General features: G+C 40.1%; 1 protein-coding gene across 5 annotated transcripts; it reads right to left on the bottom strand.

Annotated features, from left to right (window-relative positions):
• Positions 1-14,220: 14,220 nt before the first annotated feature.
• MACROH2A1 (macroH2A.1 histone) lies at positions 14,221-69,707 on the bottom strand. 5 transcript variants are annotated; one of them, XM_070739219.1, is made up of 9 exons: positions 69,537-69,707; positions 56,937-57,137; positions 33,294-33,400; positions 32,688-32,885; positions 32,144-32,251; positions 28,315-28,414; positions 20,687-20,776; positions 18,729-18,903; positions 14,221-14,906 (listed from the first exon to the last, which is right to left on the bottom strand). In XM_070739219.1, exons 2-9 carry the CDS (start codon positions 57,106-57,108, stop codon positions 14,741-14,743), a joined length of 1,116 nt encoding a protein of 371 aa, XP_070595320.1. In that variant the 5' UTR covers positions 57,109-57,137; positions 69,537-69,707; the 3' UTR covers positions 14,221-14,740. The 5 variants fall into 5 exon arrangements, with proteins under 5 accessions (XP_070595320.1, XP_070595321.1, XP_070595318.1 ...); XM_070739220.1 differs by lacking the exon at positions 28,315-28,414 and adding an exon at positions 25,016-25,106 and having other exon boundaries at positions 69,537-69,671; XM_070739217.1 differs by having other exon boundaries at positions 32,144-32,245; positions 69,537-69,626.
• Positions 69,708-72,089: the final 2,382 nt, after the last annotated feature.

Raw genomic sequence — 72,089 nt, 5'->3', positions numbered from 1 at the left:
TAGAGAACAAAGTATAAGGTTAGTTAGTCAGAGGGGAAGACTGATACTTGAATGCAACTAATATCCAGACTAAAATGATATCATTCATATCAAGTATTGTCAACTTGCAAGTCTGAAACACAAACAAAAAAAGGACAAGCTTTATGCTCACTGAAGCAATTAATTTCTGCTGTATAACGAATTCATGTAGCAGAGTTTGTTGATGACTTATCCCCATAAGGCAAAGTAGGCTGAATCATATTCAGCAGATTATCAAGACTGTGATGGCTTGAGATTCACAGGGTTCCTGACATTTACCAACCGGAAAATCTCATTTATCTAAAAGAGTCAGCCTCTAATTTTGCACTAGCAATAAGATTGCTACTTCCCAACCTCTTAGCCTCTACACAGATAGGGCTGTGTTACTTTTCGTCTTCAACCACCTTCAAATCATAGTTAGTTCTATTCTGCCAATAGCCATTCTCTCCATTCACAGACATTCTTAAATACCTCCTTGTCTAAACCATCAGACATCTTAAAGGGTGGCCCAAGGACCATTGCCTACTCTTCAAGACCCTTTCAGGGCTCTGCAAAATCAAAATTATTAGCCAGAGATTGAGAGTATTTGCAAAAATTTAAAACAGTATCACTCTTCTTATTAACTAAAACATTTGCTTTATATTACTATCTCATGGGTTCATGTTGTTATTTTTACACCATTCAATAAATAAGTATTCTATAAATGCATTAATTTTAATTTTCATGCACACTTGTGGTTTTATTTTGAAGGGAAAAAAATGCAAGCACTCAGGGCCTAATCCAGTACAAGTAACAATTCAAGGGGCATTGGTATGATGATGCCAGAAATGTTGCCTCAGTACCAATGATGAGTTCCTTCTTCCCACATTAGCACATTGCATTATTCTGACACTCATCTGCCTGAAATAATATCCAATTTCATGTGTTGTATTAAGCTGAGATGAGCCATTATTTCATCTGTGCTTAAGCAGGGATGGGATTTAATTTTTTTAAATTACCGGTTCTCTGCCCAGTTGCTGGGTGGGCATGGCATGGGGACATGACCTACTCAGCCTCCTGCATGACGGCAGGGGGGCACATTCACCCTCCCCATGCTCTGAGGTTTTCTTTGAGCCTCCCAGGAGGGCAAAAACAGCCTCCCCATGCTCTGGAGGCCCTCCGGTGGTCAGAAACAGGCCCTTTTCTGGATTTCTAGGACTTCTGGTAGGCCCTCCAGCAGTCTCTGGGCAGGCACTTACCGTTCATCCAAATGGGCTGTGTTGGAAGTGGTGGGATGGGCGGGATGGGGTGAGTGGGGTCAGCCAATTCTTGCAACTATCAGTTTGGCAAACCAGATGTAAAATTAACATCTGGTTCAGTCAAACCAGTCCAAACTGACTGAATCTCACACCTGGACTTAGGCTTAGACTCTTGGAAGTGGCGGGATGGGGTGAGTGGGGTCAGCCAATTCTTGCAACTATCAGTTTGGCAAACCAGATGTAAAATTAACATCTGGTTCAGTCAAACCAGTCCAAACTGACTGAATCTCACACCTGGACTTAGGCTTATAGTTGTCCAGTAATAAACCTGTGATATGAGCTAGATATTTGATAAAGTTACATAGGTGAGATACTTCCATTCACATTTTTATTCATTGAATTGCAAACTACAGCATTATAAATGATGGATGTCATTGGATGAAGATTGTCTAGACCTTTTTCAATTGTGCTTCAGACCTGGTCATAGCAGGGAACTGCTTTGGTCACACTGATCGATGATCTCTGTTGAGCTCAAGATGGAGACCATTTCTCTATCTTGGTGCTACTTGACCTCTCAGCTGCTTTCGATACCATTGACCTGTCATGGAAGGGACTCAATGAGAGAATCAGCCCGCGTGAGCTGAAATGAGGCTACCACAGAGGTCGATGGATTTGAGCTACGAGGAGACCTTCATAACAAAGTTAACTTTATTAGAAAAGTAAAAAATTATAATAATGCCTGGAGAGGCAGAAAGCATGTCCTTACATCTTAAAGACTAAGGAAAGAAGATGTCTGCTACCTTCTCTTCCTGTGTAAGAAAGGAAGTGAGGAAAGCAGTGTTACATCATAGAAAGGGAGGAGCTACATTAACAAGCAAGAGTTAACCATTTAACTACAGGATGTTTCTGAATGTCTTTGGAGGCTGTCAACCCACAGCGTGACATGACCATGGTATCCTTCTGTGATGACTAAGGGAGTTGGGAGTGGGAGGCACTGTGGTACGATGGTTCTCCTCCTATCTCTCTGGCCAATCACAGTTGATATTGATAGGAGGACAGAGGTCAACCCTCAGACTCCTCTTTTGCAGAGTACCTCAGGGTTTGGTCCTCTCTCTTCTCCTATTTAACATCTACATCAAACCACTGCGTGAGATCATCTGACAACATGGGGTGAGGTATCAGCAATATGCTGATGATACCCAGTTATATATCTCCACCCCATGTCAGTTCAATGAAGCAGTGGATATGATGTGCCGATGCCTGGAGGCTGTGAGGGTCTGGATGGGAGTTAACAGGCTCAGATTTAACCCTGACAAGACTGAGTGGCTGTGAATATTGCCTCCGAAAGACTACAGTATATCGATTGTCCATCCTTGCTTCTACCCCCTCAGAATGGATTCGCAATTTGGGTCTCCTCCTAGACTCACAGCTAAAATTAGACCAACATCTGACAGCTGTGGCTAGGGGGGCTTTTGCTCAGGTTTGCCTAGTGCAGAAATTGCAAGCCTACTTGGATCAGGAGGCTCTTTTTTACAATCACTCATGCCCTTGTCACTTCATGGATAGCAGGGCTGTAGCTAGGCCTGAAACCAGACTGGTAAGGATCAAGATAATCGGCTTCATCCAATGACCACAGGAGCTGGAGTGCCACCTTCCCTATGAAAGGAAGCTGGAGAAATGACGATAGTTTTTCAAGTTAGCTGGATCTAGGAAAGGCTTCTTGAAGAGAAGTCACAAAACTGCCTTTTTTAGCAATTGTGGAAAGGACCCCTTGCTCATGGAGGCATTGATCAATGTCTGGATCCAACCTCGCATCACCTTCCTGCTGGCTGAGACCAGCCAGGAGGGGCACAGGTTCAATACACAGGTGGAAGAACTCACAGCTCCCACGGCCTTGTCCACTTCATCAAGGGTCACCAATTCAAACTTCTCACCCACAATCGGATTAAGATTTGCCCCTATCATCTTAGTTGATATTTCCCAGTCGGAGTCCAGGTCTGTCTGGATCTCAGTGACTTTATCCGCAAGAAACTGAACAAACTCCTCAGCTTTAGCCTGTAGGGGCTCGTCTGCTGCCCCCGAATTCAGAAGGGAGCGAGTCACCCTAAACAGGGCAGCTGGGTGTGATTCTACGGATGCAATAAAGGTGGAAAAATAAGAACATTTTGCCACTTGAATCGCCACTAGATAAGTCCTCATAAAGGGCTCTTTACAGTGTCCAGTTGGTTTCAGATTTACTGGCCTTCCAACAGTTCTCCAAATGTCTCTTCTGGTGCTTCCAGGCCATTACCAGGAACTCTGCTGGATTGTGTACAAGTGAGTCAGGTATTTCCCCAAGCACCCTTTTAGGTCCATTAGGCATCTGAAACGGAACCACCTAATCAGTTCCACCTCTCTGTGGTGGTCAAAAGTCAAGCCGCAATAGGAAATGATCTGAACATGACAAGGGAGAGATGTTTATACCCCTTAACATCCGATCATGACTCCACTGCCCCGAGAGAAACATCAAGTCGAATGTGTGTGTCCCCTCATGGGTCAGACCCTGTACTACCTGGGTCAGGTCCATAGTTGTCATGGAAGCCACAAACTCCTGCGCCACCTCTGAGGATTCATTGCGCTACTTTTTAAGCTTGGTTTAAGTATGATTCAAGAGCATCCATGGCAGGGGGAAGTTCACAAAAAGCAATATTGTAGTTGTGACTGAGCAATTCCTCCTCCTGTATGTATTAAAGTTAGACAATTATACAAAAGGGCAGGCCCTTTTTCCCTCCCCCAAAATGGAGGGGAATCTGCCAGCTGGGAACTCTTTCCTCTACGATCCTCACATTTCAGTCACCCTTTTTGCAACCGGAGAGGGGGATCTGCCACCTGAAAATGTTTTTGTTTAAAAGGCTTTCAACGCAGTTCCCTGGGCTGCTTCGGGAATCAGGCTCCAACCAAGGCAGCAAAGGCACGGGGGCTTACTTGGAAGCCTGGTAGCACGTTTACAAAATGGCAGGTCCAAGAATCCTGATGTGCTGCTTTTCTATTAGGCCTTTCTGAGAAAAAGCCCAGATTTCAATGCCCATGGCTATAGGTAAGAAGACCGGGGGATTTTGGGAGTGGAGTCTTCTGCCCCCATGAAAATCATAACCCCATCCCCTCCAGTTAAATTCTATCCCAATTTCTGCAGAAAACAATGTCAACAGTTGCATGATAAAACAAAAGGTCTGATTAAAGATTTGAAGAATATGAGCTTTAAATAAATCTCATTATTTTTCTAGGTTTTTCTGGTATTACCTGAAGAGGCTTTTTTTGGGAAATTTAGTTAGTCATCTTATACAAGTAAACTGATCATTTCCATATCAGAAATCTGAGATTTATCTTATGCAACAAAAGTAGATTCTGAAAAAGCAGAGAATATCTGCTACTGATGTGTTTTATTAATAATACAAACACAGAAAAGATTATACAACAATATATGACTCTTAATTTCTTATTCACTTCACATTTCTGTAATCTTAGAAAGCAAAATTCATTTTCATCGTTCGAACAGATAAAAAGGTCTGTGATGGTAGTTATCAAAATCCGAGTGGAAGTGAGGACACCACTAATCCTGATGCTGGTAGGCAGAAGTGGAATTATTTTTTTCCTGTTTTCCTCCCCCACAATTAAGGTGCATCTTATATTCTGGTGCGTCTTAAACTCCGAAAAATATGGCACAAACATACATACATACATACATAAATACATACATACATACACATTGAATAAGAATGAACAAGTTTATAACTGTTTACTGACCCGTTAGTCACGTCATGTCAATTAAGTTTATTACAGTCTTTGACTGATAGATCCATTATGTAAGACAGATGTGTCAAACTCACAGCCCATGGGCGGGATGCATTATGTGCTGGGTAGGCCAACCCTGTTTTAGCAAAGGGGGAAAGGTTGTGATATGTCACATGACAACAACGTGACACTGTAAGTTTTACACCTCTGATGTAAGAGGAGGAAAATTTATTAGGTTTTTAAAAGTTTTTCTTTTCAGTATCTAGCCAGGGTGAATTTTTTTATATTTAATATTAGAAGTTTGGTTCTTTTTTTTCATTTTTCTTTTCTATAGACATTTTTGTTGTTGTTTTGTTACTGTTGGATGTATTTTTTTCTGTTTTCTTTCTGTTTTGTATTTTATTCTTATTGATAAAGCATAATAACTATATACATTAACATCTGAGGTAGAAAAGAGACAGACAGATAGATATATAGTTGGATAGATGGATAGGTAGATATTGTAAATAGATAACAGATGGATAGGTAGGTAGGTAGGTAGGTAGGTAGATCGATAGATAGATAGATAGATAGATAGATAGATAGATAGATAGATAGATATAGGAGATATATAGCATAATGATATTGGGCCTCTGTACATACCAATTTGTGGGAAACAAGATTTAGAACAATGATGAGACAGCAAATTATTTGGTGCAAGAAAGATTCCAAGGTCCCCAATGTACTGAAACTGTCTTTTCAGAGAAAAATGTCTCAATTAATAAATAAATCAATACTCTGCTTTGATTGAATTACATTTTGTTCAGCACACTCCTTGAGATTGATTCAGCAGTTATTAAAAAAAAACAGAAAGTCATTCCATTCAAGTCATGGAGAAGTCGATTTTCCTATGCTTGGCTAACACAAGTTCAGAATACTCTGAGGAAATTTAGAAACCAAGCTGTTAATACGTTTTCATGAATTTGATTTTTTTTCCTTTTTGTCTTCTTGACAGAGGCTCTATAATTCAAAAGTTCTCTTTTTGTATCTATAACAGCTGGCAAAATGAGATCTTTTTCTAAAACAAAACAAAATTCTCAGGAACAAAACAATCATTTCATTTTTGCTTACTTGGAATTGTAGAATATAAAGTTTTTGTATATTATATGAAAATAGTTTTAAATCTCTAACATTCGAACTGGCACAGAGGATATAAAAATTTAAATCTTTTTTTCAGCCCCAAAACTCAATGAATATTTAAAACTTATTTTAAAACTTTGAAGGAACCAAATAAATGACCACAAAGAAGGAAAAAATAAAAGCTATTAAAAACATAGTGGATAGAAAATAACATCTCAATAAATGAACAAGAATTTACAATTGTTGTAATATTTAAATTCATCATTTGATTGATTCAATAATGAACTTATATCATCTTGATAAATAATTGAAAATCACTAGCAAACCATATTAGTATTTATTTAAATACCATCACTATTTGTCATTATTTATTTAAAAAATGTACATGACCTTGTTGAAAAGAAAAAAAAGTATGACAAAGAATCAATAAAAACAATTTAAATTCTAAATTACATTCTACTCTGCTTGATTGGTGATTATGTCAAATATTTATAAATGTTAAAATTGCTTCTGGTTATCACCTTTGCATTCAATATTTTTTTCCTTAAAAATCATAATCTAAATGTTTGAAATTGACTTGTTGGGTGATACTTAATATATTGGGAAGTTCTTCTTGCTCAAATTCACTATTTATTCTGGAAATATTCTAGTAGGAAAAAGTGGGGGTGTCAATTCAAATGCTTGTTTTCTTTAAATTTTGATTATTGCTGTGTGTTTCTTTCTAATATTTGCTAATATGTCTAAAATTAGAGGAGGAATTACCTGGTATCTTGACTGATTGAAAAATTCATATGCTCCATTAGCTATGATATTTGCTCTCTGTCACTGATTTTTTTTAACTCAAGCTTTCAATTGTACTACAGTATTGCATTTATTATTCAGTACTGCAACTAAAAATGACATTCCAAATTCTCAAAAGCTTTTCTGCATCCCCAAAAATATTGCTATTTGTTTCCACCTTTTTATTGATAACCTATTGCATTTCCACTGACATCCTGGCTGGTCCTCTTGAAAAAATAATGATGCATAGGTGGTTACTAAAACTGTAGTGAAAATATTGTAATCAACATTCAATAAGGAGTCTATCTTATTGGTTTCTCTTCGTTATGAATCAAAGTTATATTTACTTCTCATGTCTGAGATTTCATTCATTTTGCAGGGATTCTAGTAGTTTAATGACCCATCTGCTGCTGGTGTCTTTCCAAGCTTAATTTATTATTTCTTTGGGTTGTTCCCCCCCCCCAATAGTTACAAATTAATGTTTGCCTATGCTGCCTATTAAATTCTTTAAATGCTAAGTCTCAATATATTTTTTCAAAATTATACATGAGAATGGAAATTACAGAACTTGCATATGTGTGTGTGTATGTGTGTGTATACATATACACACACAAACACATACATATAAATTGTATGTAAAGGTTCATATTGATGAAATGGGTTTCATACCAAGATAATTATATGATAATTGAGAAGGGCTGCATACAAGTCTAATAAACAATAATAACAATAACAGTAACAATAACAACAACAACAATAATAATATAAGGTTGTAAAAATTCTTGAAGAAAAAGCAACAACGTATATTGACGTAGTATCATGAAAAAATATCATAAGCATAAGAATAAATTAGAAGATTTTTTCCCCATTTGAGACAATGAAAAACAACTTAGGGGTGTTTAAGAATCAGTATAAAAGAATCCTTTCTGTTAAACCATCAATTCTGTTCCTATAAAGTCCTTTTTGCAGGAAAGCAAATTAAAGAGAAGTTTAGTTGTTAAGAAACAAATCTTTTTCCTTTACCTGGTTTAACTCCCCCCAGATATCAGAGTTGCCCCCACCCTCCTTGCCTTTCGTAAAGCTCTTAAGACCCATCTTTGTCGTCAGGCATGGGGGAACTGACACATCTCCCCTGGCCCTATACAGTTTATACATGGAATGTTTGTGTGTGTGTTTGCTTTTAATAATGGGTTTTTTAGTGTTTTTTAAATTATTAGATTTGTTTTTTACATTGTTCCTGTTATTGTTGTGAGCCGCCCCGAGTCTACGGAGAGGGGCAGCATACAAATCTAATAAATAATAATAATAATAATAATAATAATAATAGTAATAACTGAAATTCATTTAATACACACAGAAAAAGGCAAACATGAGATGCTCAGTATAAACATGTAGTCCCAGGGATGGGATCCACTTACCTTCGCCACTAGTTCATATTGTGACATTTCACGTGTGTATCCCTTCGTGCGACTTCACTTCTGTGCATGCTCAGAAGGTGAATTCAGCCTAAAACACACCTGAGGAACTCATCAGTTGTGCTTTGGGCGAAGAAATAAAGGTCAGTATTAACCCGGGAGTGGGCAGGAGGGGTTTTTAGAAGCACAGAATGAGGAGAAGCCATCCGAACACAAGAAAATCGGCTGAAAATTCAGAAAAAAAAGATAGACAGATAGAACTGGATCCATACCAAAATTACATTACCAGTGAGTCAATAATAGTTTGGGCGATCTGGTCCGAACCGAGAGGAAACCACCCGTGGGTAGTCCCAATATCTGGATACAAAGCACAGATGTAGTATGAGACTCCCAACACAAGTTTGCTTCAGCAGCAGATTCCACTTAGTCACATACCAATGCACACGCCTCCTGCTGATTCAGGTGCTCACACAATTTTGTTTCCATGCATGTGCAGGAAGCAAAAATACACCAAAATCTGGTAAGGGGACACTCGCACGTGTGCGATTTCTGCAAAAATTGTTGCATGTGCAGAAGAAAAAAACTACTGAAATTGCACATGTGTAAGCATCCCTTTATGAGATTTTGGTTCTGTGCATGCACAGGATGCAAAAAAGGCCCAAAAATTCAGGGAAAAAGATGGTGCCGTTTGACAAACTGTCAAAAATGGCACTGGAGTGGTCACACGCAAATTGCACAATCTGGTGGCTGCTACGGGATCGGAGCTCTGGGGCGTACCGGTAGCATCCCACCACTGGTTTGCTTGTTTAATGTCATTATTTTTATCCAGCAACTCAAAATACCTTCATTTCTTCAATCTTGCAGCTTTAGTGTAGAGTCTTCCCGTTATCTGATTGCTTAGGCAAGTGTTCCTCCATATATATTTTTTTGAAATTTTTCAAGAATCTGAACTTAGAAAGGGCCATGGTCTTTTTCTTCTAGATGGCAATAGCAACCATCATTACTTGGACTTTACTTAAGATCTCAGCTGATCATAGATAAGGGCTTGAACAACAGCTGCCTTCCTGAATGATAACTCTTTCTGTACTGTTTGTGCAAATAAAATCTTCAGCGCCTTGGTTCTGCTGAATCTACCATATGTCTTGTGTGTAATTAATCCCTAGTTGGCTTATTCAGTGTTCTCAGTAAGGTTAAAGCACTTTTATAGAGGACCAGTCTCAGATGAGCCATTAAGCTCTTTTAATTATTTTAAATATTAGATTTGTTATATGTTGTTTCATTATTGTTGTTAGCTGCCCCGAGTCTACGGAGAGGGGCGGCATACAAATCTAATAAATGAATGAATGAATGAATGAATGAATGAATAAATAAATAAAAGCAGAGGTTTAATGTTTAGGCCACCAATGGAAGGGGGTACCACAATTATCGTGCTGTTAACCTTCATTGTTACACTTAATGCCCCCTCCCCCATGAATAGTAATTCTTACTATTCAAAAAGTGAACTCTACACATGCAGAGGAAGCCTAAAAGGCCATTAACTTAGTTTAAACAAGGCTCCAAATGCCCCCATTAAAAATCAAATTGCCCCCCTGTGGGACATGGGCCCCATATTGGGAACCAGGGATTTAAATTTATATATCGCTTCATAATGCTTTTACAGCCCTCTCTAAGCAGTTTACAGAATCAGCATATTGTCCCCAACAATCTGGGTCCTCATTTTATCCACCTCGGAAGGATGGAAGGCTGAGTCAAACTTGAGCTGGTGGTGAGATTTGAAGTGCTGAACCTCAGCTAGCAGTTGCTTGCAGTGCTGCGCTCTATCCACTGCGCCACTGCGGGTCTTAGTTGGAGGGAATGTTGTCAGCTATGTGATCAATCCGTAAATAGGTTTGTAATAGCTTTGTATGTTATTAGTATGTTGCATATAACCTATTGGAAGGTGGGATATGTGAAAAATTTCCTGACCAATAAAGGCATGTAAAAACAACAGCCAACCTTTCTCTTGAGAGTGTAAGTCAACAGAATAATCCAGCAACCACAAAGCTCCTAGATCTTATGCAAACCTTGTTATCCTTGTGTAGCTGTTAAGTCCCACTACTTTCATTTTACATGCACAAACTACTTCATTACTCACTCATTCATTGGGCTAAGTGTGGCCTGGGCCAGTTGGACTTCTAGTGTTTGTGCAAACACTAGCAGATAACTCTTACCTCATGTACTTTCCCACTGTATTCAATCCAAGGACACAATGCTAGATCCAACCAATATCAGTCTGACTCAGCGTGTCATTTCCAACCTCATTAAGACAAATGCCTCTGCTTAGTAACATTTGCAGGGGAAGGCTTTCGTCTTTTGTTTTTATGGTGGCTTATAGTATGAGGCTTATGCTGTATCCACTAGTCTCTCCAATAGGTGTTAAGAAAGCCATCCTTTATTAATTTCCACAAGAGAGGTGCTAAACAAATATAAACTCTGTCAGCCTTGTGTAAGGCAGATTCTTTCAAGATATTGCAAATTCTTTCAACTAGGTGGCCCCTGGGTGTTTCTGTGAACTGTTGTTCTTTTACACTGCAAAGCTCCATGCAAATCTGCTCTCCTACCGAAACTGTGGCAACCTTTTGATTTCTTTTCCACTGGCTCTGCTTTGTTTGATATAGACTACAGTAATGGTTAAAATTGGGAATGGCCAAAAATAAGTACACCTTGGTTTGAGTTTTTTATTTATTTATTTGTTTGGTAAATTGATATATCTCCTCATGACACATATCTTTCTTTTTTTGTGTGTGTGGACAATGTACAAAGTTAAAGTAGTGAGTTGATACTGACTGACAAACTAAGTTTTACAAACAGTGAAAGGATTAGGTAATCCCAGAGTTTCAACTGTGAATTTTCGCGGGAGATGTGTTCCGAGACCACCTGTGAAAGTCAAATTTCCGCGAAGTAGAGATGCGGAAGTAAATACACCATTTTTGGCTATGGACAGTATCACAAGCCTTCCCGTAACACTTTAAACCCCTAAATTACCACTTCCCATTCCCTTAACAACAATTTACTCATCCTTATTACTGGTAGTCACCATTGAATTATTTTTTTTGTCATTTATTTGCAAAAATTATTAGTTTAGCGATGATGTATGACGTCATCGGGCAGGAAAAACCGTGGTATAGAAAACACCGTGAAGTATTTTTTTAATTAATATTTTTTGAAAAACCGTGGTATAGGCTATTTGCAAAGTTCGAACCCGCGAAAATTGAGGGAACACTGTATTTGTGATTCCTAAAGACAAGTATTGGTGCAAACTGATGGAAACCCATTCCTGAGAGCTAGACTGTCCCCTTTAGTTATATATAAGTTTTGACTCAACTGAATTAGGTTATTAGTGTGCATGAGAGAAATAGCACACATATCTTTCTGTCAACTCCATATAAGTATCTGGATATATATTGTAGGTCTTTTTAACTTCAGCCAAATGTCTCTTTCAAAACCGCTTGAGAGTTCTCAATATCCCCACAGTCCTTGTAACTGTAGAAATACACATATGTATCAGGAATGTATTCAGGTTGCAGGATATTATAAACTATATTTTATTCTTTATTGTATTTGAATTGTACAATGAGGCCGGGCTGAAGGAAGAACATTTGCTTTTCATTTACTGGCTAAAAATGATGTAAGACGGCATTCGGTTATTTCACAATTCTGACACCCAATATTATGGTTTCAAATTTTCACAACCGCAGCATTTTCCTCACATGTAGCGTATAAGACATCCAATTCTCTGTTTGTGTTTGGAAGATTGAAATATAATGTTCATCTGAAAGCTACTGACAAACTAAATTTGTCCTCTCATAGGAAATATTCCAAAGCAGTAATTGATATTTTCCAGATTCTTACAATCCCTCTAGTGACATCTAGTGGACTTTAGATGGTTAAATACGAGTAGATATAGAACAGCTTATGCTAGCAAATTATTATTGTTTGATTATCTCTACTTTTAAATATATTTTAATGTATAATGACATTTTAATTGATTTAAAAAGAGTGATATAATTAAAATCCCAATTAATTTGGTAAACTATTATATTACATAGGAACTTTCACAACAGTGCAAAGTAGCCAAAATTAACAGGAAATTTAAGAGGCAATATAAAAGCCAACAAGTCTCGGCCACGTGATGGGTCAGCACGTGGCCCCATTATCATTAGCACCCTTCCTCTTTTTAAAAAAGTTTTACTTTCATAGTTTTTAAAATAAGTATTATTATACAATGGATTTTAAGTAATGATTGTTTTACACGAATAGGAATTGATTTATTGGATTATTGGATTGTTGCACATAGCCCAGAGTAATTTTCTATCTATATGGTTATGAATGATTTTTGAGAGGTAAATAGAATCTGACCTACTCTGAGCATTAGGGTTTTCTTGTCAAAACAATGACACTTAGTATCTTGTCATTAAGCCTAACAGGGTAGGCTGGCTAAAGTTTTTGTGAGTCCTAGATCTCCAGTTCTAATCAATGGGCTGGATCCAGTTTTTAAGCAGCTCCAATGGCTTGAACAGGAGCTCCAATTAGGAATATAGAAAAGCAAGATTCCATTCTATATTTGTTTTTGTTGATTTTTCTGAATTTTGGAATATGCAAGAGTCAAATAAGTCGAGGCCAACTGACTCCCAAATGGTTCAATTGCTAATATATTATTAACCATTGAGAACATTATGAATAATAGGCTATAATTTTGTAATAATAAAAACAAATGCTCTATTTGTGAGAATATCAGATCTTAGGGACAAATAATAGGGTTCTACTATTTCAAGTGTAAAATTCGAAAAGCTATAGAGAATCAGTGCATAAATTGGAAAGAAGAATTGAAGTAGATATTCTTGCATGATGCCTAAAACCCATTTATTAACACTGCAGTGGACATCCCATAATCAATTGGGCAACCATTTTTTGGAAGAAAGATTCTTGATTAGATGGGCACTTTATCCAAATTATTTTGCTTTGTCTCAGAATCAGGATTTCATCTAATGGGCTTTTCCTTTAAAATTTCACTAGCTTAAGACAGTGTTTCCCAACCTTGGCAACTTGGAGATATTTGGACTTCAACTCCCAGAATCCCCCAGCCAGCGAATGCTGGCTGGGGGATTCTGGGAGTTGAAGTCCAAATATCTCCAAATTGCCAAGGTTGGGAAACACTGGCCTAAGGAAGCAACAGACAAAAAAAGGGAAAAAAAACCCAGATGAAAAGTGGGATCATTTTGTGGGCCTATGTGTCTGTAAATGTAAGACAGAGGGAGAGAGAGAAAGAAATCAAGATGCTGGCCATAATCACATGATCAAAACATTTGCCCCTTTTTACATCTGTCACACATGCATTCTCCTGGCAGGGTTGAAAATGTGATCGCTCGGCACAAACCTCCATTCTTTCCATAAACTATGAGAATTAATGAGTATTTCACTGAAATACGTTATCATTCAGTCACTGTTTGGTAACATCCAAACTGACTGCTACAGAATTTTAACTAAAGATAATGCTAGCTTCCCCATTCGTGTCTTGATTTCTTAGCTGAGGGAGCCAGCCATCTTAGGCTGAAGACATTTCAATAGTCATGACTACACACTGAGGAGCACAGAACGCTGTTACCTTCCCACCAAAGTGGCACCTATTTATCTACTCACATTTGCATGCTTTCCAACTGCTAGGTGGGCAGGAGCTGGGGCCAGTAATGGGAGCTCACTCCATCATGTGGTGTTCGGGTCTCAAACCTGGGCTGTCAGCTTTCCAACTGACAATCTTTAACTACTGAACCATTGCCCCCCCCCCCCCCGGCCACCATTATTATCTAAGACTTAGAAATCATTAATTCAGACAACACCAATACCATTTCAAACATTTTACTAAATCAATTCACACAAATTTCAATTTGCAAATATAATTAAGGGCAATAGGGTACTTTTCTCCTTGGATTCATCATTAAGACGTAAAATAAACACAAATTAAGATTTCTGGCATTATTTTCTCTCTTTAAAAAGATGAGAAAGGAATGCCATCTGAAAAAAAGCACCACAACACTGTTACAAAATAGGATCTGCCGGTTCCTTTTACAAATAAAAGACTATGTACTGCTAACAATTTTCCAATCAATCCATGATTCATTAAAATAAAACTATAAAATCTCCTAGATTACACTAAATTCAGACAACGCCTGGAATACAGTGCATTAAACAGCAGTAATGTCAACTATCAGTGCCAACATAAAACATTTTCAAAAGTAAAAAAAAGTGCCCATATTTATTCCCTAGATGAATGAAATTTAAAATAAGGGGCTCTCTGTTTTACAATGAGGAATTTAAGGAGAGGGGCTGGGCAAAGAGGGAAGTAACATTTGCTTTCTAGACCTAGTTGGCATCTAACTTGGCCATTTCTTGCACGTAAATCCCTATACTCTCACTATCAAAGAGAACAAAATAGACTGTCTTGATTGAAGAGGACATGGTTGATACAAAATAGCTGGAAATGGCTTTCAGGATCAGCCGAGCAGCAGTCTGCTTTGGGAAACCATTCCTATTCAAAGAATTTTGGAGAGAAAAGATAATTACAAATAGTTTAATAAAAGTTGAAAGTGGCATAGGAATCTCATTATGTGTTTCAAAAAGTCACAAAATCCTAATGAGGCTTGCAATAAAATATAATTTCCTAGTACCAAAGGTCCTATCAATGAATTTTATAATGACCTGTATAAATTATAAATTTATAATGAATTCCTGTATCTGCATGCTTGGAAGTACATCCACTAAAATCTCTGAGTAGACATATTTATTTTATTTATTTTTATGCCACCCTTTTCCTTAGACTCAGGGCGGCTTACAACATGTTAGCAATAGCATTTTTTAACAGAGCCAACCTATTGCTCCCACAATCCGGGTCCTCATTTTACCCACCTCGGAAGGATGGAAGGCTGAGTCAACCTTGAGCTTCAGCGGCCTGCAGTACAGCACTCTATCTGCTGCGCCACCCCAGCTCTACATTATAATATATACTATATTATATATTATATAGGCATGTGCTATGCATCTTGCAGAAGCTTGGAGGAGGAATATATAGGGTAAGATTCAAAAGTAAATGAGGAAGACCCTGGTGCTTTTTTCATTTATCTGAAGAGCAGAGACAAAACCAGCCTTTTCCTTCCTGTCTTCTCTTTGTAGACTGGCTTCTTAAACCACCATGGCTTGTAAAGCAGCCATTGATAATAACCAAACATAAGCTAAGGAAAAGCTGGACTCAATTCAACTTAGGCAGCAATATATTGTGGATTCCTAGAAATTTATAGTCAACCTTCCAAACCTACTCCAAATATTCTGAATGAATTGTAATCTTTTTAATGTGATAGAAGGGGAAAATATTCCAAACTGAATTGTAATTAGCTGTATTTAATGTCATGTTAGATTAAACATGTGTGTTAATTTGAAACAAATTGTTATTATTTGGCTGGGTTTATTTTGGGGGTTGCAGGGTCTAGAATATGTCCTCATCCTCTTGGCTGAAAAATGTTGTATGCAGAGGTGGGATTCATATAGTTTCCCTACTGGTTCGCCCACCACTAAAATGTGTGTGCGCACCTTCTGTGCATGCGTGTAGCCTTCTGCTCATGTGCTGTGCTTGTGTGCGCAGCTTGTACACATTCACACGGCTTGAAAACATGGCTAAATAGGACGGCATAGAGCCGGGGCAGGCCTATTGCAGGTTGCTATTACCGGTTCATCTGAAATGGTCCAAACCGGCTGAATACCACCTCCAGTTGTGTGCCATTATGCTATAGTAATAGTTTAATAATAATAATAATAATAATAATAATAATAATAATAATAATTTATTAGATTTGTATGCCGCCTCTCTCCAAAGACTCGGGGCGGTATACAAATCTGTATGCTGAACAAATAATGTTGAACTTATGGTTGGAAACAACTCACGTAAGTTTTTGTATATGGTATTTTATTTATTTATTTATTATTTATTGCATTTATATGCCGCTCACCCCAAATGGACTCTGAGCGGCTAACAACAGTTATAAATATAATATACGGTAAGTAAAAAACAATAAAAACACCGCTAAAATCACATATATCATAAAACCATACTTGCAACTATCAATCTTAATTCCAGGCCTGCTGGAAAAGCCAGGTTTTAACTGCTTTCCAGAAAACTGGTAGGGAGGAGATAATGCGAATCTCTGGGTCAGTTGATTCCATACAGTCGGAGCAGCCACAGAGAAGGCTCTTCCCCGAGGTCCTGCCAACCAACATTATTTGGTGGACAGGACCTTATTGGCCGCAATGAGATATGAGGGAGGAGGCAGTCTCGTAAGAGAATCCCTAACTACCTGAGTGATTGCAAATCCTAAGGAACAAGCAGTGAAAAAAGGGGTTCTTGAGCAATTCCAATATGAATAGTTGAAAAGGCAAGCTTTAAAGGACTTTTAAGATATGCTCTGAAGTCTTCATTTAAACAATGGTACTTATTGCTTTAGAGAAGCGTATATGGAGCTTTGAACTTTTAAAATGCCATTCTACAAATTTGGTTATGCTGAAATTAGACATTGTAGAGCATCTGGCACAACGACTATAGACTGCTCATTGTGCTTCCTCCTCCTTTCCCTCTTTTCTTGAAATACACATACTTATAATGAATCACCCCATGTAAATTCATGTTTTATCCATAAAATTGGACAGAACTGTTTATACAGATTTAACGAGTAATGTCTGGTTGATAGATATCTGTCCTGGAACAGCTGTGTACATGTGTTGGGACTGGGAGAAAATGCTGCTCTTAAAAAACATTTTTATGTTTCAAGATTTTTATTTACCATTCTTCAGATTTGTTGAACTGAACTGACAAGATGAGTATGCTATTCTTTAAAGGGACACATTTTCACTTGGAATGTAAATCCAATTGAATACCATTTAAACTCCCCTCTATATACATACACAGCCTCACACAAGAGAACTTTATATCAAATAGTAAACATTTTTTTCAAGCTGTAATTAATATTTAAAATATTAATAGATTCCTCTTCCTGGTCATTTGGGACAATTTATTAAAATATAACACTTTCAGGGAAGAAAGAGAGAGAGAGAGGAAGAGAGAGGGGGAGGGAGGGAGAAAGAAAGGGGGGGGGAGATAAAAAATTAACTCAATTCACCAAAGAAACAGTATTATATTTTTCATAATATTGGCTCTTCTAACTGCATTTCCTAAAATTTAATCATTCTAGCCATGGCTAAAATGTTACCAAGGTGATAGGTCTGACCTCACTAGAGATTGTAAACAGAAATGAACGGCATCATTATTGTTTGCTCTGCTAAAGATAAAAAGGGCACCGCTGAGTCACCCAGCTCAATTATTGGTCTCGCTAAGTAGCCATTCAAAAGCAGGGTAAAGCAATAAGCCAATATTAAAGAGTAGCGTAACGCAGTGATTTTCAACCTTTTTTGAGCCGCGGCACATTTTTTTCATTTACAAAACCCTGGGGCACATGGGAGGGAAGGGGGGCTAAAAAAAGTTTGAACAAAAAAATTATCTCTCTTTCTTCCTCCCCTTCCCTCTATTTCTTTCTCCCTCCTTCTTTCTCTCCCTTCCTTCCTCTTTCTTTCTCAATCCCTCTTTCTCTTCCTTCCTTTCTCTCCTTTTTGCTCTCTTTCTCCCTCCCTCCCTACGTACCTCTATGTCTTTCTCTCTCTCTCCTTCCCTCCCTCTCTTTCTCTCTCTCTCTCTTGCTTTCTTTCTCTCTTGTTCTCTTTCTCTCTTGCTCTTTCTCTCTCTTGCTTTCTCTCTCTCTCTCTCTTGCTTTCTCTCTCTCTTGCTTTCTCTCTCTCTTGCTTTCTTTCTCTCTGAGCTTCGCGGCACACCTGACCATGTCTCGCGGCACACTAGTGTGCCACGGCACACTGGTTGAAAAACACTGGCGTAACGTATAAACTGCAAGGATTTAATCATTTTGCAGCGTAACATTTATTGAGATACTGAAGACACTATAAGGGATTGTCATAGATATGGCACATTTGTATGGATTTAGGGTTTTATAGAAACGAAAAATACCTTTCAGCTCTAGGTTTACAAATTATAAGGACTTCATCTTAAATCAACAGAAGGAAATGGTGTCTTAATATAATCCACAGTGGTTAGCAATAAGAAGCCTGCAGAACTGCGAGGGATCACATTGACAAATCATGGTTTGCTGAATTTTATAGTTATTTATTGCTAAAACACAATCCTTGGATTATAAATCACAATTTTGCCAAGCCACAAAAAAATTTATTTATCACTTTATTGCCTAGATGTTGTGTGAATATAGATTTGGGGGACAAACGGGATGAATTCCAGCTTTACCTGCCACTTCCAATGGAAGGAAATGCAAGTGACTTCAGCTTCTTTTCGTCTGCTAGTGCTAAGCAGTTTTTCACTGTCTTTTCCAACAACTCCTCACATTTGTCTGAACCCCAACTGGGGCTGTTGCAGTGGATGACAAATTTTGCAGGTAATCCATGTCCTGAACTGACAACAGCTGGTTGAGGAAAAAAATAAATGTTTAGCATTTTGGAAAATACAATTGGAACAACATAATTCAGCAATGAAGGATACATATAGTTCTTTACTCCAATGGATACCCTATACTGCACATTGAATGTGACTGTACCTATTATGCCTGGTAGTAAATTTGGACATGACATTAAATTATAATTTGATGCTGGGGGGGGAGGGAAGGCAAACATGCCCTGTACTCTACATACTTATACACTTTGGTCATATTCACATGAATTAGATCAATTGTGAAATACAAATTCAATACAAATTCACAGATTTCCCCCTCAAATGGTATAATGCTTACCATTAATATATAGGTAATACTATATAAGTAAGGTCTACTTATACAGTAATACCTCATCTTACGAACTTAATTGGTTCCCGGAGGAGGTTCGTAAGGCGAAAAGTTCGTAAGACGAAACATTGTTTCCCATAGGAAACAATGTAAAATGAATTAATGCGTGCAAGAAAAAAAACGCCCAAAACTGCTGCCGCCCGGCTGTCACCTTTTGAAACAGCCGGGGGGCTTCTTGGCGTCCTCCCGAACGCCAAACCCGAACTTTTGCTGAACTTCCGGGTTTGGCGTTTGGGAGGCCACTGAGAAGCCCCGCCACCCAGCTGTCGCCTTTTGAAAGAGCTGGGGGGCTTCTCGGCGTTCTCCCGAACGCCGAACCCGGAAGTTCAGCAAAAGTTTGGTGTCGGCGTTTGGATTCAGGAGGACGCTGAGAAGCCCCGCCGCCCAGCTGTTAGCTTTTCAAAAGAGCTGTGGAGCTGTTGGGCTGGTCGAAAGGCTCGAAAGGAGGTGGGGAATCCCAATAGGGAATTCCATGGGCGGAGCTTTGACGTCACAAAGACGTCCTTCCTTGCCGGCCGAAACGTGGACTCCAGGAAGGATGTCTTTGTGACATCAAAGCTCCGCCCATGGAATTCCCTATTGGGATTTCCCACGTCCTTTCAAGCCTCCCGACCGGCCCGACAGCTCCGCGGCTCTCTTGAAAAGCTAACAGCTGGGCGGCGGGGCTTCTCAGCGTCCTCCTGAACGCCAACCCTGAACTTTTGCCGAACTTCCGGGTTTGGCATTAAGGAGAATGCCGAGAAGCCCCCCGGCTGTTTCAAAAGGCGATAGCCGGCCGGCGGGGCTTCTCGGCAGCCTCCCGAATGCCGAACCTGGAAGTTCGGCAAAAGTTTGGATTTGGCGTTCGGGTTTGGAAGGACGCGGAGAAGCCCCCCGGCTGTTTCAAAAAGCGACAGCCGGGCGGCGGGGCTTCTAGGCGGCCACCCGAACCCGAACTTTTGCCAAACTTCCGGGTTCGGCGTTTGGGCGGCAGGTTCGTAAGACGGAAAAAGTTTGGAAGAGGCAAAAAATTTCCGAACCCCGGGTTCGTATCTCAGATTGTTCGTATGATGAGGTACCACTGTATTTAGTTTTAAATTTTTGATTAACTAGGATTCTATACTCCTGCGACCATTCACTTCCACATGCAGTGGACTTGCCTCTATTTTTATTTTTTATTTTAGAAATATAGTACTTTGAATTAGTGCATATAATAGTAGCAATTTAAAATTGAATGTATGCATAGTTTATTTTCTTCTTTTCTCATTTATTTTTTTATTATTTTCAATATAGTGAATATAAACCCAATCCTCATCAATAACACGCTGCGGACGTTCTGGCTACTTAAAAGAATCCAAGCTAAACTGAACTAGCATCTATGGTACACATAGATAAAATGTTCCCCATTTCCCAAGGATTTAAACTGCACCTCCTGCTGTGTCCAATGGCCCGTTCTTTTTGCGAAGTTCAACAACAGCCTCCAGAAATTCTTTTCCACCCCGCTTCTCCAATGTGCTCCCTGTGCAAGAATAGAGCGGTGACTGTTCCACATCCAACAGAGTATTTATCACTTCAGGTGGATACACATCACAGATTTCTTTGAGCAAAAGATGGGGGTGGGGGTGACTGCAAAGTAAGATCTAAACCTTTGAGGACTGGTCCATAAGTAACAATTCCCTCATGATCTTCCCTCTTTTTTAAAAAATTCACCCTCCCACGGGATTTATCCCGATGCAATTTGCAATGCCAACCAGCAGGGCGGTGACATTTCATGCTGCTGCTTCCATAGAACCAACAGTAGACACGCTTTCCCAGAGAAACGGGCTAATGCAATGAGACTTGACTGTTGTACCAACGCATTTCCATGGAGGGCAAGGTCCCCCTTTCTGTTACAGACTGCTTTAAAGACAAAGTTGCCATAAGAAGAACTTGAAACTCACCTCATCTTCATCCCTGACCCCAACAGGTGGCCCCCGGGCGTGTAACAGTCTTGCGAGTGCAACTGGCTGCTTTACTTGACAACTGCCCGGCTTGTTGAACCACCTTTAACCAAGAGGAAGAGCCTCAGAAATAAGGAGATTCTCTAGGGTATCCCTTCCCCTCCACTTGAATTGCTTCACTACAGCTACGAAGTGTAACAAATGCTGCTCGAGTTAGGAAGGGAGCTGCATCATTTCGATTACGGGCTGAGGTTTGCGCAAAGGCAGTCCACCATAAACTGGTTTAGATCTTATTTTGCAGCTTTACTTTAATACAGAGGAAATAGAACGTAGCTGGAAAAGGTTCATTCCTAATGAAGCACCCAAACCACATTGCATTTGGTCCATGATTATTTAAGGAGTGAGGCAAAGAAACAGTGACAATGACACTGGATTAATTCTGGATTAAAGCAGTAACTTTGTAAATTGATCTCTGCAGCCTAATCATAAACATATTTACCTAGTAAGTAACTCAGGGCTTATTTCAAGAGAATTTGTGAGATACATAGGAACAATGCCTCAGGTTGCAACCTTTGCCAAATTCAGCATAGCTTACTTCCAGGTAAACATGCATAGGATCAGGCTTTTGGTACAATAGTTCCAAAATGAATTCAACTCAACGGATACAGGAAAGGGGGCTGCAATTTCTAATGGAAGTTCACATATGATATGCCTGTTGAAAAATACTTAACTTGGTACTACATATTGAGACCAACTATCTAAAACTACTGGGAATTTATTATGCTTTACCTGATAACACAGCACTAATCTTTATTGGTTTTATTTTGGCTGGCTGGGGAATTCTGGGAGTTGAACTGACAAGTTTGAAAAACACTGATATAATACATGCAAATCCTGCCTTCCTTCTATCACAGACCCATTCTATTATTAAGGTGGGTCCCAAGTGTTTTCTTCTCCAAACATGGGTGAGAGCCACACATCCTCTGACCTTGGCAGCAGCAGAATCAAGCTATTGAATGAAAAGAATATAAACGACTCACACATTGTTTAAACTATTAAACTATTAAGTCCACAAACTATGGCTCCTGGATCCTTTTTGGTTTTTTTGCACTGCTTCTCTGTTTCACAGGAGTTATGCTGCTGAACTACAGGTAGGAAACTCCAGATCAACAGATTGACTCCAGAGACACCTTACAAAGGAGATGGGTGGCATAAAAATTAATAAATAAATAATAAAGAGGGTTCTTCCGTTTCAATTTTTGCAGTAGTAACAGCAAATAGAAATGAAGATTGTCTGTCCTCATACGGTAAGGCATATGTTTTATATGTGAAAGCTTCTATGTTTTTCCCTAGTATCTAAAAAGACAGGGAGACCCTAAGGTAGGAGATGTGTGAAGCTTTTGGCACTCATTGCACAGAAGTCTAAATGAAATGGTCTGATTCAATCCAAGTTGACTCGGTTTCAGTAAATTTGACAGAAATGTTTCTGCGGACAGTGACCATTAGGAAGTGATCACATTTCCTATTAAGGAACTGGGTTCTGAAAATTCCTCAAAGGTGACTGAAAATACTCCTTGAAAGATGCTATCTTGGCCAAAATGCAAACATTCACAGAAATCGGTTTTGAAAGTCTGAAATATTTTAAAGGAAATACATTTTTACTTTAAAATGGCAGACTTGCAGATTGGAAGAATGTGGAGAGGGCTTTTACCAATTTATATACAAATGGTTTTCAATTTTTTTTTAATTTTCTTTCAAAAATCTTCCCGGATCTATATTTTCATACAACTTTAAAACCTATGAATTTTTTTTGTATTGATGGATACATAATTGCATTGCATAATTTAATTTAATTGAATTGCATCGCCCTAAGTCTATGGAGAGGGGCGGCATACAAATCTAATAAATAATAATAATAATAATAATAAGCATTAACTTGTATTTAAGGACTGAAATGCTGTCTCATTTTACATTAGAAGTGGGTACATGTCTTTGTCTTTTTATTATGCTCTATAGCTTTCAGCTGAGTGGCTCTTTGTCAACGCAAGCATAAATATATGTGAAACTCCCATAGAATAATGTCACTATTTCATGCTGTCAAAGCAGGCATTGGTATAATGGTGGCAACAGGAGATGTTTACAAAATTTGTAAAATATTTCCCCAACATACACTGCAGTTAGAAAGGTCTTTATAGAAATAAAAGTTAATCATTTGAAGCTAAGCATGTATGCACTTCTATTCTTTCTTCCAGCAGCCACAGGCATTTAGAAGACCATATATTGCTGAATGAAACTATTCAGGACTTCCTCTCCCAAATCAAATATTGATACTCAAGCATATCTTGCTATTTTTTTTAGAAATTACTGGTTCTGCAAATCAGAATAAAGGATATATTGCATATGTAATTTTTTCCATCAATTTCAATGGGAGTAACCACCATTAAGGTAGAATGGATCAAACCATTACTTTAAAATGAATATGGTTTCTGATATATGATATTCCATGTGAAATTCTGCATAAAATTTAGTTTTGGCTATTTTTCCTGCATCCTTACAATATACAAGTAATAGGGGAGGGGGGGGGGGTAATGGACCTGGTAGCTTAATGAAAATTTACAAAACTATAAATTTGCAATTGATAAATTATAGGGATAGAACATTTCGAAACTTAATCTTCAGTTATATTCTTTGTATTGAGGAATTAGGCGCCTACTGTACTTTACCACAGGGATTTTTAAAGACAAACATATGTTTTGTGACCATATAGCGAGAATATTATATGATGGTCTTTTATGATGGAGTTTTATTTTTAAATGTTTTATTTGCCTCACTGAAATGGCATCCCTGGTTAGGTTGTCATATATTTTCTGATCTAAGAGGCTCAGGTATTAAAGCATTAGAATAACTAGTATAAAACCACCATGGTAAGATACTAACATATCTGATTTAAGGAGATTAAAGTTATTGGTATTCAAAAACTAATGTTATTGTATCTTGATCTTACAGTGGTTCCTAGTATTTCTGGGAGGCAGGGCTTACATCATGGTAATTTGCTATGTTATGAATCCTTGCCTCCCAAATATTATTATTTTAATATTGACAGTCCCTTAATCTGATAATACATTAATGCTCCCCCCATTACTGAATTAATAATTAATATTTATGTTGGTTAATACCTGTGTGTGGTCTTTAAGAATCCACACCGACTTGATGTCACATAATCAGTCAAAATTAGATTTATGAAATCAGCTTGTTTATGAAATTAGCATTCTCTCTCAAAAAAAATTACACTTTAGTGAGATGCTTCTGTTAAATGGTATCTCTCTTAAATGTTCCACATGTAGCTCTAGATTTCAGGGCAAGGAAGTCTCTTAAGTTGTATGCTCAGAGACTTAACTTTTACTACACCGTGAGGCATAACCACTGTCTAGGTAATAGAGGTAAAGTTGAAACCTCTCAAAATCAATACATTAATGTTATAGTAATTACAAAAACACACTTGGATTTTCTTGCCTTGTGTTTTTTCTAGAACTCTTTTTTTAAAAAAATTCTCAGTTCATTGTAGAGAATTGTGGATTTCAGAGGGATTTGCATTTAGACACCAATCATGGCCAATCTTGCTTACGTCCCACCCCCAAGATTTCTTTGCATTTATCAAAGACCTTTTTTCACTTAACCCATTTGGAATTTGCTCTGGAATTGAGGTGGATTGCTGGAAGTGAGAAAAGAATGCAGTTCTGCAGAGCAGGGACAAGGTTGCTGCTGCCGATTGGTCATGCATACACACACAAAGTCTGCAGCACTGAACTCTCCATTACCTACTTCACCACCGGTGTAGAAGTCAGAATTTGTCGGGTGAACGACAGCATCACTGTCAATTGTGGCAATGTCAGCCTGAACAACTTGCAACTACAACAGGTAAACAAATGTGTATCAACCATGTTGGTCAAAGACCCAGAGCAGGATCTACATTTATGTACATACCAACATCCTTCTTTATCCTACCTTTTGGGCTCCAAAATATATGCAATAAACCATCACAATAAAGCCTAAGAGTCTGTGTACAGGTGTGTGCTGAGAAAAGGGAGAATGAAAGGAGAAGGTAGAGAAACATCAAATACATAACTTTTAGTACTTGACCAATGGGTCAAAGACACTGCATTTCAGGAAGGAAGTATAAAGAACAGCTAGCATCTTCTTGGTTTTGCAGAACCTGTAAAAGCGTAATCTTAAAAAACATGAGGATAACACCATCCAATCTGGCTCATCATATCTAACAAAGCAACTGTTTCTCCATTCTGATACACTATCTTTACAATGTTCCTTGATTTTTATAAATATTCCCAACATGATTTTATTAATCATGTTATGAATATTCACGCATTAAAGACCTACAGGAATCAATGTGAACTTTAACACTCCAGAGGTTCTGGGAATGTTTTCATCTTGCAGTAGTATAACTACTTGCTGAATATGTAATGGCATTGAAAGGAGAAAATATCTGAATGGGTAAGGGATGAAATGCAACAGCCTTTTACTTTGATGGTCCTTTGGCGTCATTCTGGCCTGAACAAGCAATGGCTATGTTATCCAGACGCAAAATTCTTAAATTCTCCCTCTAAATCTATTAATAGGAAACAACTCTATGACTGAGTGCTAGGTCTTTGAAGGATGTAAATAATTTGCAAACAATATTTATTTATTTATTGGATTTCTATGTTGCTCCTCTCCGAGGACTAGATTATAAGGTGCCTTGACTCTAGAATTCCCAGTAGCAGACTTATGACTAAGGAACTAAAGATCACGAATGAATATATGTAGAGCTCTCAGCATAATGTTTGTTCTATAACTTCTACATAAAAAGAAACATAGGACCTTATGGAGTTCACCATTGCAGATGTTCTTTTTAATGAGAAAAAAATGGCTAATTTCATAATTTAATTTCCAAAATATTGATACTTTTATATTTTAATTATTTGTGTTTAATTTTATCATGCCTATTTTAAGTATTTTTTTAAAGTTAAATGTATATTTAAGTTAAAGATAATACAAATATTTTAGCACTATGTTAAACTATGCAGATTAGCATACATAGCAGCATTTCAGAAAAAATGTTTTAAGTAGTTAAGATTAATTTCACATTAAAAGTTCAATCAGGGTATACAGTAAAATGCACTTAATTACTCTTGGCAATGAATGGGAGATAGCTTTGGGGGGGGGGTAAAGAAAAAGAGAAATCACAAATATCAAGGATTTAGGAATAATATTCTGAAATGGAATGCTCCAACTATAGAATGCAATCTCTCATTCAAGATGGTAAATATGGTTGAAGAAGTTATTCATAAAATAGAGCCTTCGTAACGCAATGGTTAGAGTGCAGTCACAGGCTGCCAGCAGTTTGGCAGATAAAATCTCAGTAGGCTCAAGGTTGACTCAGCCTTCCATCCTTCCAAGGTTGGTAAAATGAGGACCCAGATTATTGGAGGTAATATCAGTGTTCCCTCTAATTTTTTTTGGGGGGGGGCAGAAAAGTATAGTGTCTGAGCGGCAGTCCCTTTGGGACTGGGCGGCACAGAAATAATAAATAAATAAACAAACAAACAAACAAACAAACAAACAAATAAAAAACCCACCCTGTTTTGCCTCAGAGAATTTCAAAATAAAATACTGTACTGTGTGTCTATAACAGTGAGCTCATAATAGGGCAACTCTATCAATATCAAAATGCCACTTAAATAGTTGAGCTAGTTTCAAACTAGATTTTGATTTTCTTTCTCTCTTCCTTACTCCCATTCTTTTTCTTTCTCTTTTCCTTCCTCTCTTTTTTCTATCTGTTTCTCTCTCTTCCTCTCTCTCTCTCCTTCCCTCTCACTCTTTCCCTCTCGGCTTCTAGGCAGGTTTGGAAAACTCTGAGTTGATGATGATTTTTAAGTGAGCGATTGCTCACTGCTCAGCTTAGAGGGAACTATGGGTAATATGCTTACTCTCTGTAAACTGCTTAGAGCGGGCTGTTAAGCAGTATATAAGTCTAAGTGCTATTGCTAAATGCTACTGCTAAAATACCTAAACCAAGGCAAACTACTGTATTATTTTCACTTTAATCAACTCCCATATAAAGTGGGAATTAAATACTATTCTTTCTCTTACCTCGCTCGCATCTAAAAAAGAAATTTGTGTGCTTAGTAACTTCTGTGAGCCGCCCTGAGTCTGCGGAGAGGGGCGGCATACAAATGTAATAAATTATTATTATTATTATTATTATTATTATTATTATTATTATTATTATTATTATTATCTTTGACAAAATGATACTTAAATCTACAATTAAAATAGATCATTTTAACATTAAAAAAGCTATAACACAGTAAGACAGCTGCCAGGAGAAAAACTCCAGAAGGATCCAGAGCTTATAGTGCAATCCTAACCAATTGCATCTGTGCATGCAAATGTAAGAATTTTTAAAAAATAACTTTATGTTCTGCAGAGACTGTGTACAGGTGTGTGCTGAGAAAAGGGAGAATGAAAGGAGAGGGTCGAGTACTATTAAATATATAACTTTGATATTGCTTCTGTGTATGCAGAAGCAATTCCGATTGTATTCAATGGGGTTCATTCTCATTTAAGTCTGTGTACAACTGCACCCTTAATTATCTATCTGTATCCATTTCTGTCCTTAGCTAAAACAAGGAAACTAGAAAAGTGAAATCAGAATGGAGAAACTGCTTAGTCTGAAGCCAACTTGATGATATAAAGAGCTATTTCAGTCCTCACAGAATTTATATGCAAAATATTCCCAAGGGAACCAACAGTCACATCTGATTATTATGGAACAACATTTAAATGATTACAGAGTTACTCTGAGAGTCATTTTCATGCAAGTAGTATCTGGAGAATGCTGCACATATTAATAGTCTTTCCATTATGTATTTTGAGTACTAAAGATGCACTCCTTTATCTTCTTACCTGCGTTAAGTCCCCGTGCAATCAAATGGGATTTGTCTCTAAGGAACATGCGCTGGGTTGCACGATAAAACATCAAATTTATTACATGAAAATAATCTGCAAATTCCATAATTTTCATGTGACTGTTAGTTATAGCCACCCGTTCCCCATTTACCTAGATCATCTTTAAGGTCAATGTCAGCATTGGTGGGATTGATAATGGCCTCCACTTCGAAGCCGGCTAAATTACTGATTTCACTGTGAATTAGGTTCAGCTGAAAAGAAAAGCATGAGGTGGGAAATAACAACAGGACAGTTGGGAAATCACAGAGAAGCTGCAGTAAAAGTAAGCTTTGCAACATAGATGAGGGTAGCATCTCTGAAGGCAAATGTGCAAAAATAAACAGCAGGTCATAAAGAAGGTTGCTTATAAATAAACATAGAATATGTTTCAAACTCTAGACACTAACATGGTTCTCCATGTGGGAAGTCAAAATTTGGCAGAACACGGCTTAGTTTACAAATTGAAATGCCAGACAGGGAGGGGACTCCGAAAACCCAAGGATGCTCAGTTGCTAGGAATTGCTACTACAACCTCATGCAATTCAAGGGTTCATAATCTTGATAATAGATGGAATTACATACGGCATCCATTAAAATTGATGTGAAAATGGCCTTCCTTCACAATCTTCATGTTTTATTTTTTGTGATTGGTAGAGACATCATTTATGTTCTAATTTTTGGCAGAGTGCATGCGTACACTGCACTAATTGTGGTAATTATGTAATTAAAAGTTAAACAATAAAAGCATCCTAAAACTCAAGAGTAATTTCAGCTGAAGTCAGTAGGACATAATACCCAGCAGATACGGGATGGACTGCACTGTAAACAATTCAGAGATGCCCTGAAAAGTTTGACTGTAGTACTTCCACTCTACAATTTTACTTGTGAATTAAGATGAATGATATAAATAGCCATTCTTAAACATCACCAGAAATATGGCAAATTATTTTATTCATTTCTAATATTTTCTGGGTTTTTTTATGTTCTGTTGTTTGAAACTTGTACTAAGATTGCAAAAAAAAAAAGTGGTGGAGAAGTAGAAGAATAAAAAATCAGGCTCATCTAAAAAGAAAATGAAATATTAATGAAGGAAGGGTTCATGCTGTTATATATGAACAAAATTCTGGCTGGTTTACAATCTTAATTATTATTTTAATATTCCATTTGTAACTAAATGGAAGGCAAGACAGCAGACTTGCCCAAAGCAAAGAAAGCATGGAAATCCAGTCATCTATTCCTGCTTTCAGAACTTCAGTTAAATCAACATGTTATGTCTGAATCAATCCATTGCTTATATTCCACTGTTTTCAAAATGCCACAAATAATAAGCGGATGCTGGAAGACAGCATACTGTACAAATCCAGTAAGAGAAAGATCTTAATTTGAAAATAAATTTCCAATTATGCATTTAGACTCAATAAAAAAGAGGAAAAGAAAATGTAATTAGCCCGTTGTATGTCTAGTGGAGAATTTGCACACTTAAGCTTGTAAACAACAAATTGCATTTTGTGCAAATTGTGCACAAAACGATTTTTTCCCCAAAGGAAATGTTCAGTGGGTACATAACATTTCCCTGCTCACCCCACCATTAGACAGCAGAACTTTTTCCTGCTTGTCAAAACGAGTTCTCTTGAATGGAAGCATGGCAATATTGTCCTTTAAGCTTCCCCCACTGTTACAAAATAAGTTTTTCTGTTCAATATTAATGTAAATTTATACTGTTCAGCACATGATAGTTATATGGATTGATGATGTCATGGATAAACATTAGTCAAAACCAGTCGGTACATGATATAATTCCAATTATACAACAACTTAAAAAAGAGAGGTATTTCCATTATTATCTGCTGCCATTTCAGATTACTGACTTTCCAAGAGCCATACATGTATGTTCCATGTATGTTACTAGCAGCTTGTGAAATGAATGTGGTTACAAAACCATGAAATTCAGAGAGCTGAGATTAAGAGTGCTCCATATAACAGTCTTTTGACATCATTCTCATTTAACCACTATCAATATGTAACATATATTTTTGGCCTCACACAGACAACAATAACAACAATAATATAAATAATTTAAATATAAATAATATAAATATAAATATATTTTAGCTCAGTATTCAAAGATTATGATAACAAACAATAATACTTAGAATAGTAGTAAGTCATGGAAAGCTTAGGGTTAAACTTTGTAAATATGGCTAATATAAATGCAAAGACTTCTTAGATACAAAAAAAAAATCTACTTGAATTTATGAATCCTTACTATGATACAGTCTCATATTATCTTATATTTCTCTATACATTTTTTATAAACCAGTATTTATTGTTCAACCTTTAGCAAATAGCTCTTAATATTTATGGATCGGTCTTGACGAAGAATTTCAATCATCATCATGCCAGTATAAGTAGAATAATATGATTAGAAGCCATATTAATATAAATCATGTTCAAAGATAACTCTTTTCTGTTCACATCTATAATTGTTTCTATTCCTGTGAAAATTTATTTCTGGAGGTTTCTTTTATGCATATCAAACTCTAATATTTCAATGCAATATAATTAGCCAATGAAATATAACTCTATAACACCAGAAGAAATCTGTTTACAATTTTTGTAATCAAACATGGCACAGTTCATTTTTAATCATTTTTAAAAATATAATTCAGGTGGAGAAAATTGGCCTTAACTTTTCAATTGCAAGCAAAATATGTAGCAATCTGTGAATGGTCAAATATAGTTTTTAAGTTTACATATGCCTTCAAAACGCTAAAAAGTGGGGAGATCAGGTATCAATTGTTTAATGTCTCTCTCACCCACCAATCCCTACAATGTTTTCCCAAATTCTTTTTTCCTTAGATCCTACAGTGTGCGAGTTGAGATTAGTTTAATCCTGTGTAAAAGTTCTTTGGATTGTGGCTGAAGAATCCTCTTGTAATTCTCCCCTCTTACCAGCATTATCATTATATAGTAGCACCTCTTTTAAAGATGCATATTTCTTTTATAGCCCACACATTCTATTTATGTTAACTTGTGACTCTGGGTTACTATGTCAATCTCCTCATGTTCTCTCTTGATGCTTGCAAATTATTTCCAGGAAGATAACCTTAATTCTAATAAGCTGTCTTTCTCTTGTGTTAAATTATTGGAAGAGGAAGTGAAACCTTTCTCTTCCAATTATATTTTAGGCTTTTTATCACTATTAAGTCATTGCCATTTTTTTCAGCTTTATAAATCATTTATTTGGCCAAATAATGTTCCTCATTAGAATACTTTATAAGATTCTAATTCTGTTTTATATAAAAATAAATGCCACGTTCTTAATTCTTCATGGCTCTATTTTCATCTATTTTTTAAAAAACTTTCTGGCTAGCCTTTGGTTTTTTCTATGCTGCCAGGGTAATCCACTTGAAGACTACCTTCCTACCTATATCTTCCTGGTTTGCTCAATAAATGTAAGGCGGTATGTCTTCCTCTTTTGAATACCTAGGGCAGTGCCCTCCACCTTTTTGGGTGCCAATGACCAGTTCCATGGAGATCATTTTTCTGTGGACTGGGAAGAGGGGGAGGGGGGCATGGTTTCACATGCTGGCCACAGCCCGGGGATTGGGTACACCTAGCCCTAGAGACCTGCCTATTCTAAGATTATTGGATTAACTCCCAAATCATTACTACCAATTATAAACGAGTTTCAAGTATACAAACTTTATTTGTTCATATTTATTATTAAATTTATATCTGTTTTAATTTTATTCTCTTTTGGAGTGGGCCCCTTTTAAAGTTTATAAACTGGTGGCATTCTGTACTTAATATATATCATTTACAAGGTTTGTAAAATAAATTGAGAATTTTCCCTTTCATTCTAGGTATCTCTAGGTTCAATTAACACACATGCATAAACACAAACACACAGAATATTTTGAATAAATGCACAAACCTACCTTTTGCCCAAGAAATAGACTTTTGGTGGATAGGACAGTGAAACCATCCGTTGGGGTGCCTTCTGTTGTGCTGTCAGCACTTGCTGATTTACTGACTTCTCCCTGTTTCTTTTCACATATAAATCAATTATCCAATCAGCCTATTAGCCAATCCAATTTTAAATAAACATTACATAACTAATGTACACACATGTATATACATGTATATACATACATATACACACATGTATATACATACATATATACAGAGAAAGAGAGAGAGATAGCAACTATATTTTGGGATGAGCAAATTCTAGAGAGGAAAGAAAGTTAGCAAAATCTTGATTTTTAGAAAATTGAATTTGTATTACTATGTATCTGAAAAGTCAATATTTCACATATCCACTCTTGAAATACCTACATATAATGTAGATATTCTTATGAACCAGAATAACTAAAATTATTTTACTAGTTTTACTACTCATCTAGAACTTAATTACTATATTTCTGAGCAAAATTTCATAAGACAGGCAAAAAAATTGTAGATAAACAATTGTAGATATACCTTAGACTTTCTTCCTACTTTCTTTGTGCTTGCTTTTTTTGTTGAGGTTTTCTTCTGTGATGGTGACTTTGCTTTTTTAGCTGAGGGTGGAGTGATGATTGCTTCCAATTTTCCTTTTGAACCCCGCTTTTTGGCCAGCAACTCTGGATGAATGTTTGGTAATACACCACCACTGGCTATGGTGACACCCTTCAACAGCTTAAAAGGAAGTGAAACAAAAAGGTATTTTTGAGGGGTTTTAAAAACTTGAAGAAACTAAAACTTTGAATCTGAAGAAAAGGACAATGAGATACCTAAATTAAGAGTCAGGTCCCTACCAAGTGATGAGACTCTATGACAGGGGTCCCCCAACTTTGCAATGTTAAGATTTGTGGACTTCAAATTCCAGAGTTGAAGTCCACAAGTCTTAAAGTCGCCAAGTTTGAAGATCTCTGCTCTATGACAATTTTAGATTTAACAACTGCTGATATATTTTCTAAGGATACCATTCAACTGAAGCATTTAACAGATCATGAGTTACATTTTGAGACAGAATAATCAGGCATTTAAAAAGAAAGAAAAACGAAGCCCTGGAAAGAAAAACGAAACCATGGAATGTATTTTCACCTGATTTAACTCTTCATCATTTGCTACAGCCAGCAAGATATGTCTAGGGCTGACACGACCTTTCTTATTATCTCGTGCTGCATTTCCAGCCAATTCAAGAATTTCCGCTGCCAAGAAAGATAAAATTAATTTGATCTTTTTCTTTTATTTTCAAAACAGAGTGCATAAAGTTATTCAGGAATTTAAAACATACAATCCTAAAATAAATAAAAGAACTATAACTGTTACCACAGTATTAAAGATAAATAAATGGGAAAAGACATTTAATAAGAACTAATTGCACATTTAATAAGAGCTAATTGCACATTAGTAACATCTTATTTCAGCATAGGGATGGAGAACAGTATAGATTGTGACATCAGAGGTATTTATCTGTGCTAGTTTTCTCCAAAAATGTTCTTCAAAAATACTTTTAGGAAGTATTTTAAATGTATTTAAACACATCTCACCTTCTTGAACAGCAACCATATTTTAAGGGCTTTGCTAATAATAACTTGATTTGGAAAAAGTTATTAATTGTGTACAGAAATTATACATAACATACGTAAAGAAAGAAGAAGAATTAGCTGTCCAGCTACATAAACAATAGAAATACTCAATTTTTTTAATGTTTCATGGCAATGTACACTAAAAAGCAAACTGCAGGTAAAGGAAGCAAGAAGAGTTAAATGGAAAGATGATTATAAAGATGTTGAATAGATAAGAATGCAAAATCAGCAAGCAAAATATTAAATAGACATAAAAGATTTAATAAGATTTAATAAATAACTAAAGTATGCATAAACATATTTAGTTACTGGTATATTTAAAAGCAATAATAGATTTTAAGCACCCTATTCTACGGAAATTCTGTTAATTATTTTAATGGCACATTTTAATGTTGCTTTCAATTGTATCAGTTTTGTGGTATCTTAAACTTATTTTCATTGTAAGCTGCTTCAGCACTGGAATATATGAAAACTGAGATATACATTCAGTAATAAATGAATATGGGATTCATTTAACAATATCAGAGGAGCATGTATACATCTATTAGATGCTTTTTGTATTTCTTTTTTTAACTAATAATCTGGTCATTAAAGTTTATTGGGAAATCTATGACTGCTTTTAGAGAAACTGTGCATATTTCATTAATAACTAAATAATTTTTCAACGGCTGCCAGCAGTTTGGTAGATTGAATCTCAGTAGGTTCAAGTTTGACTCAGACTTCCATCCTTCCAAGGTGGGTAAAATGAGGACCAGATTGTTGGGGGCAATGTGCTTACTCTCTGTAAACCGCTTAGAGAGGGCTGTAAAGCAATATATAAATCTAAATGCTAGTGCTATTTTTTAAAAAGGGCAGCAATAAATACTACTAAAACTTGATGAATACAGTCAAAAGGATGACAGTCTTACTAATTTTATCTTGTACCTAATTTATATGATGAATGGTACTGCTCAACTGGGGATAGGATTCTATTCCATAACTATATTAAAAACTACATGCTAGCGACCAATTTCATTCATTGTTTTTGTTAGAGACTAGGAACAGATTTCAACTTAACAGCTGATATAAGCATACAAAAAGTCGTATCATACAGTCCTGTAAGTATTCTCTAAAATTCTATAAGAATTATTTTTCTGTCTTTCACCCATCTCTTAATATTTTCTAATAAAAGGGCGCCCAAGCATTTTGAGACCTTTAGGTATCTCAATTTCTTGTCAGATATAAGATGTAAAATATGCTTGGAGAGTTTAAATTGGAGATAGAGCAAAAAGAATGCAAGAACAGAAGAAAAGCATATGCATCTCATTCTCACAGTCCTAGACTGACAAAATATAACAACAGTACATTTTTTCTATCTAGTTTCGGGAATTTTAGATAGTTTGAGGAACTTTTATTTTTAATACAAACAAGTGACCAATAGTTATATTTTACAAAAAGCAAAGCAAACCTGCAACACACTACTTAAAAACCTGAACCCCAAGCCAGCAACTTCTTCAAGATAGGAAACAGACACACAGAACTTTTCCAGCATGTAGCAAACAGGAAACTTCACATGTAACTTACACCTGCAACTGTTTGACTGGTTCTCATGAAACCTTCTGGTTTTTATACCAGATTTCCATTAATATAATTTGACACAGGCCTAGCCCAATTTAAAAGTATAGATTAAATATCAGAGCAGGGAGAGCCTACGAGATTTAAAATCCCAAGGTTTAATATGGGTATATTGGATCACAGGAAAAAAGATACATACTGTACACTTACAGGACATTGCCTAAGAATTTTTCAACAACATGCCTAGCAGTTGCTGGGAATTATGACTTCTCTCCAAGTTCTTTTTCCTTGCATTTTTATCTTTATTTTATCTTGAACGAAAAGCAATTAATCAGATCAAATTTAAAGAAAGTCAGTAACAACAGCATTACAGTAGTTGCTCGTATCCAGAGAGAGACACAAAAATCCAAAACTATAGTCATGATTAGTTCTCAAATCAAGGTTAAACACAAACTTGAGATCCAAGCTACTACTACTAATAATAATAATCAATAATAATAATAATAATAATAATAATAATAATAATAATTTATTAAATTTGTATGCCGCCCCTCTCCGAGGACTTGGAGGGGCTCACAACAACAGTAGCAATAAAATAAATATGTTAAAAGACAAAGTTAAGAAACCCACTATGATTAAAAAATAGGCAAGCTACACAGTTGCACCAAACTCAAGTCCTACTAGTCAGAAGGGGGGGCATAAATCCCCCCCATGCCTGGCAACATAAGCATATACCAGGGAAAGTAGCATATAGGTACTAGCATATACCAGGGGAACTAGCATATAACAGGGGAAGGTAAGGCTACTAGCAAATGTTTCAAATGCAGATATTTCCCAATTCCACATAAAACTCAATTGGAGAGTTTCCTACTTGGGAATCAGATAACAATGTCACAATCCTAAGGATTCCATTTTAAAAGGGTTAAAATTAGTTAAGAATTAAATCCTTGCTTCCTGTTTTAGATTCTAAACTGTTTTGTTTAGTTTTTTTAATCTGTCAGTTTTATTGTTTTAAAAATTAAATAGAAAATACAAAGGGGATAGAATCACAATTTGGATTTTTTATTTATTTAGTTATTTATTCGATTTTTATGCCACCCTTCTCCTTAGACTCAAATTTAAATTTTCTAAGAAGAATAGTATTTTTCACAATAACCATGCTCTTATTATTTCCTATAGTATAAAAAGGCTGGGGTAAATATTCATTTTCTAGCAACTTTGGTTACAAACCCCATAAATCTGTGATCTTTGTGAACATTGTTACATACACAATGGATTTCTAACGAGCTTCATGATATATGGCATTAACCAAGGTCAGAGCTCTGAACAAACCTCATTCATTCTTGTTCACAATGGCGCTCCAAATACTGTAGAACTCCCATGGTGTTTTAAAGCAGAGTTTTACATATAAAAACATCAGTACTGAAATGGAAGTAACTGATCAATCTCAAAGTTTAATGTATATTATGGAAATTTATATGGAATGATTCTGCAATTTCATACTTTTGAAATTTAAATGTAGGTTAAATGTCAGCTCTCAAGTCAAATCTGTTGTTCATTACAGAAGACAAGTTAAATGCTAAATTTGCATGATGGTTTCTTTTCTCAATATTTAGTTCAAGCAAAAAGTCCTTGGTAATTGTCAGGTGTTCAGGACCTGGACTTTTGCTATGCAAATGTGAATATACCTGACAGCTAGGAATTCTGACTTCATCCAAAGTCTGATTATATTTTGTTTCCTCTTCTGGGTAGAAATTTTATGTCTTGAGTAAAACCATTTCTCTGATTTCAAAAACATTTGCCTTTCTTTACTTCATTGCAATGAAGTCATAATGTAGAAAATTTAGTTTGTAACAGCTAACAGATGATATGTTGAGCAGTTGCCAGCATTTCTAACACCCCCAAAAGCCAAAAGAGAAAAGTCTAAAAAGTGTGTGAAACTCTACCATTCAGCCAAAAAGAAATCTGAGAAAGACCCCAGAAACTAAGAAAGAGACATTAGCATTCTGAATTTCTTTTTTAAAAAATCCACAATAATAAGGAAACCACAAATAGAATAAACAATTTCTAATCCATATAGGTACTTTATTTTTATTCTCTTTCCATGAGTCTACGGAGAGGGGCGTCATACAAATCTAATAAATAAATACATAATAAATAAATGTTACACACATACATAAATCAGTCTTCTATAAGTGACTAATTGATTGATCATCTTAGAATTCTGAATTATTTTAACAGAATTAGCATTGTTTTTCTTAAACAATCTTTTATTTTGAAAATAAAGTACTTCTTTTCTCTTGAAATACTTCCTTAAAAAGCATCAGGCTTACCTTTGCCATAATTAAGAGTCAATAATAATCATTCCAAGATGTATGTCAAACTGTTCATCCAGTTAATTGCCTGTGCATTAAATGTTTAAGGGGCTGCTTTTAACAATGTATCTGACTGAACAGTGTTTAATGGAATTTATAATTTCACTTCAGAAACCTCTCAGAATTAAAATCTCCCCAAGCCAAATTTCTATTTCATGCTTTCCTTCAACTTTGCAGGTGCTTCTAAAAGATAGCCTTCCAGGAAACAAAAGGGTAAAGGAAGAACATGTTATTATTTTTTTAAGGCTGTACTATAGAATTCAGATAAGTGTTTTATAAAACATGTTGATGCAAACCAACCAGGGGTAGCTTTTGAAACAGCCATATAAGCCATACAAGGACACCGTTTGTTTAATGCTTCAAAGAAAGTGCTTTCTTCAGTATAATGTAATTTTTGAAGCACCTCTTTCAAATGCTTTGCTCAGTTGTATTCTACTTTCTATCTTAATTAGTTATAGAAGAAGTCAAGGAAAAAATATTAGGTGGAAACCCATTTTAGGTTTCTTGTGTGAATCTCGTGTCACTAGAACACAAACACTCCTCTGAACTTTCAACAATAAGCAACGACAAGTACATGGTAGAATCGACCTGGAAGTAGCATCACACCAATTTTGTTGGAAACTCAAATTTCTTTGATATGTCTGATGCTGGGTCTTAATAACTTTTACAACAGGAATGTGACCCTATACATTTTTAGACATTCAATTATTATCTATTGCATTTCTATCACATTTTTCACCAGAAATTCATGATAGCATACAGAAATTTTAAATCTCATTTTTATCCTTGCAACAACCTAGTGTGAGGGATCAATTGGCTAAAGTCATCCAAATGGGAACGTGACTATTAAACGTCAGGAGTTCAGTGGAGCTTCTTCTCTCATACATTAATTTTGAACTGTAGCTACAAGAAATATGAAGTGTAGCTATACTGCACTAGTGAGGTCACATTTGGAATACCACATCCAGTTTTGGTCACCATTATACAAAAAAAAATGCTGAGACCCTAGAAAGAGTGCAGAGAAGAGCAACAAAGATGATAAGGGGTCAGTAGGTTAAATCAGTGGTCCCCAACGTTTTTTCCACCAGGGACCAGTTTCAGCAAGACAATTTTTCTATGGCCCAGTGGGGGCGGAAAGGGGCGTGGTTGGGGGCGGGATTAAGCATAGGGGGTGCTGGTCCTCCCCGCCCCTCTTTCCCGCCATCATCCTGTGGCCGGCAGAACCTGCCTCCCAAGCCCTCTTGCCCAGCGGGAGCTAAGCGCTGGAGAGAGGGGGTCAGGCTGGCCCTCCTGCCTCCCCCCAGCCAAAAACGCAAAAGCGCCCCGTGGCAGAAGCCAAAAGAGGCTTGAGCCTCTCGGTCCTTCCCGCCCCTCTGTCCCATCCATCGTCCTGTGGCCGGCAGAACCTGCCTCCCGAGGCCTCTTGCCCGGCGGGAGGCGAAGCGCTGGAGGGAGGGGGTGGCGGCATGAGGGCCGGCAGCTGCTGACTCCACGGACCGGTGCAACATGCCCCACGGCCCGGTGGTTTGTGACCCCTGGGTTAAATCATACAAATGAACAGCTAAGGAAACTCGTAGGTAGGTTTAACTTAATGAAGAAAAGGCTCACAAGAGACATGATAGCAGTCTTCCAATTCTTGAAGAGCTATCATAGAGAAGAGAGTGTTGATTTATTCTTGATTGCACCGAAAGGCAAAACAAGAAACAAAGGATGGAAGCTCATTGGATTCAACCTGGAAATAAAGACAAAACTTTCTCACAGTAAGAACAATTAATCAATGGAATAGATTGCCTCCTAGAGTTGTGAGTGGTCCCTTATTGGAGGCTTTCAACAAAAGATTGGATCCATGACAGTACAAGGACTCCTGCCTTGGGCAAGTGATTGGACTAAAAGACCTGCAAGATGCCCTTCAGCCCTATGATTCTATGATTTTAAGAAGATGCTTAAAAAAAACAGAACTGAAAGGAGGACCAAAATCTGATTAATAAACGTAAATATAAACTATTTTTATAGACCCTAATAGAAGGAAGTCAAAATCTTTAGCCCTTCATACTGGCTTCCTATGCCTCTATTCATTCTTTTTCCTTCTCTAAATTAGTCTGTAAAATGGTGTTTCCTTTGCCTACCAGTTTACACTTCATTGTTACTTTTTAACAGTTTACACATGCCTTTCCCTCCTTTTAAACACATCTAAACATGATTAGATTAAAAACTGCCAGATGTTGCTTGAGTGAAAGCAGTATGCGAGTTTTGGCTCAACTAGTTTACAACTCAAGACAGGTCTTGTGCTCTTAAATTTGCTCTTGGCTTACATCCTTAACTTCCAAGGGCATTTGTTATAAACTGGTAATTACACAAATTAGACACCAATCACATTGCATATGTGTCCCCTGTATGCATTAACATCAATGATTACAAAGTACTAATTTCTTTGGATACAACACTGAACAAGTCCTTGTAGCAGAGGGGCTACCTCTTTCACACTTGCTTAAGGGAACATTACAGGTAGAAAATTCAGTACAAAAATGAGGCCTAACTTTAGCCACAGTCATCCATTCCTATTATGTGCTTATTTCATGATTTGAACAAATTAACAAATCCCCCAGTAACAGATTTGCCATCACACTATTGGGAATACGGTAGGTGGATCTGTACTACCAATGGCAAACATTTTTCAATAATCTAAGCCTCCTAAAGAAAGCTAGTCTTTGAGCTTCACGTTCTTTTTTCCTTTTTCTCCCAATTAAAATTAAAAAATAAGTTACCAGTGGCAGAATTATAGTTGCTGGCACCACAGGAAGATCTGAGGGAACCCGATCCACTTCTAACCTCACAGATCTAGTAAAGAATTTCACAGGAATAGGGCTTATGAGTGATTTCCTTACCTTAAGGATCTATCAATCAAAAGCAGCAGGAACAAAACATTGAAATGTGTGGTTATGAGGCAGGTGTGTGTGTGTGTGTGTGTGTGTGTGTGTGTGTGTGTGTGAGAGAGAGAGAGAGAGAGAGAGAGAGAGAGAGAGAGAGAGAGAAAGAAAGAGAGATTGTCTCACAGCCTAGTCAATTTTTCAAAAGCAAACAAAACAAGAAAGCAATGACAACTTGAAAATACCATTAAAATATAGAATATTTAGAAGTTATCAAATAAAAGTTTATTTTAATAATCAATAGTAATGCCTTGCTAAAAGACCCAAGAATATGTTATTAAATTCAAGCATAGCTCTGATATATGGAATCAGTAAAAAATAAATTAAAATCAGTGTTATAAATAAGACTTTAATATATCTGTTTTTGCAAGATAGATTTTTAAAAATATGATGAATATATAATGGAAGGAATCTAATGATTGTTGTGATTCCATCTGAGGCTCCTCAGGGAACGGCTGAACCTCTGCCGGCTCCCTGCTCAGAGGGGGAGGATGAGGAACAGGAGGAGGAGGAGGAGGCCCAGGCAGAAGGGGAGGAGGAATATCAGGCCGAGGGAGAGGGAGAACAGCCAGAATCCCCCGGGGTGGAGCTCTCTTCCAGTCCTAAATAGGTAACAGCTGGGTTTGGGTGTGGTTCTCCCCAGAAAGGCTGAAAAGGCAGACCCACCCTTCCTGTATTGTGGAGTATTATCTTTGGGAGTCCTGGGACCTGGCTGTGATCTTTGGCGTCTCTGATTCTGGCTTGTGGCCTTGAAGGCTGAAACCTTGGGGAAAAAGGCGTGGGGGCTTATTCTCTACAGTGGTGTGTGTGCCAGCAAGAAGTCTGCTGTATTGTCTGGCCGTCAGGACTTTGCTGTGAAGCCTCATAGCCTGCCTGTTGGGAAGAACAGGTTTTTCTCTGTGTTTATTTTTCAAACTATAAAGTGCTTTTGCTTTTACCAGCGTGTCTGGCTGCTTTTTCCAGTTGATGTTGAAGTCTGGGGGCACCCAGACAGAACAATGATTAACAGATGTTCTGATACTGAATGCAAAGTGCTACTAGTTTAGATAGCAAGGAACATTCTAACTTCAAATAGTTATACTGTCTATTAACCCTGCTGCCAAAGTGACCAGGAGACTAGGTTTTCCAAACACAAATACTGCTTTTTAAATGGGATAAATAATTGTTGAAAAGACAGGACAAAAGTTGGGGAAAGATGAAAACAAATATAGTCAGGAGACAGAAAAGTATTAAAACAAACTATAAAGCTCTTTGTTTTGTGCATTTGTAAAGCTGTAAATGCACCTAATCCATACTTTCTCACTGGCTTTCACTTCAAAGGAACAATAATAGAATGCAGGCAATCTTCAACTTATGACCACAATTGAACCTAAAATTTCTATTGCTAAGTGAGAAAGTTGTCCAATGAGTTTTATTCCATTTTAAGACTTTTCTCATCAAGTTATTAAGTGAATCACTGCAACTGCTAAGTTAGTCCCATAACTGTAGAGTGAAATCTGGCTTCCCCGTTGATTTGGCTTGTCAGAAGATAGCAAAAGATAATCACATGATCCTGGGACATGGCAACTGTTATAAATATGAATCCGTTGTCAAGCATTTGAATTTTGTTTGCATGGCTATGGGGATGCTGCAACAGTTGTTAAGTACGAAAAATGGTCATAAGTCACTGTTTTCAGTACCGCTGTAATTTTGAATGGTCACTAAATGACCTAAAGGTGCTTTTTCAAAAAGCAACTGTGCTTTCTTGGGTTTTTTCTTGAAAATGTTTTGCTTCTCATCCACTAAATCAGTGTTTCCCAACCTTGGCCACTTGAAGATAGCTGGACTTCAACTCCCAGAATTCCTCAGCCATCAAATGCTGGCTGGGGAATTCTGGGAGTTGAAGTCCAGATACCTTCAAGTGGCCAAGGTTGGGAAACACTGCACTAAATGAACAACTGTAAGTCAAGGACTACCTATAATGGTCTTCAAGGACCAAGTATAGGACTCCTTTTTCAAAGCCAGCAGAAAATCAACTTCAAAAATGTTAACTTTAGAAATGTTTTGCTTATTCTTGTCACATTAGAGAACAGCATAGAACCAACAGTTACACAATGGCAATAGTGGCCTAGAGGCTCTGCATTTCCTCATCCCAATTTCACTTCTTCATCCCCTTTTTTAATTTCCTCCTAATTTCTCTGCCTGTTCTGCTCTCTGTTGCCTGCTTGATTGATGTGATTTCCTTCAAAACAGGTGGATCATCTGACTACAGTGGAAAACCTTCTGGATGAGGGTCAGCAATTCTGAACTCAGAAATTTCAGCCCTTCAACAACACTCCCTGTCACATATAACATAGAAAAATATCCTTGCTGTTTATGAAGGGGTTCATTGTACCAATCTGAGAATGTTTCAAGTAAGTATACAGTGATCCCCGCTCGTTGCGAGAGTTCCGTTCCAGGACCCCCCGCAACGAGCGGGTTTTCGCGAAGTAGCGCTGCGGAAGTAAAAACACCATCTGCGCATGCGCGCCCTTTTTTCATGGCCGCGCATGTGCAGATGGTGTTTTTTACTTCCGCACCTGGGAAGACCCCCGCCCAACAGCTGAGGAGCCGCCTGCCCGCCCGCCGCTCGTGCCGCCGCCGCTCGTGCCGCCGCCGCTCGTGCCGCCGCCGCTCGTCCCGCCGCTGCTGGTGCCGCCGCTGCTGGTGCCGCCGCCGCTCGTGCCGCCACCGCTCGTGCCGCCGCTGCTGGTGCGACCGCCGCTCGTCCGGCCGCCGCTCGTGCTTTCGGAGCTCCTCCGGCGTCACCCGGCTTCTGGTAGAAGCCTTCTCTCTTTTTTTTCTTGCGGCGAGCCCGAGCCGTTCCTCTCTCGACCGCAGCCGAGCTTCCCTTCGCCTCCTCCCCGCCTGCTTTTCCTCGCCAAGCGCACGAAAAAAAAGAGAGAAGGCTTCTGCCAGAAGCCGGGTGACGGCGGAGGAGCTCCGAAAGCCGGAGAAGAAGAGTCTCGCAGGCGGGGAGGAGGCGACGGGGCCAAAGGGGGCCGAGGGAAGCTCGGCTGCGGTCGAGAGAGGAACGGCTCGGGCTCACCGCAAGAAAAAAAAGAGAGAAGGCGCGTCTCCTGAGGGGAAGCCAGCGCCGCCCGCCCTTCGCCCGCCCACGCCGTTGCTCGCGCCACTCAGCTGGGAAGCGGGGCTGGGGTTTCCCCGCCGCCCACGCAAAGGGGAAACCCCGGCAAGAGGGGAAGACCCAGGGAAGCCGCCCAGCAGCTGATCTGCCCGGCAAACTCCACCATCTACGCATGCGTGGCCATAGAAAGAAAAAGGGCGCGCATGCGCAGATGGTGTTGTTTACTTCCGGGTTGAAAAATCGCAAATTACCCTGTTCGCAATGGTCGGGGACGCAATAACCGGGGGATCACTGTATTTTGTTTTCAGTATTAGTTGATCCATTTAATTCGGACACGCGTAACATAAATAGAAATCATACACACAACATATGCAGGAATGACACCTATTCAAAAGGATACTGTCATTTTTCACTGAAAACTTTTTATTCCTTCTTATGATGAATTTTAAGTAATATTCAAAATCTTTAAATGCTATTCATATAATCAAATTAGTTTTACACATCACAGAGATTACAATAAACATCATTTAAAAATTATGTTTTATGACTTGGATACAATTACCCCATGTTTTTAAATTACTTCAATTTTTCCAGAGAAGGCAAAAAGTAACATTGTGGGTTAAGTGAGTTCAAGATAATGACTTTTGACAACCCACATAATAAGGACTTAAAATGACAAGTAAAACAAACTGGCAGGAGAGAGCTTTATTGTTTAAGCATTCAATGACTTAACATAACTCTCCATCCTATTAATGAATTATGATTCAACAGAAATCTGGTTTTTTACTACTAAGACTATCTGAAACTTCTTGATAACAAACAAGAACAAAACCGGAAAATCATCAATTCGAAGAAGAAAGTTACAATACTGGGATTTTTTTTTTTGCACTGTTTGTTTTAAATTTATAAAATGCATATACTGGCAAGTCATTTTCAATTGAGGAAAATGTTAATGGGGAAAGCAGACAGTTCCAGGATTCTTCCTACTATACTTTTTTTAGAAAACTACATCCAAGTATATTAGAGAAATAAACTGCAGTTTTACAACTTCATTCTTTCTTTGTTGTAGTTTTCAACTCAGGATAGCAATAAATTAACAGAAATTTCCATAAAAGTCATTTATGTTGTCTTTAATCTTTCTCTACAAGATTTTTCTACTTTCTGTCTGCATTTATTTATTTATTTAAAAAAAATTCTAACATATGATTGGGGGGGTGTCACTGTAAATGGAACTACATTAATACGGTACAGCATTCTAAAACTCATGTAAAATAATTTTAGTTCAAAGAAGAAAAGTAAAACAGCATCATGTTTGACGTATTCATGAATATAGTATGTCACAAACTATTCATCATGAATTAATGGTTGTAAGGGCCCCTAGATTTTGTTAATGATCTAGAATTACAATTATAATCTTAGAAGAAACAGAAAAGGGCATTGGAGTTTAAGAAGCAAATAGACCAAGACTATTTTGAAGCTCTTCTTTGAACAAAGCTTAAATATTCTGTAACTGTCATCAGCTCAAATAATTATACAGTGATCCCCCGCTCGTTGCGAGGGTTCCGTTCCAGGACCCCCCGCAACGAGCGGGTTTTCGCGAAGTAGCGCTGCGGAAGTAAAAACACCATCTGCGCATGTGCAGATGGTGTTTTTACTCCCGCAGCGCTAGCGAGGAGCCGAAGATTGGGGGCGGCGTGGCTGTTTTAAAATGTCGCCGCCGGCATGGGGGGCTTCCTAGCAGCCCCCCAAACCTGGGTTGGGGGTCCGGGGGGTGCTGGCAAGCCCCCCATGCCGGCGGCGACATTTTAAAACAGCCGCGCCGCCCCCAATCTTCGGCTCCTCGCTAGCGGGCAGGCAGGCGGCGGACAAGCCGGGACTCAGCTCAAAAGCGCCGACAGCCAGCGCCAGCGAACGGCTTCTCCGCGCTGGCTGTCGCCGCTTTCGAGCTGAGTCCCGGAGCGAATTCGCTCCGGGACTCAGCTCAAAAGCGGCGACAGCCAGCGCCAGCGAACGGCTTCTCCGCGCTGGCTGTCGCCGCTTTCGAGCTGAGTCCTGGAGCGAATTCGCTTCAGGACTCAGCTCGAAAGCGGCGAGAATGAACGGCGTGGGCGGGCGAAGGGCGGGCGGCAGCGAGGAGTTTGCGTGGGCGGTGGGGAAACTCCTTGCTGATGCCCGCTGCTCGCCCTCCCGCCAGCAAGAGGGGGAAGACCCAGGGAAGCCGCCCAGCAGCTGATCTGCCGGGCGCCATCTACGCATGCGTGCCCATAGAAAAAAAGGGCACACATGCGCAGATGGTGTTTTGACTTCCGGGTTGAAAAATCGCAAATTACCCTGTTCGCAATGGTCGGGGACGCAATAACCGGGGTATTACTGTATATAAGATATTTGCAATCACCTATTCTTATTTATTGAATTCTCTCAATGTTTTGAATTTTTAAAATCTTAAATTTACAAGCATCTTAACATGTTCATTAAAATTAGCACCTTTGTTTGAGGTGCTAGACTAGGAATAGAGAAATCCAGATTCTTATTTATTCTCAGTGATGATAGGACAACTGGTTGACTATGGGACAGTCGCTATCTCTGAGTTTGTCCTACTTCACAAGGTTATTGTTAGTTTAAAATCAAAGGTGGGGCGCCTTCCCATGTTGTTGTTGTTGTATTATTATTATTATTATTATTATTATTATTATTATTATTATTATTATTATTATTTATTAGATTTGTATGCCGCCCCTCTATGCAGACTCAGGGCGGCTCACAACAACAATAAAACAGTATACAATAAACAAATCTAATATTTAAAAAATATCTAAGAACCCATTATTTTTTTTAAAAACATACAATACAAGCATACCATACATAACACTATATAAGGCTGGGGGAGATGTCTCAATTCCCCTATGCCTGACAGCAGAGGTGGGTTTTAAGTAGTTTGCGAAAGGCAAGGAGGGTGGGGGCAGTTCTAATCTCCAGGGGGAGCTAGTTCCAGAGGGTCGGGGCCACCACAGAGAAGGCTCTTCCCTTGGGTCCCACCAGATGACATTGTTTAGTCGACGGGACCCAGAGAAGGCCAACTCTGTGGGACTAACCAGTCGCTGGGATTTGTGCGGCAGAAGGTGGTCTCGGAGATATTCTGGTCCGATGCCATAAAGGGCTTTATAGGTCATAACCTATAAAGCCCTTTATTTTGAATTGTGACCGGAAACTGATTGGCAACCAATGCAGACTGTGGAGTGTTAGTGTTACACAGGCATACCTGGGGAAGCCCATGATTGCTCTCACAGCTGCATTTTGCATGATCTTGTTATCCTGTGGAAGGCATATATACTGCAGCTATGTGGTATAGATGCAGTAAATAATAATTGAATAATTAAATGACTATACATAGGCTGCCTAACTCCAGATGGCTACTAGATAACAGAAAGACCTATAAAAGGAACTCAAAACATATTATTTAGGCCAGGGCTGTCAAACTCCCAGCCTACAGGACAGATGCCCAGTTTAGCGAAGGAGAAAAAAAGTTCCAATACATAACGTGACACCACCACGACAACATGAGTTTGACACCCCTAATCTAGAGCAAGTAGCAACCAATTCTTCCCCCCAGTGGAGATAAAAAAATAAACACCCCTCCTTTATCATCCAATCCCAAGCCCTGGAGAAAAAGCCATTTTAATCAGGGGTGGGTTCCTCCCGATTTGACCGAACTGGTAGTGACCTGCTGGTGATGTCATGATGGCATCACAGATCCGGTTTGGTTGGTGCCGGTCTTTGTGTGCCACCATCTTTTTTAAAAAAATTCCAAACTTTTTACTGTTTAGAAGTTTTTTTCCTCTGCTGCTGCTTGAAAAAGAGCTCTCCCGCCCAACCCCAGGTTTAGACTTACCTTTATTTCTTTGCCCCAAACACAGCTGATCAGCTCCTCAGCTGTGTTCAGGCATGTGTGAAAGCAGAATTGCACAAGGGGACGTGTGCATGTGAGCAGCTAGCACAAGAGAGAGAAACATCATTTTGCGAACTATTGACAAAAGTAAGTGGAACTCACTCCTGATTTTAATGGCTGCTGGGGGTGTGAACCTCTGAAGGGGGTTGTCAGGCAGAAAGCCATCATGTGGAGTTAGAGACTTTGGCCAAAGTAGATCAGTATTATGAGAATTGGGAAGGGTGGTTGTTTGCATGAGAGGGAAAGTTACTAGCCACAACAAATTCCTTTCTTAGAGTCCAAGGTCATATTTTGTTCTGCATCAATGGGTGCAGTCACTGAAATCCCTGGACTGGTCCTTGTGATGAACTTGTAGGTGTGGGGATGGGGAACTGAAAGGAAGTTAGTATCGGGATTTGCAACGGCAAGACCAATATGGTTCTGTTAATAAATCGAACCTTGGATAAGAGAATTGGATTGGAATCGAATTTATTTCCCAGATGCTATTTGGGGCGCTGACAAGGGGGCTGTTCCAGAGTATATCGGTTGCAACAGAGAATGCTTGCTTGCTTACTGCTAAGGTAATATTTACAGGGAACAGAAGGTGTACAGTGGATGAATTTTACTTGATCATTTAGACTAGTTTCTCAACCTCGAGAACTTTAAGATGTGTGGACTTCAACTCCCAGAATTCCCCAGCGAGCATTCACGTGGACTTTAATTCTGGGCATTGAAGTCCATGCATCTTAGATGTATTAAGATTGAAACACAGTGCTCTAGACCAGTGTTTCCCAACCTTTTTTGAGCCGCGGCACATTATTCGTATTTTCAAAATCCCGGGGAACACTGAAAGGGGGGGGGGGGCGGGCTAAAGAAAAGTTTGGACAAAAAAAACCTCTCTCTTCCTCCCTTTCGCTCTATTTCTCCCTCTTTCTCTCTTTTCCTTCCTTCCCTTCATTCTCTCTCTCCATCCCTCTTTCTTTCTCTCTTTTTTGCTCTCTTTCTCTCTCCCTCCTTCCCTTCCTCCATATCTTTCTCTCTCCCTTGCTCTCTCTCTCTGTCTCTCTTGCTATCTCTTTCTTGCTTTTTTCTCTCTCTCTTGCTCTCTCTCTCTCTTTCACTGTCTTGCTATATGTCTCTTTCTTTCTCTTTCCCTCTCTTGCTATCTCTCTTTCTCTCTCTGTCTCTCTTGCTATGTCTCTCTTTCTTTCTCTTTCTCTCTCTCTCTGTGCCTCTCTTGCTAAGTCTCCCTTTTTCTCTTGCTATGTCTCTCTTTCTTTTTCTCTCTCTCTGCCTCTCTTGCTATGTCTCTCTTTCTCTCTCTCTTTCTCTATCTTTCTTTCTCTGCCTCTCTTGCTGTCTCTCTTTCTTGCTCTGTCTCTCTTTCTCTGCCTCTCTTGCTATGTCTCTCTTTCTCTCTCTCTCTGCCTCTTATATGTCTCTCTTTCTCTCTTTCTCTCTCAGCTGACTGCAAGCGGGAGCCCTGACAGCGGCAGCTGGATGTGGTGCTGGACACCGTATATGCCAGGCACGCAGCGCCAGCATGTACGACGTCCAGCAGAACGTCCAACCGCCACCGTCAGGGCTCCCACTTGCAGTCAGCTGAGAGAGAGAGAGCGAGCGATCCCTCTCACCGCCGCCATCTCCCCCGACTGCCTGCGGCCGCTGCGGCCACCCCCCCACCTTCCCCCGCTCCCATCGGACACTTGCTGTCGACGAAAGAGGAGCTCCAGCTGGGCGGGGCACTGCCGGTACTTCCGTCCTGGGGCTCCCGCTCGCAGCTGTCCCCTGCCTCCTGCTCGATGCCGTGGTTTTCGGCGCTCTCCTGCTGGGCCCCAAAGAAAGAAGGCGGGAAAAAGGTGCGAGGAATGGAGCTCTCCTTCTTCCTGCCTTCCTTCTTTGGGGCCCAGCAGGAGAGCGCCGAAAACCGCGGCATCGAGCAGGAGACAGCTGCGAGCGGGAGCCCCAGGACGGAAGTACCGGCAGCGCCCCGCCCAGCTGAAGCTTGGCGGCACACCTGGCCATGTCTCGCGGCACACCAGTGTGCCGCGGCACACCGGTTGGGAAACGCTGCTCTAGACCAGTGTTTCCCAACCTTTTTTGAGCCGCGGCACATTATTCATATTTTCAAAATCCTGGGGAACACTGAACGGGGGGACGGGGGGGGGGGGGGCTAAAGAAAAGTTTGGACAAAAAAAAAATCTCTTCCTCCATTTCACTCTATTTCTCCCTCCCTCTTTCCATTGTATCTCTCCCTCCCTCTTTCCTTTCTATCTCTCCCTCCCTCTTTCCTCCCTCCCTCTTTCCTTTCTATCTATTTTCTTTCTATCTCTCCCTCCCTCTTTCCATTGTATCTCTCCCTCCCTCTTTCCTCCCTCCCTCTTTCCTTTCTATCTCTCCCTCCCTCTTTCCTCCCTCCCTCTTTCCTTTCTATATCTCCCTCCCTCTTTCCTTTCTATCCTTCTCTCCGTCCCTCAGCGGCGGCAAAGAAGAAGGAAGGCAGGCTGCAGAGGGCACCGAGGACAAGAGCGCTCGCTCGCTCCCTCGCCCTCTGACTTCCCTCCCTCGCTGCTGAAGGGACGAGCGCGGGCACGAGCGCGCGCGTGGGCCCATTGCAAGAAGTTTTTGTTTGTTTGTTTTTTCCTTCCCCCGGCTCACGGGAGAGAGAGAGAGAGAGAAAGAAAGAGCGCAGCCAGGGAAAGCGGCTTCGAGCCGAGTGCGAACTGCAGGATGCGGCAAAGGACTCCTTGCCAACCAAAAAGGGGGTGGGGGTGGTGAAGGCAAAGCCTGGGAGGCGGGGAAGGGAAGAGCGGGAGACCCCCAGACAGAATGGCTGAGGGGAAGGAAAGACGGAAGGAGGGAGGGATTGAGAAGCGAAGCCAGGGAGGGCTGAGAGAAAAGGGGAGCGGCGCACGTGAGAGGGGGGGGCGGGCATTCCCGAAACGGATGGAGAAAGCCCTCTCTTGCAGCGAAAGCGCTCCCAGCCAGGGGGCTGCGAGAGAGGGCATTCTCCGTCCATTTCGGGAAAGCCTGCCCCGGCACCGGCAGCGCCCCGCCCAGCTGGAGCTTCCCTAGGAGCTCCGCGGCACACCTGGCTGTGTCTCGCGGCACACTAGTGTGCCGCGGCACACCGGTTGGGAAACGCTGCTCTAGACTGACATTTCGAAAGACCATGAAAGAACCGTTGCACTTACCTGAACGGTCTTCTCGCTGCACTGCAAGGAGAGTCCAACATGGGTTAATCTTCAGCCTTGCTGGAAGGGACTGAGTTAAAAATTAGCATAAATAACTGGTCCAACCCCCATGCTGCCCTCCCTGGGTCAGTCTTACAATAAAACGAAGTCATAGTGATAGTAAACCATTCAAATTGAAACATCCCCCCCCCCCTGGGCACGTTGAATTTATATATGGTATGCTTGTGTGTGAGTCTGTTAGTTTGTGGGGTTTTTTAAATCTTTAAAATTTTAAATTGTTGATTACTTATGATTTGTCTTTTTACATGTTGTGAGCCGCCCCGAGTCTTCGGAGAGGGGCGGCATACAAATCCAAGTAATAAAATAAATAAATAAATAAAATAAATAAACCAATTAACCAAACTCTTAAGTAACCCTGTGTCCCTGGGCCAAACAGCCGGGTGGGTTTGGACTCTCCTTGCAGTGCAGCGAGAAGACCGTTCAGGTAAGTGCAACGGTTCTTCTCCACTTGCACTGCTTCGGAGAGTCCAACATGGGATGTACCCAAGCTTAACCAATTAGGGAGGGAGAAGGCTGGACCAGGGGCGCAGTATCGTTGCAAACTTTCTGCAGAACTCTGCGTCCAAAGGCTGCTTCAGCTGAAGCGAAAGTGTCCAAACGATAGTGTTTGATGAACGTATTAGGGGCAGCCCAGGTCGCTGCCCGGCAAATATCTTCAATGGGGGCCTGCGTTGCCCAGGCTGCTGATGTGGCTGCACTCCTTGTTGAGTGGGCTGTAATGCCTTTAGGTATTGGTGTAGGCCCTGATTTATATGCTGTGATGATACAGGAACGGATCCAACAGCTAATAGTTTTAGATGATACCCTATTTCCCATGGATGCTGGGAAATAAGAAACAAATAGGGCTTCAGTTTTTCTGAAAGTACTTGTACGTCTTATGTAGATTTTGATGGCACGCCTAACGTCTATCTTGTGCCACTTCAGTTCCAGAGGGTGTGCCCCGTGGGTGCAAAAGTCTGGTAAGGTAATGTCTTGTGATCTGTGGAAGACCGTGTTCATTTTAGGTAGGAATGAAGGGTCCGGTCATAAGACCACTCTGTTTGTATGAAATACGCACAAGTCAGGTCTGACTGACAAGGCTGCGAGCTCTGAGACCCTTCTCGCTGATGTAATAGCTGTTAGGAAGGCAGTCTTTAGCGACAACGGTCGCAGTGGTATGTCCTGTAGGGGCTCAAAGGGAGGTTCCGTGAGGGCCTGCAGCACCAAGGGTAAGTCCCATGTGGGAAAACGATGTACCGGCGGAGGTCTGATGTTCGCTGCTCCTTTAATGAAGTCCCGAACCCAAGGGTGTTGTGAGATCGGGCGAGAAAAGTCCATCTTGAGTATGGTAGCGATTGCCGCTGTCTGCCTGCGCAGGGTGTTAGGCGACAATCCTTTGTCCAAGCCTGTTTGTAGGAATTCCAGGATCTGAATCACAGAGGGGGACTGTGGGTCCTGATTCCGGGCCCTACAAAAGGAGCAATATGCTTTCCAGGTCGCTTGATAAATGCGAGTCGTGGAGGGTCGACGAGCTGCCTGGATGGTGCTGATTACTCTGTCAGGTACGTGTTCTTTCCTTAATCTCTCCCCCTCAAGTGCCACACGGCAAGAGTCCACCACTGGGGTTCCGGATGGTAAATTGACCCCTGTTTCAGAACCACCTTGTGGTGTGGTATTCTCCAGGGGGAAGAAATTGATAGTTCTATTAAGTCCGCGAACCACGGGCGTCTGGGCCAATATGGAGCCACCAATAGTATCTCTGCTTGTTCCTGTAACAGTTTGTTGATCACTCTGGAGATCAGGCAAACTGGGGGAAAGGCGTAAAGTAACCCGTCCGGCCAGGGGCAGGTCAGTGCATTGATTAGCTCCACCCCTGGCGTTGGGAACCTCGAGAAAAACCTGAGTAACTGATTGTTTTACTGTGTGGCAAACAGATCCACCCTCGGTACTCCATATTTCCGAGTGATCTCTAGGAACAGGTTTCTGTCCAAACTCCATTCCCCCGGATCGATGGTCATCCGACTGAGCCAATCCGCCTGTGTGTTTGACGTGCCCGATATATGTTCTGCTCGCAGGGATGCCAGATGGAGTTCTGTCCACTTGAACAGGGACTGAGCTTCCCACATCAGGCGGCCTGATCTTGTGCCCCCTTGATGATTGATGTGGGCCTTTGTTGCCACATTGTCTGTAAGTATCAGTACATTCTGTCCGGTTACTTGTGGTGCGAATTGTCTGAGTGCCAGGTGCACTGCCCTGAGCTCCAGGAAATTGATGTTTGGACAGGTAAGGTCTTCTGGATTCCACAGTCCCTGAGCTACTCCCACGTTGGAGTGAGCGCCCCAGCCCGAAAGGCTCGCATCTGTTGTGATGGTTATCTCCTGTTGTGGCAGGAATGGGGATCCTTGTAGTAGGGCTGACGAGGTCTACCACAGGAGTGATCGACGCACTTCCAGTGGGATCGTGACCAACTTGGAAGAGTGACTGGTTCGGTTCCTTTGGAAGGGGATGAGGAACCACTGTAGCGGCCTGCTATTGGGGCGTCTATAGATGGAAATTCCAGCAGGTTTTCAAGCTCAGATTCAAAGGCATAAAATTTGCGTTCAGAGGCTGTTGGGCCTAAAGCTCCCGCTGGATATTGCCAAGGTCTTTTAACATTGTCCAAGAAGAGTTTAGGAGCAGGTATCAGATCTGCATCCTTTTGGTGTTCTGTGAGCACCCTGGAGGCCGGCTGGGTTGATGTCGCCTCTGTAGGCTTCTCAGGGATGCCCGGGGTAACCGTCATTTTTGCCTTATTGAGGAGTACCCGAAATATGGATGGTCTGAAGAGCCCTGCATATGTTGGCGGTTCTGGGGGTGCTCCTTCATCCTCGGATAGGCCATCATCTGGCTCTGAGCCCTGTTCTCTAAATCCAGGATCCTCATGGAATGAGTCCTGTAGAGGAGATGGGGGGGCTGGAGCTGCCCAAATATCTCTCTGCACAGAAGGAGGAGGAGGAGGAGGGCGTGGTGAAGCAGGGAGGGCAGTTGCTGTAGACTGTTGGACCCCTGCCACTATGCCATGAGAATAAGCGGAGGCAATCATATCCTGCAATGCTGGCGGTAAACGTTACCAGGTGTCAGGGGAAGAATGAAGGCCGGCAGCTGTCGGGGTAAATGTGGCTGTTGGCAGAGGTTGCGAAACCATGTGCCATGCTGGAGAGGCAGAAGAAGGTCTGGTAAATTCGGGCCTGATTGACTCAGCCACTTGAGATGGGCCCCCAAACCTATCTGGTGACCAGTCCTTATCAGTGGCCAACCCAGTTCCCTCCGGGAGTCTCGGGGGTGTGGCACTAGTTATTGTTCCAATACTCTGACCTTGTGCTTGTACCGAAGAACTTGTGGTCTGCCTTTGAGCCTCCAATTGCTCTTCCAACGCCTTAATTCTTCGTTCGGCTTCCTTGAGGGCCGAGGAAGATTGGGAACTCTTAGATTTGGCCTTGGAGGAGTGCGTTTTCTCCTTGGCCTTAACAGTCGGGGGTTCTGTTGTCCCCTGCGGAGGCAGGTCAGCCATTCTGGGTGAATAAAGCTGCTCCGCTAAAGGTACACAATGCCGGCTCTTTGTTTTCGTATACGAGCTGACTCGGCAAGAAAATGGCTGCCGCCGGTAAGTGCCGCCTTTTCCTGTGTTGCACAGGATATCCGGCCCTTCTTGTGCATTCCCGGGCGAAACGGGGTGTCAATCAACCCCTAAATTGGCGGGCGGAAGTTGGCTTCGTAAAGGAGTGTTTTAAAATGGCGGCCTCCTGACTAGCCCGTCATGCTTGCAATGGCCGCGCCCTTCGCTCTAACCGTCTCTGACGGCGATTCGCGATCCGACAGCCGCCTCGGCCAGAGGCTCGTGTTCTTCCGCCTCCGCTCTCAAAGAACCGATTCCGGCAGGAAATTCAAGCTGCCGCCGTCCTTTCCTCCTTCGTATGGCCGATCTTCAAGTCACTCCGACAGGGGTATGGCCGCGCAGGCCAGGGACCTCTTCCTTTGGCGCCATCTGGTCTTGGGAGCAGTACCCACGCAGGGAAGAGGCTCCAACCTGGGAAAAACACATTGTGGGCTATACTCCACAGAGCAGGGGCCCAATCCATCGCTGTAGGCTTCTGATGCATCTGCAAGGTAAACAGAGAAAAGGAAAATGTTAGTAATATTTATTTGTAAAATGCTAAATCCTAAAACTAGACTATCAAAAGTCATAGGAAGAAAACTCAAGTGTCCCTTTACTATGACTGAGTTTTTTAGACTGACCCAGGGAGGGCAGCATGGGGGTTGGACCAGTTATTTATGCTAATTTTTAACTCAGTCCCTTTCAGCAAGGCTGAAGATTAACCCATGTTGGACTCTCCGAAGCAGTGCAAGTGGAGAATAGAGTACTTCTTGTTTGTTTGTTTGTTTCATAAAAGCAAATGAAACATTCCCACTGCAAATAAACATCTTCACTTTTAATTGTAATGCATTTTAAATGGGCACAGCCATCAGAGTAATCAGTCAAATGAAAGTGTCTTTTTTCTGAAGTTTGCTTCTTTAAAAAATTAGTCAAACAGAAAAACCATGCAGGCAATTAAAAGAAAACATGTGCACGAATACAAGCACAGAGTAATCACAGTTCCTCATAATGGAACTAATTAGAAGTAGACAATGACTTCTTCTCAGTTCTTTCTGTAATACTTTCCTTAGTGATTGCAGACCATGTTTACAAATTCCCAAGTTGCTGGATTTTTGTATACCACCACCCCATCATTGCCAACCCCCCTAAAATTTGATCTTCATGCTCCATTTTATTTCTCTGCTCAAGATATTTCAGCTGACAGAAGTGGGGAAAACAGTTACATAATTGGAGGCATGTGTTGCTCCCAAACATTTCTAGCAATACATCTTGTTGCAAGTTGTTCTTTTACATAAGACACACGACAAAGATTATTTTATAAAAGGACGTCCAGTTTTGAATATTTTGATACAGATTGCATATCTGATAGTATTCCTTTTACTCCCAAGAAAAATCACATTGTTTTGATTTAAATCTAATTCAAGAATACACTAAATTGATCTCAAATGACATGTATAGAGACTAATAGAAGACCTGACAGCCTTTACAAGTGGCAATTTTTAGATGACTGTGGTTGGTCTTGAAAAGTTAAGCAAGGTCAAATCTGATTAGCAATTGGATGAAAGAGTTGGATGTCGGGTCTGAAAAACTATGGGTAGGTGGGGAATCATCCCAAAGGCGATAATGGAGAGCCATTTGCATATTTTATCAAGAAACAATGTGGACACGATGTATCAGTTAGTCTAATCGAGTTAGATTTAAGGGTACATAAATTGAATAGTAGAAATACTTTAGCTTTAAATTTACATTATTTAATATTAATCTACTTAATATTTAAAAGCATCTTTTTAAAAATAAACATAATTCAGTTTATGTTAACCTTTAAAAGCTCACAGAGAAAAAAGAAGCTGACTCCTGTAAATCCTAGCTACCTACATCTCACAAGAATTTAGTTGAAATAAAATTAACAAAATTACAAAAAGAAATTCACTACTGTACAATTTAAAAAGATAATTATTTTTTAAATATTACCATAGTTGCTTCTATTTTAAAAAGGTTACTTCAATTTTTATTTGTGGTCTTTTTCTTTTGTAAAATCAAATTATGAGCAGAAACTTTATACACATTAAATATCACTGTTATACTCTGGAGTTGATTCTTATTAGGAGCTTACATACAGTACGGGTGCATAGGCTTAAAACATTATAAACAATTATTCAAAAACTACCAATCTTCAGAGAAATCTATTGTAAATTCAATTTAAAAAAACATTTACAACTGCTCAAATTCTTGGTACCTCCAAGAATTAGAAAAAAGAGACCTGGAATAAAACTTGACAAACTGGATTGTGTAGATAATATTTCTATACCAAACCTCCTCCTCACTTTGTTCATGAATTTCTTTTATGGTTATTTCATACTTTTATTGCTTTCTCACTATTGTCTTATTAAAATGAACTTACCAGTCAAGTATTCAAGTACTGCTGCCATATATACTGGAGCACCGACCCCAATCCTGTACTTTGGATGACCTTTCTTAATATAACGAAGCATTCGTCCAACAGGGAATATGACCCCAGCCTTAGCTGAGCGAGATGTTTTGGTTGACTTTTTCTTTCCACCCCTGCTGGACATTTTTTTTCAAGGGGGTCTGGATCAGCACACTAAAAATAAAGAAGTAAGTAAGATGACCCATAGGTTCCATAACATTTATTCCAAATAATAAACAAAACCCAAATATTACATATATATTAACAGCTAAATAAGGCCCATAGTTTCTAAGTGGTCTGTGGATTTCAATTGCCATATTATCACAAATACAGGATATTTAGTGTATTTCAACAATGATAATGAAATTAAGCATTGTTAATATGTAAGCAAAATCAGCTTTCAAAATAATATTTCATTTCATGATGCTTTTTTTTAGCTTAGTCTACGGAGAGGGGCGGCATACATAGAAACATAGAAGACTGACGGCAGAAAAAGACTTCATGGTCCATCTAGTCTGCCCTTATACTATTTCCTGTATTTTATCTTACAATGGATATATGTTTATCCCAGGCATGTTTAAATTCAGTTACTGTGGATTTACCAACCATGTCTGCTGGAAGTTTGTTCCAAGGATCTACTACTCTTACAGTGAAATAATATTTTCTCACGTTGCTTTTGATCTTTCCCCCAACTAACTTCAGATACAAATCAAATCAAATCAAATCAATCAATAAATAAATAAAATAGAAGAGAGATTTTTTTAAAGGCCTGATAAAATCCCTAAAACAAAAGTAAATTTCAATTCAAAATTCTCAAAAGATACACTTATACATATGTCTATACATGTGCATCAAATAGACAAACCTTGTCTGGGTTTGCACAGTGTGCAAAAGTATTCCCAAGCAATTTCCAGATCAGAAAACTCTGTTGATACAACAACACTAATTTTCCCTTGCCTATTTTCCACCTATTAGTTGTTTGAAGAAATGGATCATTTTGCTTCCTGTTTTTATAAAGACATGGAAACTTCCTCTACCAATTGTTGCAAGAGATAGGGTGGGAGGGAGGAAGAAAGATAGGATATACAGTATAGTATGGTTCTGGTTAGTCCCATTTGAATAAAGTTTGCTATAGGCACTTTTCACATGAAAGTACACTAGTGTTTAATATGTCTTTTAAGTTTTTGGACCGACCTTTAAAGCAAATTCCAAGGCTAGCTATAAGACTACTAAGCCTTATAAACAACACTTGCATATACAATATATAGTTCTTTTATCTTTTTGGAAAGGATAAAGAGTTGCAATTAAATTCCTGGAATGTGGAATGGTGGAATTTATCTCCTTACCAACCAGACTTTTATGCCATTCCCCAGATGGAGTTTCATAAACTTCAGTCTGACAACTACTTTCCACAAATGTAATTGCACTTGACACCCATGAAGGATGGCCAAAACCTGCAAGTTAATTTAGTACCACGCACAACCTTTTTATGGACAATTCTGTGGAGTGCCTGTAATTTTTACCTTGCATTTTTCTAAAAGTATAGGCATTACCATAAAATGCTAAAAAGCTCCGTTGGGAGGTGTAGTTTACAAGCTCAAAAACTGTGGCTCTGTTGGGAACGGGTGGTTTTAAAAAAATCTTTCCAATGAAACTTTTGATTTCGTATTTTTTCTTTTACCAGTGTAGAGATAGACAGTTCCATAAAGAAAATTTTAAAAAACCAAAGGAAAACCTGTTGGCACTTATTGGCCTTAAGAAAACCTCCTTCTCAGGCAAAACTGATCTAACATCAAATAAAATTATTTTACAGTAGTTCTTCTCACTCTTTTTTGCCTCTTTCCTATTATTAAATAATGGTACATCTCTATTTTTAATTTGCTTGCTGTACATTCTTTTTTGCCCCCACTTGGTTCAATATCACTCAATGTGTTTTGTGTATTTGCAACCATGGTCTATCAAAACACAAGAACAAGCATCACCAAATAAAATAGTTTATTCAGACTGATCCAATGTTCAACCATTTCTATGAATGTTTTCATACAAGGCTGAAATGTCAGACAGGTTGTAGTTAAACTTTTAATTACGCCATATATGGAAATCTGTCTATATTTCAGAACAGATGTACTATTTCAAATCAGGCCTTCACGACAGTCCTAACTGAATATATTATCACAGCAACAATTGTTCAGAAACTTAAGGAAACATTGTAAAAAAATTAAGAAGCTTCACCCCATTGCATTAATCTTTTCATTTTGGAATTAAAATAAAAAGAAAAACTGGCAGGTAACTAACAAATCATCTGGTTAATTCTGGCTCTTCTACCAGTCTTCAAAAACAATAGAGGCCTCAGTCAATCTGGAAATTGAGCATTATAAAACCATTCATAGTAATACCGGTAGTAATGGATATATATCCCCAAATTCGCCCTAGAACAAGGACAGAAGCACCAGCCTGAAGATGACGAGTGGGACCTCGTCAAAACGTCGCCAGAAATTTCCAAATCCTACACAGGAAGAAACCTGAATATGCCAAGACCGTCATACCTGTACCCATGAAAATCTACGAAAACATATATATATATATATATATATATATATATATATATATATATATATATATATATATATATATATTATTGTTTTTCCACACCTTACAGAGATTCAAATTCACATACCTCAAATTAGAATACAATACAATATAATATCAAATGCCAAATTCTTAATCCAAATTCCTAATTATTTATCCAATTTATTCTGGTACATACCCTGTCCTCTTCAAATTCTATCATCTGGATTTCAAATATTATCCTTCGCCCTGATTTGAATTCAAAGTGCTACAGTTAGCACTTCAGTAATGGATATTTTTCATATTTTGTATTGAAATTTCAATCTAAACAATTTAAAATAACTTTAAAGCTACATCTATTGAATTTTAAAAATCTATCAGTTATTGAGAAGAGGCTGGTTTATTAATAACAATTATAAACTGAGATGCCACCTTAAGTTAAATTGTTTAACGTATTTTCTTAAAGTACATATATCTCACTGTAATGTGACATTTTTCACAAAACTGTCCAATCTGTCATTTTCCAGCAGAATCACAGAATTGGAACAAACTGTTTTGGTGAACTAAATTCAAATAATATTCTTAGAGAATTATCCCCAGCTACATAATCTTAGCCTTAAAATGCTAAACTTCTGTTTGTAACTCAGAAATGAAGAAAGGAGATTGAAAGTTGGGGGGGGGGGGAGTTATATATAATTAGATCTAATTTCACTAAGTATGCTACAATGTTGTATCCATATCAGTGATAGCATGCAACTGATCTTAAAAACTAAGCAGAATTAAACCAGGTTAGAATTTGAGTATCTCGTGAATTACTGACTACCAGTCAGATTGGGGAAAAAATCTTGAAGAAAGTATTATTATTGCCACAAATCTATATGGCAAGAGCATGAAGTCACCAGAAATGAAGTTAAACTAGAAGGATGCCAGCCCAGCCAGAAATTGTAGCTCTATGTTTATTTTAAAGTTATATTAACAAAATCATGTAAAAAAAGTTATTCCTTCCCTCCTTTCCTTTTATTCTCCAGAAAACTAAGGTGGATCCTTTCTGAAATATTTCCCATGCCCTCTCTTCCTTTGGGCGGTAATTTTTACACATTGATTGTCCAATCCGTAGCTTTGCCACCCCTCTCCCAAGGTCACTTCCACAAATCATTATGTTACTTCACGGTCTTAACAAATGAAGACTGTACCAATGCACAACTTGGGTCACATATTCCACACTGACAAAACTAGCACCTGAAGCACAGTTGGCAAGGAAGTTAACTGAGTAACAGACTGATAGCGGGCCCTCAGAAGATGGATGGATTTCAGCTGAGTTCATTTTCAGTGTCTATGTGGCATGGTGGCAGCGGTTTGTTTCTTCTGAGATGCATTTGGACAATGACTTCTTGCATATCCATGTTAGATTTTGTTACACACGACATTGCTATTAGATAATCAGCTCCTAAGGCTGAATAAAAGCCAAGCGGAACTAGAACTACATTTGCGTCTTCTTGAACAGCCAGCAGACTGTGAATTTATAGCCATCCGATGGCTACCGTTTCAATCTAGCCCATAAGTCATTTCGTTCATTTATCTGGGTCTCCATATTAGTAGCGTGAAATTAAGGGGATGCAACTATCATCACAAGAACCATGTGAAGTTGACTATGGAAAGAAAATATAAACTAAGAGTTAAGATTTAGATTCAAGCTTCCACTGTGCAGCACAGTGTACCTATCTAAGATACCGCATTGATTTCTCTGCTTATTTTTATTCAGCTGAACTATGTTCCTTTTACAATACACTACTGCCAATCAAGTTCTGCCATCTAGAATTTCCTGTTTTTTCCTCCATGTTGCAATACTTTCTCCTGCACTCTTATTGACAGATAAAGGAGAATCCAAGATTAACACTGCACTATAGTTGTGTAACAGCATCAAGAAAGTTACACAATGTAAAGTGGAACTGTGTTAAAAAATCTATATACCATTCACTGTTTCCTTCCTTCCTTTATTCAGCACTTAAAAAACACAGTCCTTGCTACGGAGGCTATGTTAGAAGCTGTCCTTCTATCCATGGATTTTTGGAACTTGAAATATTTTGATAGATATGCAGTCAGCTTTCTACTCTAGAAACTGTTAAATAAAGTTCTATTTCCAACTCTATGCAGAATAATTTGTTTATACTGTATAACGTATTTTTTGGAGGATGAAAACAAGGGGAAAGTATTCTGAGCCAAATGGTATAGTAATAATATATTATCAAACAAAATACCAATGTAGCACGATACTTTTTACAAACATGTGTACTTTTTATAACTATGTACACTTTTTACAAACTTCAAACTTGATAGCTTTAAGATTTACGGACTTCAACTCCCAGAATTGCTCCTCCAGTCATGCTAGTTCAGGAATCGGAGTTGAAGCTTACAAGTCTTAAACTTGCCATGTTTGAAGACTCTTGCATGCCTAACCCCAACCCAGTGATCTTCAAACTTCACGGCTTTAAGACTAGAAGGAATCAACTCCCAGAATTCTTCTTCCAGTCATGCTAGGTGGGGTAATTAAAAGGCAAAAACACGAGTTTTTGCAAAAAATGGTCCATTTTCATCCTCTTTTTTTTTCAAAACTGGGGGTGTTTTTTGACTTCCCCCACCTTCTGCACACCCCATTTTTGTGAAAAACAGGCACATTTTTTGCAAAAATAGGATGCAGGGGCAGGGCTTTGAGAAGCCAAAAATGACTCTACAGTGATCCCTCGATTTTCGCGATCTCAATCTATAATAACAGTTTCCCTTTTTTCCTGATTTTGAAGGCAGAAAACTTTATACTTTTCCATTTATCTGGTACTCACCACTTCTGCAGATTTCTGAAAGGTAATGTGTAACATTGGACCCAGATTGTTGGGGGCAATATGCTGACTCTATAAGCAGCTTAGAAAGGGCTGTAAAGCACTGTAAAGCGGTATATACCGTATTTTTCAGAGTATAAGACACACCAGAGTATAAGACACACCTTAATTTGGGGGGAGAAAAATAGGGAAAAGAATCTGCTTACCAGATATTCATCCTTAGCCTGATCAGTTTCAGAATATTATTTTATCCCCTGGTTAGGGCTTTAAAAAAATCTTTATTTGAAGAGAATAACAATGAAAGAGCTTGCAAGCAAGTAAGAGCGGGGAACATTGTTAGAACCTGGTTAGGGCTGGAAAGAAACATTTGAAGCAAGTTAGAATAATGAAAAAAAAACCTGCAAAGATTTAGGGGTTGGAAAACATTCTTGGCAAAGAATACAATTTGAAAAATCTTGCAAGCTGGTAGAAGCTGGGAAAATTGTTAGCACCTGGTTAGGGCTGGAAAAAAACTTATTTGGAGAAAGCTAGAGCAATGAAAAAGACCCTGCAAAGATTTGGAAAACATTCTTCACAGACAGCAACAATGAAAGAATCTGCAAAATAAGAGCTGGGAAGATCATTAGCACCTAGTTAGGGCTGGGAAAAAAGTTTTTAAAAAAGCTGCATTCAGAGTACAAGCAGCACCTGAATTTTCAGCCTCTTTTAGGGAGGAAAAGGGTGCATCTTATACTCTGAAAAATATGGTAAGTCCAAGGGCTATTGCTATTGCTACTTCAGCCAGACTATCAATATTGCTTCAGTATCCTAGGATGCTCTGAGATTTAAATACATTCAAAGGAAATATTCTCTACCCAAAGTCAACCTCAACTTTAAATCCTGTTCTTCAGAGTTTCCTGATGGAACATAACATCTCACTGTTGAAAAAAACTGAGCCAAAACCAAATCTGTTTAAGTATCCTCATCTTAATTTCTCTTAAAATCAATAAACCACAGTTGAAGTGATTTACACTTGATACTCAACTTAGCCATTGGTTGTTACAGTGCATACATAAAGCTCTTAGGCAAACTTAAAAAGAAAAGAATGAACATGTAAAGTACCTATAGTCTCACAATCTTTTTTTAAAGTTTAGTATAAATCTGCCTTTTTGAAGCTATTAATGGACTATTAACGACATATACACATGGAGGCCAGAAAACATATTTGGTAGAATAACAAAAGTTTGGTTTACAACACAGACAAAGTGGAACTGGGCCTTCCCATTTTATTGCTCTCTCCTGAAGGGAAAAGGTATTATGCTAATAAACCAGGGGTCGACAAAGTTGTTCAGAATCTAGGAGCCAGCCAAAAAATTTAGGAGCCAGAATTTTTTTTAAGCAAACTTGGTTTTTTGCCGAGTCTCCACCTGACATCGCTTTCACCCCCTCTGTCTCCTCCTTCCTCTCTCATCTCTTTCCTTCCTCTCCCTCCCTTTCTCTCTTTCCTTTCTCTCCCTTTCTGTCTATCCTTTCTATCTCTCACCCCTTCTCCCTCTTTCATTCCCTTTCTCTCCCTCCCTTTCTCTCTCATTCCTTTCTCTCCCTCTTTCCTTCCTATCTCTCTTTCTTTTTCTCCCTCCTTCATATCTTCTTTCTCTCCCCCTTCCTCCCTCTTTCCTTTCTCCCCCTCCCTTTCTCTTCCTTTTTCTCTATCCTTTCTACTTCTTACTCTTTCTTTCTCTCCCTCCTTCATTCAATTTTCTCTCCCTCCCTTTCTCTCCCTCCTTCATTCAATTTTCTCTCCCTCCCTTTCTCTTCCTTTTTCTCTATCCTTTCTACTTCTTACTCTTTCTTTCTCTCCCTCCTTCATTCAATTTTCTCTCCCCCCCTTCCTCCCTCTTTCCTTTCTCTCCCTCCCTTTCTCTTCCTTTTTCTCTATCCTTTCTACTTCTTACTCTTTCTTTCTCTCCCTCCTTCATTCAATTTTCTCTCCCCCCCTTCCTCTTTCCTTTCTCCCCCTCCCTTTCTCTTCCTTTTTCTCTATCCTTTCTGCTTCTTACTCTTTCTTTCTCTCCCTCCTTCATTCAATTTTCTCTCCCTCCCTTACTCTCTCTTTCCTTTCTCTCCCTCCCTTGTTCTCCCCTGGGGCTGCCTGTGCCTGCCCTGCACCACCCAACACGGACGGACAGCCCCCGGTCGTCGGTTCGTCGCCCCCCACCCCCCCACGGAGGGAGATCAGGCTGGCGAGGGCGGTAGAACTACGTCACCAGCCACTGGAGGGAGATCGGGCTGGCGGGGGCGGCGAATCCACCTCCCCAGCCGCGCGGAGGGAAATCCGGTAGGCGGGCGGGTGGCCGCGGCTCCCTGCGCGCCCCTGGAAAAGCGTACAGGGAACGGTGCCCGGGGCCGCTTTAGCCGCCCCCCGCTCCCCCCGCCATCTCCCCGCGACTGCCTGTGCCGCTGCAGCCGCGCCCCCCCCCCCCCGCTCCCACCGCCAGTGCCCTCCCGCCGGGCCCCAAAGGACACTTGCCGATGGCGACAGGGAACCTTCAGCTGGGCGGGCGCTGCCGTGCCGGTGCCTCCGACCTCCCGGTTCCTGCTCGATGCCGCGGTTTCTGGCGCTCTCCTGCTGGGCTCCAAAGAAGGAAGGCGGGAAAAAGGCGCGAAGAATGGAGCTCTCCTTCCTGCCTGCCTTCTTTGGGACCCAGCAGGAGAGCGCCAGAAACCCCGGCATCGGGCAGGAGCGGAGAGGTCAGAGGCACCGCAGCGCCCTGCCCAGGCGGCTCTAGGCGCCAGACAACATTTTCTAGGCGCCACTGGCGACCAGGCGCCTGGGTTTGTCGAACCTTGTAATAAACATAACCAAAGCATGACCAAACCAAACCAAACCAAACCAGAGCATAATACCATGGTCTTTCGAGAATGAAGGGTGCCAATGCAAACATAACCAAGTATAATCAATGAGGCAAAGTGAAAGAAGAGGTTGGTGTGGCTTGAAATACAGTGATACCTTGTCTTACAAACTTAATTGGTTCCGGGACGAGGTTCTTAAGGTGAAAAGTTTGTAAGACGAAACAATGATTCCCATAGGAATCAATGGAAAAGCGATTAATGTGCGCAAGCCCAAAATTCACCCCTTTTGCCAACCGAAGCGCCCGTTTTTGCGCTGCTGGGATTCCCCTGAGGCTCCCCTCCATGGGAAACCCCACCTCCAGACTTCCGTGTTTTTGTGATGCTGCAGGGGAATCCCAGCAGCGCAAAAACGAGCGCTTTGCTGGCAACGGAAGTCCGGAGGTGGGGTTTCCCAGCGAAGGGAGCATCAGTGAAATCGCAGCATCGCAAAAACACAGAAGTCCTCGAAACCCCACCTCCGGACTTCTGTGTTTTTGTGATGCTGTGATTTCACTGAGGCTCCCCTCGCTGGGAAACCCCACCTCCGGACTTCCGTTGCCAGCAAAGCGCCCGTTTTTGCGCTGCTGGGATTCCCCTGCTGGGATTCTCCTGCAGCATCACAAAAACACGGAAGTCTGGAGGTGGGATTTCCCATGGAGGGGAGCCTCAGGGGAATCCCAGCAGCGCAAAAACGGGTGCCTCGTTTTTGCAACAGAAGTCTGGAGGTGGGGCATCCCAACGGCAGCGGTGGGTTTGTAAGGTGAAAATAGTTTGTAAGATGAGGCAAAAAAATCTTAAACCCCGGGCTTGTATCTCGAAAAGTATGATGAGGCATTTGTAAGACGAGGTATCACTGTATATATGTTCTTCCTCATTTTGCAATGTTTTTGTATTTTTCTTTAACCTGTCATCAAACTGCTCTGGCTGAAGATATATGTTGGCTACTTGCTTACTTACATGTGCACTTATTTTAGTGTAATATTTTGCTTACATATACTCTCAGCACAAGACACCATAAATACATAGAATGCAGGAAAAAGCTTAGCACAATGACAGTTATTCTATATCCATTCATGCTCTTCCTTGAGTTTGTAAAGTAGTGTTTATTAAATCATTTTTATATTCTGGAATGGTGCTTTTATGCACATGCATGCTTTTGTTTCCATTCTTAAATTGTACACCTCTTTGATTTCTAACTATCTTCTTTTAATGTCTACTAATACAATTGGCAGAATTCCAAACTGTATGTCTTAAATTCAGGGATATTATACAACTGCTGGTGTATTCCCTAATCAAAGACTATGTTGAGACTGCTTTTAGATGCAAACTCCATATCTGTTACTGTCACTTGAACCAAGTTATTCAGATACTGTTACACAAGTGTAAAGCTACAGTAAAAACAGTTGAAATATATTGTATTTCCCTGAAAATGAGGTATCTCCGAAAATAAGCCCTCCTACAAAAATAAACCCTTCCCTAAAAATAAGCCCTTCTGTGAAAATAAGCCCTCCTCGGAAAATAAGCCCTCCTCGGAAAATAAGCCCTCCTCGGAAATATTTAAATGCATGCATAGCCGGTCCCCATGTTTTCCTCTAGTTAGGGTGACGGAGCTGCAAATCAGATAAGCAATGGGGAAACTAATAATACCCTCCAAACTAATAAGACCTCATCAAAAATAAGGCCATGTGCTTATTTCAGGATTTAAAAAAATCTAAGACAGGGTCTTATTTTCAAGGAAACACAGTATATGGTAGTTGATAACAATCAATATTTATAATTAAAAATTTAATTATACACAAAGTGTATGCATTACTGCAGATTTCCTATTTGTAGACTTTGCTTAGAAAGAGAAAGAAAAGTATAGTTTTAGTTAAATCTAAAGAAAGGTTTAGTCAAATAAGAAAATGGGTGTGTATGTGTCAATAATAAAATATAGTGCAAATCCACAACATAAACCTCTTAGTAAATTAATGTATTATCAGACATCAGTATCTACTATTCTAATTTCTGACTGTCCTAAATATTAGAGTTATGCCATATTTTGGATGTGATTCCAAAAAACTGTTTTGGGTTATGAGGATGTATGTATTGTACCTATTACAACTCTTTAAAGCAGTCAGATCCTTTCCAGGGTTTGTATAGCAGTTACAGCAAACAACCATGTAATACCAGAAGAAAATGCAGCTGCTTCAGAAAGTTGCACACAGATGCTATATTTATTCCTCTGATGCTCCAAATGGCTATTTGAAATCAGATCTAAAGTATATAGAGTCATACTATTGATTTCTCTTCACCTATCCAGGCAATTCTTGTATGACTGACTTTGGGGCTTGTTCTTGTCAAATCTTAAGAAACAGAAGAAGCACGTAAACTAGAGTAGTCCCCATACACCTGTTGCTAAGTGACACGCTCCCAATAGGAGTAAGGCATAAATATTAATACTCTAGTGAGCTGAACAAAATGTTATGAATTAAGTCAGGGTCCAATTTGGTCCCCAAAAGAGAAAATGACAACATACGTTTGCCAGGGAGTAAGGTTAAAATCTCCTGCATGTATACTTCAGAGAAATATCCAAATCAATAAGAAGTGTACTTCATACTTTGAACAGTTTCAAACCGTATCTTAATAATATCAGGGGACCACATGTAAACAAGCAGAACTACCTCAATTTGGACTTTATTCTCTTGGATGAACTATGACTGGCTTTTTATTTCCACAATTCACTTTTCTTCAGAAGTCCTTTTTATAAACTGAATGTCATAATTCAGGAAACAGCTCTTCTAAACACATTTATTGTTCATTTTATTATAGCTGTCTGCTGTAAAAGACAGGGTAAATTTTGAAGCTTCAGGATCACAGCTTTGGTTCAGATTTCTAAAATATCCCCTAGAAGTGTTTTTGGGGTTTGTTTGTTTATTTGTTTATTAATTAGATTTGTATGCTGCCCCTTTCTGAAGAATCGGAGCGGCTCACAACATGAATACAAAATACAAATCCAATTATTAAAACAGCAAAACAGTTAAAAACCCTTGATTAAGAAACACTCATACAACCCAAACCAACCATACATAAAACGGAGCAGCTGAGGGGAATCAATTTCGTCATGCCTGGCAGTAAAGGTGGGTTTTTAGGAGTTTGTGAAAGGCAAGGAAGGTAGGGGCAGTCCTAATATCTGGAGGGAGTTGATTTCAGAGGGCCGGGGCCACCACAGAGAAGGCTCTTCCCCTGGGTCCCGCCAGATGGCATTATTTTATCGACAGGATCTGGAGAAGGCCAACTCTGTGGGACAGTGTTTCCCAACCTTGGCAACTTGAAGGTATCTGGACTTCAACTCCCAGAATTCCCCAGCCAGCATTTGCTGGCTGGGGAATTCTGGGAGTTGAAGTCCAAATATCTTCAAGTTGCCAAGGTTGGGAAACACTGCTGAGGGACCTAATCGGTCGCTAGGATCCTTGTGGCAGAAGGGTTTCCTCCCCCTATCTTTCCTGACATGGTATTTTCTGCTACATTATTTCATCCATCCCTTTGATAATACTCTAGAAATTTTTTTTTAAAAGCTACTTTTGAGCAAAGAATTTTGGGCCAGGAGCATCCTTTGCTCTCCAACAGGGAACATGACCCCCATTAACTCCCCACCCCCAGCATTTCTATTTGTAATCTCGGCTCGTTATCTGTTCGTGTCCAATGACCCGAGGTGAGATGATAGTGGGAAGTGAAGGACGGTCGGAGGGAGGGATGAGAAACGTAACCGGAGCAAGCCAAACCATTTTTTAAAGTGTTTAACATTATGGTGCAACGGAGGCGTTTCCCTCCGGATTTGCAAGGGATCCGACTCTGCTGGAGCTGAATGAAAGTCCAAATGAGAACAGATGCAACCATCTTACGAGGGAAGAGAGTTTAATTCCTGGTTCTTTTTTTTAAGGGCAGAGCGGGGAAGTCTTCCAGCTCTCCATTGAACCCCGTAGAACCCATCGATCAGGCGGATCGAGAGAGGATCTTTCTCCTATGACCCCCCCCCTCGAGATCCCAGCTCCCCCGCCCCCCAAAAAAGTGGAGGCTGGGCTCTCCGAAAGGTCGCCCAAGAGTCGGACTTGACAGGTAAGACAGGTGCTGCCGCTTGCGAAACAGCCACGTCCGGGATTGCAACGGCAAGAGAAAGGAGAACGAAGAGCCAAGCCGTCCCCAACTTCCCAAGCGACCCAAAGAAGAGCGGCGGGCATACAAAGGACAAGCCCCGCCGCCCAGCAGCGTTCGCGTCCTGGAGGCTCCGCGGAAGAAACGCGTGGCGTGGGTCACTTACGGCGCAGTAGGGTCAGCAGCAGTAGCAGCAATAGGTACCCGCCGGCGTCTCCCACTCCCCTCTGAGCTCCGCCGCGCGTGAACTGGAACGACTCGGGCGAACGTGCGAGCGCCTCTCCCACAATGCACAGCGCGCGCCGCTCGTCACATCCCCCTCCTCCTTTTCTCCGCCTCGGGGCAGTTAGACGGCGCTCGGTAGAGGCCCCGGCTGCGTAATAATTAATAATAATTATTGTTAATAATAATTTATTAGATTTATATGCCGCCCCTCTCCGGAGACTCGGAGCGGCTCACAACAATAACAATAGTGTGACAAATCCAATATATTTAAAAACATCTAAAATCTCGTCATTTAAAACCATGCAACACAATCATACCATACATAAACAATGTAAGCCTCCCTCCCTCCCTCTCATTCCCATCTTCCCCCCTTCCTCTGCTTCATTGTCTTCTTCCCTCTCATTCCCATTTTCCTTCTTTCCTACTCCCTCCCCCTCCCATATTCCTCTCATTCCCATCTTCCGTCCTTCCTCTCCCTCTCATTCCCATTTTCCTCCCTCCCTTTCCCCATCCTCCTTCCCCTCTGTTCCTCCCAGTCCCATCTTCCTTCCTCCTTCCTCCCTACCATTCCCATCTTCCTTCCTTCCTTCCTCATCCCTCCCATACCCATCTTCCATCTTCCTCCCCCTCATTCCCATCTTCCTTCCTCCTCCCTACCTCATCCCCATCTTTCTTCCTCTTTCCCCTCTGCCCCTCTCATTCCCATCTTCCCCCCTTCCTCTGCTTCATTGTCTTCTTCCCTCTCATTCCCATTTTCCTTCTTTCCTACTCCCTCCCCCTCCCATATTCCTCTCATTCCCATCTTCCGTCCTTCCTCTCCCTCTCATTCCCATTTTCCTCCCTCCCTTTTCCCATCCTCCTTCCCCTCTGTTCCTCCCAGTCCCATCTTCCTTCCTCCTTCCTCCCTACCATTCCCATCTTCCTTCTTTCCTTCCTTCCTTCCTCATCCCTCCCTCCCATACCCATCTTCCATCTTCCTCCCCCTCATTCCCATCTTCCTTCCTCCTTCCTACCTCATCCCCATCTTTCTTCCTCTTTCCCCTCTGCCCCTCTCATTCCCTTTCTGTCCTTCCTCCCTCTTTTCATTCCCATCTTCCTTTCTCACTTCCATTCACATCTTTCTTCCTAATTCCCTCTCCCTCCCAATCATTCCCATCTTCCTTCTTTTCTTCCTCCCTCCTTCATTCATTCCCATCTTCATTCCTCCCTCTTCTCATTCTCACCTTCCTCCTTCCCTTTCTCCCTTCTTCGCATTGTCTTCCTTCCTCCTCCCTCCTTCTCATCTTCCTTCCCCCCCTCTCTCATTTCCATCTTTCTCCCTCCTTTTTCTCATTTCCATTTTCTTCCCTCCTTCCCTCTTCTCATTCCCATCTACCTCCCTCTTCTCATTCCCATTTCTTCCTCATTCCCTCCCCCTCATTCCCATCTTCCTTCCTTTCTTCCTCCTTCCACTCTTCCCTCTCGTTTCCATCTTCCTCCTGGCCTCCCAGCACCTCTCATCCCTTCCCTCCCTCCCTGATGTTGAACACCACAGCCTTGCTGCTCAGCGCTCTCCCCCTTCCTTGACCCGCCTTTCTCCTACCTGGGACCCCCTCCGCTGTTTGCCCTCTCTTGGGTCATGAGTGGCAGTGGAGGTTCCAGGGGCCAGCAGGGGAATGGATTGCAGCCAGTGGTGATGGGGGCACTGGTGCCAGACCTCCATGTGAAGGCACCATATAAATCCCCTGCAATGACACCTGCTGGATCTCTCTTGATGGCCACCTCCCTGGCCCTTGATGGCTGCTTGCCAATACGTGCCCTGGCACAGGAGGGAATGGCCATCAAGATGGTGAAAACTAGAAAACATCACTGGGGAAAAGGTTGAAGTCTGAGAGGCAAAGCACATGTATGCATTTTCTCTGCTGCAGATTTTCCTGAATCTTTTATTTCCTGAACTATCTAGATTGTTTTCTGGAGGATTCTGGTTCTAGGGCTCTTAATTTGTTCCAGCCCTTCTTGGGTCTGAGTTCTCTTTCAGAATTGGACCTCTTGAACAGCTGTCAAACTTTCAGGGCGTTAGGGCTAGTTCATAAGAGCCATGTTTAGTAGCAATGCTACTTTGTAGAAACAGTTTGTTTTATCCTATTTTACTATGATATGATTACATTTCCCTTAGGGTTTCTCCCTACCACACCATTCATGTTTTGGGGATCAGCAATAGAAATTCAGAATAAATAAATGGCCCTCACCTACATACTTAGCTGATGTAACATTTGCAAAATCCTGAGGACAGAGCACAAAATCAAGTTTCTAAATGTAGATTTACATTGCTACTATTGCAACAAATAAACATATCCTAAAGTCGTACATAGTTTAAAAATCCATTTTTGTCCCTTTCTAGCTGAAATATATGTATAAACAATACTCATCATTCTGTTTAAATATGAATGTTTCTAATGTAGAAGAACTTTAGGTGCTTTTATGTGGCCACGATTGCATCTTTCTATATACAGGT

Source organism: Erythrolamprus reginae, chromosome 2 (assembly GCF_031021105.1).
Source record: "Erythrolamprus reginae isolate rEryReg1 chromosome 2, rEryReg1.hap1, whole genome shotgun sequence".
NCBI lineage: Eukaryota > Metazoa > Chordata > Lepidosauria > Squamata > Dipsadidae > Erythrolamprus > Erythrolamprus reginae.
The sequence above is the reverse complement of the archived record's forward strand: the minus strand, read 5'-3'. Positions and strand labels throughout refer to the sequence as shown.

Excerpts from the sequence above, each read along its gene's own strand:
- MACROH2A1 (XM_070739219.1), bottom strand. The coding sequence starts at position 57,108 with ATGTCCAGCAGGGGTGGAAAGAAAAAGTCAACCAAAACATCTCGCTCA. Across the intron at positions 32,886-33,293 it reads ATGATGAAGAGTTAAATCAG|CTGTTGAAGGGTGTCACCAT; the intron begins GTGAAAATACAT and ends CTTCCTTTTAAG. Across the intron at positions 32,252-32,687 it reads AAGTAGGAAGAAAGTCTAAG|AAACAGGGAGAAGTCAGTAA; the intron begins GTATATCTACAA and ends ATATGTGAAAAG.